Raw genomic sequence first — 72089 nt, 5'->3', positions numbered from 1 at the left:
TCAATATTTGTCTTTAGGAAAGCTGAACAAACCAGACTTATAATCAAAATATTTCCCCTTAAGCATGCTCATGCTTTTTGGGTTGAAATGAGTTTTTTTTTTGTTTGTTTTTTGTTTTTGGTCTTCCCTAAGATGGAGGAGGTAAGTTAATGTGTAGCCTTAACTCCCAGTGTTCCAGGGTAAGCCAAGATAATGAGGCAGAACCACTGTAGCTCTGTAACACCTTTTCCTCAGAAACCCACGATACTTCCCAGCAAGTTGCCTCAGCAACTTAGACCCTATTTCCAAATAAAATAAAATAGGGCTGGGGATGTAGCTCAGAGGTAGAACACCCCTGGGTCTACTCCTCAGCGCCCCCCCCCACACACACACATATAAACACAATCTGAGACGTGCAGCTGCTGCTCCGGAGGGAGGCTGTTTGAAGGGGTTAAATTCCAGTGTGCCATCCTTTGGGGCCGCGGTTTAAGAATGAATCATCCAACATGCTGATGTGCCAGGGAGTCAGGTAATTCGTAGCCAGGAGGCAGCGGGACTCATATGTGTTGTATATGTCACCTGACGGGTGTAGTGACAGATGTATTCAAAGTATGTGCCAGGCTCTCTAAAACACATCTCCTTCTAGGAAAACTGGTGCTGTGGCAGGCTCCCTCCCATGACTGCAGGCTGGGGACTGATCATAACAGCTCAGCAGGTAGGTTTCTAGCACAAGGCAGGAGTGCAGCAGGAAATGATGTTGATGTTGCCCCACTGTGACTCGAGTGATCAGCGCATCTCAGGGTTCTAGATGTTGGAATATATTTCATAGCTAGTTCAGGTATCAGGATGTGGAAGCCAAGCAGAGACTTCATCCATGCTCTGTGTAAAACCAGTAGACTGGAGGTCTCAAATTCCGGGGAAGCCGGTGTGGTGGCACATGCCTGTAATACTAGTATTTAGGAGGTGAAGACAGGAGGATCGCAGGTTCAAGGACAGCCTCAGCAATGTAGAGAGACTCTCAGTAACCTAGTGGACCCTGTTTCAAAACAAAATATAAAAAGGGATGAGGGTGTTGCTCAGAGGTTGAATGCCCTTGGATCCAATCTCCATTACCACAAAACAAACTCACTCACTCACTCACTCACTCACTCACTCCAAGGACACTAAAAATCAGTCATATTCAATGTATAGCATTCTAGTCCCCATCCCAAAAGGTCACTCGCTCTTCCTAATGTCTCAGGTGGGGACATATGGAATCTGAACCTGGATTCCAAAAGCTCCTTAAATGGTTTTGTTACAGATAATGTACAATTTCCCCTTTTTAGGAAAAAATATGTGCTAGGTAAGGGAAGGTCTCTGTACGAGAGACACGGTAATAGAAATTTAAAAGCCAGCATTGATCGAGCACTTCCCACAAAGCAGGCACTCTGCAAACACTATCCATAGATTATCTAATCCTCGCTGTGATCCTAGGAGGTAGACACTAGTATTTCTTCCACTTTCTGAATGGGGTGACAGAGGTGCATAGTTGTTAAGAAGACACTGGTAAATACTTAAGAAGCATGTCTTGCTTTCATAGTAAAATGTGAAAGTTTGAATATCTCAACTTTCTTGGAAAGGGACAGATCACTCAAATTCAACCCAGAGGAATATAGCTATTGCTTCTATCACTCTAGCAATATGGCCTGATTCTCTAACATCTAAAGCCTCGTAGCCTACAGTAGGGGTGGGGTTTGAGGGAATTGTCTGCTTTTGAATCTGTTTCAGAGTATGCAAACTTTGACACTGGGAACCACAAAAGTCTGATAATTCCTCAGCTTTAATGATGAAGTTGCCTTTATTCCAACTAACTTTCTCCTGGGCTGGGACCCGTTGAAATGCTACAGGCTTTATACTTTCCTATGTGCAGAAGAAAGGGTTTTTAAGCAGCTCCTAATTGAACATACTTCTAACAATCTATGTCCCAGTAGCTCATGTAATTGGAGCCTATGGAGAACAAGAGTGAAATCATCAAACTCTACACTTGCCCTTTGCCACCAAAGAGACTCATTTGAATATATCCCTTCTTTCTGGTCGAGGAACAAAAAGACAAGCGACTTGGGTAACCTCTTACCTGGGAATAGTTTCTGGGAGAGAGCAGCCAGCCTCGAGAGGAGGTAATGCTTGGAGATGGCTAGAAGTGCTCTTTATCGACTGAATTATTCATGGACTATGATTTTTTTTCAAGCCTTGAAGTTGTCTGAACAGTGTTCGCAGGTTTTGGAGCTGCAGCATTGCAGACTTACTTTCTAAGTGCCTGACTGCTAAGATGCTCCATCTGATTGCCCGCTAGCATCTCTTCCCCCAAACAAATCCCAACCCACGTCTCTCTCCTGATGACACTGTTTCTGTTCACCCTTCTTCCAGTCCAGGCTTGAAATCTGTCCACGCTCCATAGAGAGTCAGCTGTGAGAGACATTGACAGGTTCACTGGGCTCTGCTTTTACTCTTCCCAAACCCCCACCACTATCACCACCGCAGTCAGATCCCTTTCCACCTGGTAGTGTTGGGACCACATTCTGGAGCTTTCTCGACCAACGACTCCCTCCTCTGCTCATGCTGCAGTTCATCATCTACAATGGCTCTGCCATACTGAAGCCACATCATTCTTTAGCTCAAAATCTCCTCCATGACTTTTATTGCCTGCCAAATAGAGTTCAAATATATTAAACAAAAACTCTGGTGTACAAGACCTTTTATTTCTCAGTACTGGGGATGGAATCCAGGGGCATTCTACCTCTGAGCTAGACCCTCAGCCTTTTTTCATTCTTTATTTTGAAACAGGGTCTCAGTAGTTGCAAGATCTTCTAGTCTTCCATACTATCTGTCCAGCCTTTCTTATAGACTTTCTTACTATTCACAGGGCTCACCTATCTATTAGGTATGAGAAATCCCACAGTGTTTTTTTTTTTTTTTTTTTTTTTTTACGGGTCCAGGATATTTTAATTTCTTCTAAAGTCACAAAAATAGACAACACAAGTTAGATTATATTCACATTTATACCAACAGTCATAAAATATAATTTGTAGTATTTTTGTGGTCCTGGGGGCTGAACTGAGGGGCATTCTACCTCTAAGCTACACCCCATTCATTTTTTTGTTTTTATATTGAAGCAGTCTCACCAGATTGATTGAGGCTAGGTTGCTGAGGCAGTCTTGAATCTGTGATGTCCTATCTTAGCTCCCAAATATTAGAAGTAAAGATATGTGTCACCATGTATAGCTTGATTTTCAGTATTTTTTAAATGAAAAAAGGAATCCACAAAAGCATCTATGCTTAGGTCTCATAAAAGATATAATACAACTCTCACTCATTCATTCATTCACTTTTGATGCGACAGTGATTCCGTCATTCAATCATTAAATATTAATTGGATTCCTGATATTAGGAACTAAACAAACAGACATAACCCCTGTTATCAGAGACTTTAGATGCTACTGTCGGAGATAAACAAGTAACAAACAGATCAAGGAGATGATTACAAATCATAATACATGTAGAAGTCTAATGGCAGAAGAGTCCTGAGACAGGACTCTGTATGAATACATTGCTCAGAGAAGACCTTTTCTGAGAAGGTGGCCTATAATCTCAGAGTTGACAGTGGAGGAAGGGCTGGACCTAAAAGAGAAGTGGGAAGGGCCTTCCAGTAGAGCCTCTGGGCGACACTGGCGTGTTCCCTGCTTTCCCAATGCTCCTAACGAAGGAGAATCCTTGGGCTGGCTCATCCTGCTCCCTCTCTCCAGAGCTCCTTCCCCTCTGCCCCTCTTTCTCCATCTTTAAAATCCTTACTCATCCTCAAAGGCTCAGTTCCGATGCCACCTCCAAGCTAAGCCACCGCCACCACGATCCCTCCTCTGATGGGAGTAGCTGAAAGTGAGTTTTCTCGCTCTTGAACCCAGCACTCATCCAGGGGCTTAGCGTTTAGCATCTGCTGCCTTCTCTTTCATCTTTCTTATCTCCATCATCATTGTCTTTTTCATCATCATCATCATCATCATCATCATTGTGTGTGTGTGTGTGTGTGTGTGTGTGTGTGTGTGTGTTTGTGTATGTGTATATGTGGCACTGGAAATGAAACCCAGAGGTGTTCTACCTCCAAACTATACCTTCAACCCTATTTTATTTTCTATTTTTGATACAGGGTTTCACCAAGTTGCTGAGTCTTGCTATGTGGCTGAGGATATCTTCGAACCTACGGTCAAGCCTCCTGTCTCAGCCTTCCAAGTATTGGGATTATAGGCATGTACCACCACATTGGGCTTCTTATCTCTGTTATTTGACAGCAAATTTATTTTATTTTATTTTATTTTATTTTTGCGGGTCTGGGGATGGAACCCAGGGGCATTTGACCTCCGAGCTACACCCCCTGCCCTATTTTTCATTCTTTATTTTGAAACCGGGTCTCACTGAATTGCAGAGGGCCTCACTAAGTAGCTGAGGCTGTCCGCAAACCGCGATCCTCCAGGTCTCAGCCTCTCGAATGCTGGGATTACAAGCATGCGCCACCACGCCCAGCTGACAGCAAATTTCTTGAAGGTAAAGTTTGTGGGGTTGTTTGGTGGTCCTGGGGTTCCTGGAAGCCCTTCTACCTCCGGGGTACACACCCAGACCCATTTTTAAAAAATACTTTTTATTTGGAAACAGGGTCTCTTAGGCCAGCGCGGCCGGCTTCGAACCTGCGCGATCCTCCTGTCTCCTCCTCCCAAGCATGGGGATTACAAGCGTGCGCCACCACGCCTGGCAAAGTTTGCGTTTTATATCCTGGCATTTTTTGAAGCACCTCCACAGTGACCTTCACATATGAGACATTTGGTAAAGTTCTCTGGATCCATGAAAACTGAATGAATGTGTGATTCCAAGGCAGACCATGTCTTAAAGGTGTGTTCTGCAAAGACATTAACAAGTCACTAAGAAGTGGGATACTGAATTCAGCTCCAGTACAAACAAGGAAATGAACATGTGTGCATGCCTCTGTGTGTGTGTGTGCGTGCGTGTGTGTGCGTGTGTGTGTTGTGTGTATGTAGTAAATGTTCAGTCTGGTTTTCTGTTCTTGAGATGTCTGTTTTTAACATTAGGGTAATAGTAGGATTGTAGAATATATTTAGAAGTGTTTCCTCCTCTTTTTTATGAAAATAACTAAGAAGAGTTGGTATTATTTCTCTTTAAAATATTTGTTATACACAGTGTGGTTCATGCCACTCCCAAGTAATTTCAATACATGGGAGGCTGAGACTGGAGGATCACAGGTTTGAGGACAGCCTCAGCAACTTAGCAAGACCCTCTGCAACTTAGTGAGACACTGGTTCAAAATAAAAAAAAATAAAATAGGACTGGAGGTATACCTCAGAGGTAGAATGTCCCTGGGTTCAGTCCCTAGAAACACACACACACACACACACACACACACACACACACACACACACACACAGTGTTAAAACTCACCATTAAAGCCATTTGGGATTGTCATTTATTTGTGAAAAATTTTAAATTATTAATTCAATTTCTGTAGTTTAGGTCTATTCAGCTATTCAGATATTCTGTTCTTTCACTCAGCTTGCGTAAAGCATTCCTTTCTAGAAATTTGTCCATCACTCATATGCTGTCTAATTTGTTAGTACAAAATTGTTCACAATATTCACTAACCAGTCTTTAATTTTGTGGTTGGTACTGATTACCCTACTTTTCCCGATTTCAGTAATCTGTGTCTTCTTGTCTTATTTTTTGGCCAGTTTAGCTAAAGCGTTGTCACGTTTGTTGACGATCAGTCCATCAACTGTTGGTTTCCTTGGTTTCCTCTGTGGTTTCCCTTTTTCTATTTTGTCGTTACCTCTCCCAATCTTTAATATTTACTTTACCTCATTGCTTTTGGCGTAGCTGGCTCTTCTATTTCTACTTTCTTAGGACAAGTCAGGTATTGATCGGATACAAGTCTTCTGTTCGAAGGGTGACGTTTACAACTAAACATTTCCCTTTAATCACTGTTGGAGTTGCAGTCTGTAAATTTTTTTTTATTTTGGTGGTACTGGGGACAGTCCATAAGTTTGGATAGGCCGAGTTCTCACTTTTGTTCAGCTCGAAATATTAAAACTTTTCCTTCTGATGCTTTATTTGGCAAATGGGTTCTTTAGAAGTGCTTTGTTTAATTTCCAAGTATTCAGTGATTCTCCAAACTTCCGTCTGTTGTTGATTTCTAATTTCAGTTTATTGTGTTTGGGAGGACATACTTTTTATTATTTCAAACATTTCAAAATTATGAGAACTTGTTTCATGGCCTAGCATATGGTCTGTTCTGGAGAATGTTCAAGGCGTACTTGAGTTGATTGGCTATTCTGCTCTCTTTGCATGGGCTGCTTAGAACTACTACTGATGTCATGAATTGTCTAGGATTTAATATATACCCTCGATGATTCCCTAGTTGTTTGGTCAGTTACTGAGAACATGATATTAACATCATGTGTGTGTGTGTGTGTGTGTGTGTGTGTGTGTGTGTGTGTTAGGGATTGAACCCAGGGGCATTCTATCTCCGAGCTACATCTTCAGCCCTTTTTATTTCTTATTTGGACACAGAGTCTCCCTACGTTGCTAAGGCTGGCTTCGGACCTGTCATCCTCCTGTCTCAGCCTCCCACATTCAGGCGTGCGCCGCCCTGCCTGGCTTCCAACTGTCATTTTTGGGCACAGTTGTGTCTTGCTCAGGTTATTGGCTGGGGATTCCCTGCCCACCATTCCTCTTTTGTTTCCCTCCATGTGACTTACATCATCTGACGTAGTGTACATTCTATTGTATTCTAGCACTTTGAACAGGCCTAGCACATCTCAGTCACTCAAAAACATTGGTTGGATCAGTAAACACATCATCAAAGCAGTGGCAGCCTCAGCCTCCTCAGCCTCCCACCTGGAGGATGTATGAGGGTCAATCAATACTCACGGAATTCTGAGATCCATTCGGAGCCAGGAGTGGGGGTTAGAGCCACGCCTACTGCTTCTGGCTGTAGAAAAAAATTCCCTCTTTCCTCTCATGTTTGTCCTTGGGTTTTATATCTTGCATCTTTTAGTCATCAAGTGGTAGGCACTTGAGGACCAGAAAGAACTGTGTATAGGTCTTGAGGAAATAGGTCTTTGTGGTTGATTTTTGTGTGCCTGTTTGTGGGACTTGGGACTTAACCTAGGGGCATTCTATCTCCAACCTATACCCCAACCCAATTTTATTTTTGTTTTGAAACAGGGTGTCACTAGATTGCTGAGAGTCTCAATATGTTGGTGAGGCTGTCCTTGAACCTGCAATCCTCCTGTCTCCACCTCCCAAGTACTGAGATTACAGGCAGGAGCCACCACGCCCAGCTATGTGGTTGATTTTGATACAAACTATCTTTTTCATGCGAAGGTGTCCCTTTGGTCTTCCGTAGCTCAGTAAGATTTAATTCCCAAGTGGAAGAGACAAAGATGGGGCTAAAAGTTCAGAATAATCAACATAGACTTCCCCTCTGTGTGTGTGCGCTTCTCCTTGTGAGCCTGAACGAGGCTGTCGTGGGCAGCTGGTCCAAGACTGGGGGTTCAGGTTCCCAGGCAAACATTATCCTACACTAGCATGATAGATACTCTCTACTCAGATACTCATCTTGATATAGCTTTGGAAATATTTATCCTGCTCTGGAGAACTATATTATACAACATTCTAACTTAAGGAAAAAACAGCATGTGGCAGTTAATGGTGGTTGGCATATATCTGGCGCATCCAGACTCTTTGCATAATCTGTACATCAATTCAACAACGATTAACTGGCATTTTTCTTTTACCCATGGAGTTAGATACGAGTTTGTAATGTGTTTTCATGAGACCTATATAACCAACTAGAGCTTGGGCAAGAGGTCTGGGCTAGGACAGCAGTTTGAGCATGATGTATAAATACATGGAAATTGAAGCTATGGAGATGGGTCACTCTCCCCAGACAGTGAGTGGAGGAAAGAGCCTCGGACAGCATTCTGAAGAATAAAGCTGGCTAATGGCTGAGCAGAGGAGGATGTGCCTAAAACAAGAGATAAAGTATCCAGAGAGGTAGAAGGAAAACCGGGAGGACATTATATCTGTGAAGGCATTGACACCTTTCTGAAAACTTATAATCATCTTTTGTTTGGGGAGAATCTAACTCCTGGTAAAACATGTATCATTTAATCATAAATTATTAGTATTTTTTTCAGCATCTGAGGTTGCCTTGTGCCTGCCGGGCAAGTGCTCTACCATTGAGCTATATCCCCAGCTATAATGAACTATAATTTGTCAAACAATCCTTAAAATGATCTTGACATTAGATAAATAGTCTTCAGACGGAAGTACCTAGAACACTAGTAATATGAAGACTCTGTATTAATAGAACTGGGTCTACATCAAAACTATTTTACCCCAATTTCTATGTGTGTTGTGTGTGTTACTGGGGATTGAACCCGGAGGCATTCTACCTCTGAGCTATACCCCTAGTTTTATTTTATTTTTATTTATTTTGAAATAGAGTCTCACTGAATTGCTGAGGGCCTTGATAAGTTGATGAGGCTGGTCTTGAACCTGAGATCCTCTTGTCTCAGCCTTCTAAGCACTGGAATTACAGGCATGTGCCCCCATGCCTTACTTACCACCATCCTGTGTGTCTTCTTGGAAATGTCACATACTCTGCTGGTAACTCTATTATTCACCTATGACTTCTTCACAGTCTAGCAGTAATTTGAATATCTAGTGGTGAAAAACAAGAAGCATTGTACTATAATGGCAGGTTTCCTGGTGATGAGAGTATTTCTTATTTTGTGTTTAATATTTGTGGAAACAAATTACCAGGAATTTTATTTTAACTTCATACTCTTAGTAACAAATATATTTGTAAGAAAGGTACAATGTTTTGGTGAATTTATTCATTCATTCTTTTTTCAAAAATATATTGTGTGATTATATGCTAAACCCTTGGAGTATAAAGACAATAAGACATGGTTCTCAAGTTTAGATGTGCCTCGAAACCACCCAGCCAACCTGTTTATAAATCATATGTCTCAATCCTACCCCTCATATATGGTAGATCCAGAGAAGGTTCCAGGAATCTATATTTTATATCAAATTTTCCATATGATTCTGATATACAACAAAAATAAAACTATTGTTCCATGTGAAACATTTAATGGAAAAACTAAATGTAATAAAATATAAGGAGTGTCAGAAGTCTACACACAGGAGAGAGTATATATTAAATTTTATTATACTGTGTTTTACCATAACAGGAGACTAAATGCTCAACAATATTATTACAATTTTGAACCTTAATGGAGGTTTTTGTTAGGGTTTTAATGCCTTAGCAATCTGATTTACTTCCATTAATATTACAGAATTTTTAATGTCCTTATAAAGGTAAGAGAATGCTGTGAACATATAAATATTATTATATTGATGCGTATGACTTAGTCTAGTAGAAATGAGGAAAGTGTCTGATAGTTCCTACTTAATACTTTGGGGAGCGATTCTACGTCATTACAGAATCAGTTCTTTCATAAATAAAAGCATTCTTATTTTTCTCCTTTGCCTGCTAGTTCTACTGCAGCTTGTTGATACGCAGTTTCAGGAGCCCTGGAGAAGCATGCGTAGCAGTGTTTTACTAAAACTCTGAACAATAATGCAAAATCCAAAGCCTTGAGTCTTGATCTGGGAGAACCTAGCTTTCTATAAAAGAATAAATTGTGTCTTTTTTATTCTTCTTAAAAGGAGGAACTCATTCATCATGCCATTTTAAGGAAACCCAGGCTGTGAGGGACAGAGCAGCCCTCCTTCCACTGGAGGGAGGTTGTGATATTCTTTGATTTCAAGACTTCACAGGAAGAGATGTAGATTAGAAGCAGCTATTGAGCAAGTCCAATTCCAAGACTGAATGAAAACAGCACAGGAAATTTGAAAAAAAATTGCAATATCCTTAAGCTATTTCTTCAGAATGTCTCTTGTTCTTTTGAATTAGTGCTTTAAGAAGTGTGTCAAAGGTCCTAGGGGATCACTAAAAACTCCTATTTTCTCTCTCTTCCCTGAGCATACAGAGAAACTACACATCCCAGCCTCCTTTGCATCATCTATAGTCATGTGACAAAGTGCCAGCCAATAGAAGGTGAGCGGAAGTGATGTGCAGCTCTTTCAGCTGTGGCCTATAAAATCCCCCACTTCATGTGGGTCTCCATGCACTTTCTCCACCTGCACCCAGGCAACCTCAGAAGCCACAAGTTGAAGTTGGCAGGGCCTCTAGCAGCCTGGGTGTTTGGGTAACTGCAAGCCATGAAGATCACTCATCTCAACTCCTTCCCATCCCAGCATCACTGGGCTTCGATTGAGAAAGAAACTCTTGCTGTGTTCAGCCTCTGAAATATTGGGGTATGTTTACTTTTTAAAATTTTTTTTGGTGGTACTGGGTGTGGAACCCAGGGGCTTTTCTACCTCTGGGCTGCACTCCCAGACCCATTTTATACTTTATTTGGAAAGAGGGTCTCACTAAGTTGCTGAGAGCCTCACTAAGTAGCTGAGGCTGGCTTCGAACCTGTGTGATCCTTGTCTCTCAGCCTCCCAAGCGCTGGGATTATAAACTTACGCCACCACACCCGGCCTGGGGGTATGTTTATAACAGAAGCTAGCCCACTGTGACTACTACAGGATATGCGGGCACCAGGGAGTCTATACCACAAGGACCACGCACTGGCCTTGATTTCTGGAGCCAGAGTCCTGAACATGGCTCTGTAGTTGTCCTTCAGATGTGGCCTTTACCGTAACCTCCCACTGAGAAAATTGTCTAGGAAAGGCTCTTATGACTCCAGGGGCAAGACTCTGGAATATTCTAGTTCTCCAAGAACAATCCACAAGCCGACATTGTATCTTAGCCTTCAGGATATGGTCTTGGTGCCACCCAGAGCATAAGACTCAAAATTCCTCACTCCAAAATTTAGAGAGAAAAAAAGGAGACAGAAGAGGACAAGTGGTGCAGCCACAAAGAGACACGACAAGACACAGCGCCAGCCCAGAACACAGGGCCGCCAGCGTGGGGGACACAGACTGGCCAGAGTTTAAGAGAAAATGCCTACAGGTGTTACTTTTTTATTTTCCTATATGGAAGCCGGAGAGCAAATTCACAATGTTAAAAGTCCCCAGTCCTTATGGTTTTGAAAAAAGTAGGGTTGCCTTCCCTCCTAAGGTGGCGATTGAACCCATGGGATGGTTTCTACTCACGGAAACCACCGCTTACGCTCCAGCACCCCACTCATACAGTGAGCAGCCTCTGCTGCTATTTATGGTTCTGCTCATTCCAAATACTATTTCTGTGTGTAGAGAAGCTATTTAGGAATTTGCAACTTAATATATTTTTATTTTCAGTTTTGTCTTTATCCAAAAGTTTCCTTCCAGCCTTAAAGTCTTCAGTCATCTTGAATACCCCTCTCTTTCCTAACCCATTCAACAGAATAGCTAGCACTATGCAAGAGTTATTTTGTGCCAGCCATAAGTGCATGGCCTTTACCTACGTGATATTATTTCATCTTCACATGACTAACATTAGCCCCCTTGTGTGGATGAAAACACCGAGTCGCCAGATGGCTCAGTAAGTTGACCAAGCTCAGAGTGCTCCCATCTCAGCACCCTAACCACCACACCTCCATCCCTAACCACTGTCCCGCCCTGCCTGTGCTTCCATTCAGCAGAGGTTTGCTCATGTACTAGGCCACTTGGGAGGGGTGTGAATCCCTCCCAAGGATCAGTTCGTCAAACCCTCCTATCCACGCCCCTTTGATCATTCCATCGCTGTGGGATCTGGGGGCCTCTCAGCTCCGTGCTGGTGTGCACCCTTACAGATGTCTCTCTTCTCCAGTTCTTAGCTCTTTTGTAGCGTGGTGACAACCTGAGGCCGCTGCCACACTCTTCCCGAAAGGAGAAGCGAGAAAAGAAGATGCGTGTTGGCTCCAGCACGTTCTTAACAAGCAGGAGAGGGCTGTTCTGCTGTTCTGCGGGATCCATCTGTCACTGTATCTATATTTAGTACCATCTGCCAGGAATATTTCCAACTGCCTATTTTCGTACACGCTGCGTTGTTGCAAACGAGACTGCTCTACCACTAGTTCGTGGGAAACCAAGGGCACCCAGTGGATTTTATTTTGTGTTTTGAGTTGGCCTTTGAGTCAACTTTCAAATGAAATGCGGGAGAGGATGGGGGCAGGGTTTTCCCAGGGTGTTAATCCCAAGGGCCCACACTTTTAGTGACTCCAAAGCCATCCAGGGGTGGCGGCTGAGGAGGAGGCGGAGGTGGTTTTGGGGGGATGGAGTGGAAAAGAATATAAAAGGCCCAAGGGCCTTAGACACCATTCCCAAGGCAAAGTTCACAGCTTTCCCCGCCTCCCACCCCATCTCTGAAATCAGTACAGATCTCACAGCCTTAGCCAGGCCCAGCGAGGCCGTCTAAGCCCATCTCAAAAAACGAAGCTTCCCGTTTTGTGAAGGACCTGCTGTGTGCCCGTTTCCAGTGTCTGCCATTATATGCACCGGGTTGCCTCTCCCACGCAGCATCTCTAGGAGGGAGCTTCTGGTGTTAGTTCCAGAGACAGAGAGGCTTCTCCAATGGCACATCTCTTGCAAGTGGAAGATTCAGAATCCCAGAAGTTCTTTCAGAGACCAGGGATAGAGCAATGAGCAGGAGACAAGGTCCCAGCCTTCGTGTAGGGTCCAGTGAGACACCGGGACAAGGAGCAACTGCTCAAAGCAGTACAGAAGCTCCACCAGGCAGCACAAGCGTCAGGCAGGGAGGCTGACAGTGCGGAGCAGGGTATCCATTTTCTCACTTTAATCTTTATACTTTTATGGGTGCACTGTAATTGTACATTGTGGTGGTCACAGTGATGCATTCATACACGCACACATTGCTTGGTGCATTTTGAGGACGATTCTCAGGGGAGACCTCTCTGGAGTGGGAACACCTGGGCAGAGACCTAATAAATGGGGGGTGGCGGTGAAGGATGCCAACATCCGGAGGAAGGAGATTCTGGGCTGAGGGAAGAGAATGTACGTGGTCCCTGCAGAGGGACCAGCTTGGCATGTTCAAGGAATGACAGAAACCCTAATGTGGGTTTCTAGAGGAAGGGCTGAGTTACCAGAAAGGCAGGAAATGAGATGTCAGAAGTAGTTGGCAGTTAATACTTAATCTGGGGCAAAATAATTTCAAAGCATTAACCCAGGCTTGGTGGTGCAAGCCTGTAATCTCAGTACTTTGGAGGCAGAGACAAGAGGATCATAGGTTTGAGGCCAGCTTCAGCAATTCAGTGAAATTCTCAGCAGGTTTGCAAGACCCTGTTTCAAAAAATAAATAAATAAATAAAATAGGGCTGGGAATGGAGCTCAGAGGAAGAATGACCGTGGGTTCAATTCCTAGTCACACACACACACACACACACACACACACACACACACACTTTTGCTGATATTTGCTTCCTCAGGTCTTAGGATGAAAGAACAACTTCTCTTTAAAATATATCCATCACTAATATAGACTTCCTGTTTTCTAAATGCAAATGACCATCCCATTTGGGTCAGAGCTGACTGAATACAAATTTCAGACAGCATCTCTGACATGAATGTGGAAGCATCTGGCCACCCTCAGGGCACCTTCCCACCACTTCAAGCAGCCAATCTGGTCTTTGTCAGGGCATCTTCTCTTCAGAGAGTTGCTATGACAACGGAGTTGGAGGCTGCGGGTCTGCAGCAACCCTCTATTTGCACACAGAATTATGAATCAGCACCGCATCAGCTTTCCCCCTTGCACTGAACAAATTGTCTGCTCCTTGATTCAATTAATGTCTTATTGTTGGTTTTATTTTCACTATGACTGTTTTATAACAAGATGATTGGTGTATTTTATAATTCGTAGCATCCTTTTTTTAAAATCATCTGATTAGAACCTCTGTACGAGCCAGGCATGGTGGCGCACACTTGTAATCCCCACGCTTGGGAGGCAGAGACAGGAGGATCATGCAGGTTCAAAGCCAGCCGCACTGGCTTAAGAGACCCTGTTTCCAAATAAAAGAGTATAAAATAGGTCTGGGAGTGTAGCCCAGAGGCAGAAGGGTTTCCAGGAACCCCAGTACCACCCCCCCCAAAAAAAAAGAACCTCTGAATGAGTTGGGACACCTGCTGCTCTCGGTGCTTTCCAGAGTCATCTTATATAATGGCCATACCGACTCATGAAGGTGAGCCCAGCATTTGATCTACTGTGAGCAGATTCATTTGGTGTCCAACTCGATCTCCTTCACGGGGCTGGCGCTCCCATCCTACAGGGGCTGGGAGCTAAAAGCACATAACTTCCCTTTTCTCTGGGAAATAACTCTTACTGCTGATGGGAACTGCCTCAACTAGAAAGTTTTCCCTCTAATCATCCTGTTCCCAATGTGTGCACAAGTGCATACACACACACGTGTGCGCACACACCACTGAAAGTCTGTGATGCGATGTGTACTTCAGAGTCCTCTGTGGATCAATGGACATCTTCTGAAAGCACATTCTTGCTCTACTCTTTCTCTTCATTTTCTTGCTTCTCTTTTTTCCCGACAAGTTCTTTCACACTGAATCAACACATCACATGTTCTCCAAGCTCACCTTGAATTCTGCTTCCGAAGAACCAATCTGAATTGCCCTGGTTACCTAAGTCCTAAGTCCTTGCTCTTTGAAGGTGAATGGCCTGCGCTCAGACCAGCACTGAGACAAAAGCTGGAGGGAATTCCTGGACTCTCCTGGGATGTGCCCCCTTCCGGGTAGCTGGTTGAATTCGTCCAAAAGATGTTTATTTACAAAAGCAGGGTGGGACTTTGGCACAAGATTCTAAGGTTTTAGGTTGATGGGGAAGGACAGGAAGTGAGGATGAGAATTAAGGATTAAACATGACGGTTGTTCCATTGTGAGCTCCTTCGAGGCAAGGGTTGGTCTGTATCATTCACTTCTGAACCCTGGGGTCAGCACAATAGCTGGCGAGGTGAACCTGGGGCTTGTTGAATAAGTGAGTAGGGAGAAGCAATACGCGGTGAGGACGCGGTGGGTCAGGAGGTTCATCTAGCAGAGCACTGGGGAAAGAGAACCTGCAATAACACACGTGCCTTTGCACCCTGCCTAGCTCTTCCAGGATCACCTCTAGACTATTCCAGAAATCTGAGGCCATGGGCCTTCCTTCAAGAAAGTGACACTTACAGTCAGGGCTCTCTCCTTCCACCCCCAGGAAGGATCCCATCAGCTTTCTTCTAGACCCAGAACACATCCTCCCTTTAAAAGGTCCAGTGGACCCCAGGATTAGACTTACATTATTTTTATTAATATGTTATAAAATCTGATATTAACTCATTTTACCTCAGTACTTATATGATTAAGATTAACAAGTTCATGTTTTACAAGTCAAAAAGTCACAAAACCAGTAGAATTAAAGATAATGATATTAATGAAAAATGACCCAATATTGTTTTGCTAAAATGAAAGCTCTAGTCGTACAGTATGGTATTGAATTTTCCAGGTCGAAGGTTTTTAGAAAGCAGCACATCCATATTACCAGGTCCTTGGTGTAACCATCCCCCCTGCCTCTCAGCTTTTCCCTATTCAAATTACTTTATAAAATGCATCCTGCTGCTTTTTAGCTTTCAACAGATGTGAATACAATTGTATGTTAGATCTCTCACCCCTCTCTCTTCATTAGACTGGTAAATAGAGTACCTTACTTAGCACTGATGTGACCACAAAGCAAATTTGCAGGCTGGACTCATGTGGATCTGGATTGTAAATTTGACATTCAGATAACTGAATATATGTATGTTTGTAAACACATGCATACTCTATTATATATACATATGTGCATATGTGCACATGCATATATGAGATAACCATCAAATTCTCATTTTAAAATGGCAAATTAAAACATTCTCTCAGGAAACTCATGTGCCCGTTGAGGAACGCTGCTCCCAGCAGCCCCTTCCCCCAGGTCAGCCAACTCTCTAGAGAGGACACAGTTTAATTTCTCTTTCTGTCATGCCCCTGCATTTGGTCATGAGCAGCAGAACATGAAATTAATTTTTATCTTCCCCTTTATACATCCAGTCATCATACGTGTCTGTTCATTGGCTAGAGAACAACCAATCACCAACATTTACTGAGAACCTATCATAACTTCCTCTTGACTTAACAACTCTGCAAAATAGATTGTGTGGCTGATATTCCTGTGATTCTTTCAGTCACTGGAGATAGCTAGCGCTCGGAGAGGTGGGGGGACTTGCCCAGGAATCCAGACACGTGGAACGCTGGGCTTGGACTCGATTCTCTCCCAGCTCAGTCCCCACAGTCTTGCTCCTGGCTGTATTCCTGGGATATTGAAAGGTGCATGGCACACAGAAGGTGCTCAATTATATCCTTTAAATGAACACAAGAATAATGCACCGTTCCCATTCCGCCAGCATGCCTCCACTCAGCACACTGGAGAGCTGGTCTGCCGCGTAGTCAGCAAAGCCCTGAGAGTAGGAACTAAGGTTTATCTCACCCTCCAGACCCCGTCATGCCTAGTACATAATAGATGGCCAGATGCTTACTCATTTAAATTGATTTGATCTCCTCTTATGGCTCAGCCTGGGAACTTTTTCTAAGGCTAAGTTGGACTGAGAAGAGACTCTGAGCTGGAGAGCGGGTTTCTGGTGGGAGGCGCTATCAGCTGGCCTCAGACACTGAACGGGAAGCCTTGACTACCTGCTCCTGGTGCCAGACTGCAAGCCAATCCACAGAGCAGTGCTCCAAGTTCAGAGTCACCAAAGCAAATGGTGTGGATGACAAAATGTAAAAGCCAGGGGCCTTTTTAGAAAAATCCAGGGTACCCAAAAGGGACAGCATCGGAAGCTGGGTCCTCCACTCCCACTGTCAGAAGACCCTGGGTGAGCAGTGTATTAAGTGCCCTTTAAATTCACAAAGGAGCTGCCCAGGCGCAAGATGGCTGGGGAGCCCCTCCTGGCCCTCTGTAACGTCACTGAGGTCCTCACACTCCTTCTGCCAAGGCTGCTCCTGGCCTCGAAGCTCACTGTGCGCCCCACGGTTCATCTGTGTTGACATTTTTTCCCCTCTTTATTGCCCCTGAGTTTTGCTCTTCCCAAATTGCCAGGCCCTTGCTTCCCATTCGTTCAATGGTAAAAGAGCTTTCCTCCCAGACTGGTTACCACTTCCTATCTGGCCAAGAAAAGGCCCTGTCATTGCTGCTGTGCAGGAGGCACCAATCTGTCTTAACCCACCAGGATGACAGGGCACACCCGGCCTACTTAGTCCCCAGACATCTGCTAAACTGCAAGGTGTTTTCAGTGATGCTTCCATCTTTCTAGAGGTCACCTGTGAGGGTAGAGGGAGGGAAGACACTGATACTGCGCATGCTCCATCTGTGCCAGACCCTGGACCAGGTGCTCGGTGGACCTCAGGTCACATTGAGCCCATGAGCTCAGTACTGTCCATAGTTCAGAGATCAGGACACTGAGGACTGAGGGCTCAAGTCAAATTTTCTGGCCCTGGATTTCACGTACTCTCACTTGGACACACCAGAGGAGCTTTAGCTCTCTCCCCACCTCCATTACTCAAAAAAATGTGTTCTTCCCCTTCCTCTTCCCTGCCATCCGCTGACTCGTGAACACACTAATAAACTTCTGATTTCCGTAGTTGTGCTCCTCAGCCCCACTCAGACAGGCTTCACTTCAAAACAGTGTTCCCTCAACCCGGATTTTCCAGGAGACTTTCAATGTCGTGAGATATTAGAATTTTTAAGGAATCTATTTTGTTACATTTATGACTAAATATGACTGTATTTAAAACCATGGAAAGGCATTTCATGCATCAAAATTCAGAAACTAGGAAAGAAGATTTTGTCAAATGCCATCACTCTTTTTCTTTTCTTTTCTTTTTTTTTTTTTTTTTTTACAGGTTTGGGGATGGAACCCAGGGTTATTCGACCTCTGAGCTACCCCCCCCCCGACCTATTTTTTATTCTTTAGTTTGAAACAGGGTCTCACTAAGTTGCGGAGGGCCTCACTAAGTAGCTGAAGCTGTCCGCAGACTGTGATTCTCTGGTCTCAGCCTCCTGAATACTGGGATTACAAGCGTGCGCCACCACGCTTAGTTCCAGTGCTCTAACTTTTGAATCAGAACACACATTTTTTTTTTTTTTGCTGATATGCACGCCAAGTCTATAACATAATCATAGTAAATATTGCACCTTAGTTTTTATTTTATTTTTTGGTACTGGGCATTGGGCCCAGGAGTGATCGACCTCAGCTACACCCCCCGCCCTATTTATTTTATTTTATTTTGTAACAGAGTCTTGCTGGGCTGCTGAGGCTGGCCTTGAACCTTCAATCCTCCTGTCTCGGTCTCCCAAATACTGGGATGACAGGCACGCATCACCACTCAGAGCTGTACCTTAACTCTTTTAATCTGGCATTTTCGTTCTCGTTGCTGCTGCTGCTGCTGTCTTTGCTGAAAGTTCTCCGTCCTAGCCACAAGGAGAGCTTTTATGTTGTACCCTATTGCAGGCACATCTCCAGAACCTTTCCAACCCTGTGTCCAAACAGACACTTGGCCATGTGGTCTCAGCTTCTCCTCCCACTCTGAGATTAAAGATGCCATTTTTCAAGCTGACCCCCCTTGAGGTTCCTCTCCCCAACGCCCTGGTGGAGAGTGAAGTTGGTTCCTCTGTCTTGGATACCGAAGAAAAAGTCTGTCCAGACAGACCCCTGTGGACTGGCCCCCTTACCTCTCCACGTACAGCGCCTCTTTCCACGCTGTGACTCATTTCCTCTTAGGGGCGCCCTCATTCAAACCTTCCTGTTTGCTTTAGCTCTGGACCTGCCCCCTGAGTTCCCGTTTCCGTCCCCATCACCACTGAACTGTAATTAATGGCCCGGCACCTTTCGGCAGTCTCTCCCACGCGCGTTCCTTCCCACTCTAACCCCTTGGCTGGAGCGGCTACACTGTGTGCACATTTGCACGAAGCCCCTAGATTTTTAAAGCTGGGAGGGAAATGGGGGGTACTTCTCTTTTCCTTCAAGGCATTACTTGAAGGGTAACTTGGGAAGAGAAATGTCTAGAAACATGTACCAGAGAGAAAACCCTCTGACCACCACCAACAACATGTTCTAAGCAGCCTTGCGTTGCGAGCACAGGAGCAGGGGCATTCACCTTTGGTTAGTGTGCTCTGAGCTGCTAGACCCTCCGTAGCTGCCGAATCTTCTGGAAGGTGGCTACCATCTCCTTGAAGCCTCTATATACAGTATTGTGCCCACACCTGATACTTGCTAACCCCAAGGACACTTTGCGGGGGGCATTAGCGCTAAGGCAGATCTTCGTGGGTCAGAAACATCCATTGAGGATCTGTGGTTCAGCGATGGGAGAAGAGAGATGGTCCTAGTCAACGCTGCACACGAACCTGTCCTTGAGGCTCGGTGACTGAGGAGGAAGTTCTCAGCTCCAGGACCACAGAGCATTGTGTGTCTTTCTCACTGCAGCAACAGCCCCACAATATTCCAGCCCCTTCTCCAAATAGACTCTTGAGCAAGTGAGATGTTGCGAGCTGTACTAAGAACCCACTTGGCCCTGTGGATGTCTGGTCAACGCTCTTCGAAGCAAGTCCAACTGCAATTCACTAAGTGTTGGTGACTATGGCAGGTCCGGACTGCAGAGGCAGCCCAGTCACGCACCGCCTGTCCATTTCATCACACATGTCCTGAGGAAAAGCCCTTGGGAGATGTTCTCTGGCCCAGAGATTTGAAGGGTGGCCTAAGACCACCCTTCTCACACTAAAGTGTGAGACCTTCTTTTGACCTAATGCCTGTGAATGGGGCTCAGCGGCAACCCCAAAGCAAAACCCACCACTTGGAAAAGTTGCTTTCAAATTGTATTTTCAAGCTGGGGATGGTGATGATGCCTGCAATTCTAGTACTTGGGAGGCTGAGACAGGAGGACTGCAGGTTCGTGGCCAGCCTCAGCAACTTAGCGAGGCTCTCAGCAACCTAAGAGGACCCTGTTTCAAGACAAAGCAAAGCAAAACAAAACACTGTATTCCAGCTTCCAACTGCCACCCAACCCAGGCGTCTTCCACGGAGGTGTGACTCGCGTGTTGGTCCTGGCCCCTTCCCCTCTGATTCAGAGAACATCTGCCTCAACCTACCTTTTATGCTCTCTCATTTCCTCCTCTGTGAACTCCTGGCTCCTGGTCTAAAAACGATCCATTTACTCTTAGATTTTCTATCTCTCTGTTCCCACCGCCTTTCCTGGCTAGTCTACAAAATGCTAACTCCTCTGTTCTCAACTCAGGTCGGAATCCAGCCTCGTAGGCCCTTTTATTCATGTCCACCAGGGGGCGCCACTCATATCGCATTCCAGGTAAAGGAGTCCTGTTTCTGGGGTTTTCATTTTTGCTTCATACACCAGAATGACAGTTCTCTCCATGTATTGGTCAGGGTTCACTAGAATAACAGAACTCACAGGACATGTATATGAAAAAGGGTGATTGGACTTACAGTCCAAGCAGTGTTGTCCCAAGTGGCTGCCTGCATGCAGACAGCTGGAGGAACCAGCAGCTGGTCAAACGGTCTCAGAAGGGGAGCGAGCACTCCGATTCAGTACTAGTCCAAGATGGAAAAGCCAGAAACTCCCAAGAGAAACGATGGTGAAGATCGAGTTTGAAGAGCTGAATGGTGATATCTCAGATGGGAGCAGATGCGCTTTCTTCAGGAAGAACCACACACGCCTTCTGGCTTTCTCCCTCTTTTATCCAGGTCCTGTGCCCATCAGAATCATGCTGTCTGCATTCAGGGCAGGACTTCCCCTTCAATTGGCTGTTACATATGCCCATCATCACCAACACCCAAAGTCTTAGGTGTTTCATGATCCAGTCTAGTCGACATGATCCAGACCAGCCATCATGCTGCTTGTGCAAAGGAGGGCACCACTGGTCCCTTCAGCGCCTCTGCCTCTCCTGCCCTCCAGAGCCAGCTTCAGCACCTCCTGCAACCACCACCTGTTGGCTTTCTTGCTAAAGAAGCAGGAGAACTGGAGATCTCTGTGTTTCCTTAGTCCCTGAGCAGCGTTTCTCCCACGGTCTCCTTGCTCAAGTCTTGATGCCTCTAAAAGCAGCGTCCTCCACCTTCCTGTTCTTCAGTGAGCTCCAGGTGATCACGTTTATGTTCATGGCTTGCTCAAAATCTCCCCACAGATGATTTTACCGTCCTCCTTATAAGAATGAAGAGCGTCTTGCAATGACAACATAGCGCAATGAACAGGTAAACAAAAACAAGGGAATAAAAAAATTCTCATCATCCAGAGATATTCTACTATCTCTCCTTCTGGAATTTTTATGTATACGCACAGATTTTTGTGTGTTTTTTTTTGGTGGTACTGGGTTTCCTGGAAGCCCTTCTACCTCCGGGCTACACTCCCAGACCTATTTTATTCTTTTTAAATTTTGGAAACAGGGTCTCTTAAGCCAGCACAGCTGTCTTCGAACCAGTGCGATCCTCCTGTCTCCGCCTCCCAAGTGTGGGGATTACAAGCGTGCGCCACCACGCCCAGCGCTATACACACAGATTTTTAATTTTGCAACATGAAAACAATAGTAGTTTGTGATTTGTTACATAGTGTTTTGAAATTTTCCACTTCAATACATGTTAACAAATTTTATCTAATACCAAGTCTACCTATATGTGTGTGTGTGTGTGTGTGTGTGTGTGTGTGTGTGTGTTGTACTAGGGATTGAACCCAATGCCATTCTGCCTCTAAACTACTCCCCCTTTTATATTGAAACAGAGTCTTACTAAGTTCCTGAGGGTCTCTCTAAATTGCTGACACTGTTCTTGAACCTTCTACCCTCCTATCTCAGCCTCCCAAGTACTGGGATTACAGGTGTGCACCATCATGTCTGGCCTAAGTCTATATCTGATAATCCGACTCCCCCCAATACTTTTTGTAGCTGGTTTGTCCCATGAGTAATATAGTGCATGGCTATACATTGCCCGGACATTTCTTATGCGGAGCATAAACTGGACATGATAGATTTAGCCTAAATGGATTGGGGCAGTTAGCACTTACAGTATCCCATCTTCTGGGTTGATTAGTTGCTTCTTGTTGGTGTAATTTAGCCTTGTCTCTAAATCCTCTTATTTCTTATAACCTGACAGTACAACACAAAGACAAGATAGATTCTATTTAAGCCTGTGAACGGATCATATCACAGGAGAGGTGGATTTCATGTTGTACTTTGAAGATAGATATTTCCAGGCTGATTCACCATAGGGATCCTCGCGTTGGCCAACCGATGAAGGCGACGCGAAGTCTTACTCTTGAACTGCAGCTTCACACCCCCCATTTTGTGACTAGAAAATTATCTGTGTGGTGTTACCTGGGCAATACACAAAACTCCAGGTCTCCATCAACAGCAAGCCAGTGCTTTTAGCACCAGCTCAGAGATCCTTGCTTAAGCCAGTAATTTCATTAGGAATCTATGGTGACTGTCAGTTGGGGTTTTATAAAGGAGCTATTTGTACAGATGTAAGCAGGGCTAGGGGAACCACCCAGAGATGGTGAGGTTCCCAGGGACTCACTGCCGTCCCTACTGAGGAACGAGTGGTCCTCCTGGTGCCTAGGGCTAGCTGCAGCCCCAAGAGGACCTGCCCAATGTGGGCTGTGGCCAGTAACAGAGGAACACAGTTATTACCCAAATTGTGACTTGACAGGGCACGTAATGAAACAAACATCTTTGGATTTCCTTCCTTCCTTCCTTCTTCTTTGTTTCTAATGAAACAGAGTCTCACGAAGTTGGGGAGGCTGGCCTCAACCTTCGATGGATATTCATTCCTATCTCAGCCTCTCAAGTACTGAGATCACAGGTATACCTCATCATGCCCGGTGATAAATTTGTTCTCTACTTCTTGTCTGAAGCACACTTGCGGGATAGGGGAGGTAAAACCTCAGGGATTGGAGACAACCAGGCCTTTTTATTGGCTGTCTGTGCCACTGGGCATCCTTTGGCATGGAGAACAAACAGGAGAAACCAGGTGGAAACAACTGGGAATTAAGCCTCCGTTGCATTGGCAATGGATAATTGTATCTGTTAACAGGTTTGGGCACAAGCTGTTTTGTCTCCTTGCAAGAAGTCATGAAAAATGACGTTAGTCCTAAGCAAACATAGCCTCAATCTGAATAATTATTTGCTTTGACTACAGGACACCTTTCATTTAAAGGTGCAGAAGTCCAGAGGAAGGGAGTTAATAACGGCTAACCTTTTCCCTTCATGAGGACAGCACTTCCTCCAGGTGCTAAGTCTATGAAACTTCTGAGGCGGGGAGAAGCAAAGCCCTTAGCTCAGATCGTTTTGCTCAGCAAGGGAATAAAACACATCTGCGTCTCACTCACTACAGGTTAAATGAAATAGGACTGATAGCGTGTACTGTGTAATTTGACCAAACCTAGCAGCTAGAAGACGTGCTGTTCCCTCCTGTGTCTGGGGAAGGGCTCATTACCAAGTTTCCCCCTAGCTGACAAGCAATTTGAGAGTGTCCCTGGTTGCTTGGGACAGGGACAGCATGGGACCTAGAAGGAGACTATTAGCTTGAAGGCTGCTCTATCTTACTGTAACTGGGTGGTCTTGAATATGTCCTTTATCTCCCCACAACAGATGTTTACATCCGTAAAACAGTGATAATTATCATCCCACTGGCTATAGGAGAACCTGCTTTGATGAGGTAAAGTGGGTAAGAGTGGGTTCTGAACTCAGACCAAAGGGCAAACTCTAGGACGCGCTTTTTATTGATTACGTGAAATGGGACCAAGTCGCCTGGACTCTCAGCCTCTGCTTATTTCTATGAAACAAGGAAAGCAATAGAACTTACAGATTATTTTAAAGATTAAATGTCAGAAAGTACTTAACACAGCACTGGCATAAAAAGGCATCTCTAAAACAGCCCTAAGGGTTTCCACCCTGGGTGTCCAGGACCTGTACAATCAGGGTCCATCTGTGAATGGACCTGGGCTGTGTTGAGACCCCCCACTCTTGGGATTAAGTTCCATCCAGAGCAACAGAAGACGATCCTGGATAGACGATCTGCTCGAGCTAGCCTTTGGAGCACAGAGTTTCTCCAGTCGGTCTAGGGGAGCCGAGTCAGAGGAGAGCGCCCCTGCTGGCACGGAGGCAAAGACAGCCAAGCCGGGAAGGGGATATGGGGAACAGGTGGCCTCTAGGAGCTGAGACCGGTATCCAGCGGAAGCTAGCAAAACCTGCTACCGCTGTAAGGAAATGCATTCTGCTGAACTTGCATGCGCTTGGAAGAGGCCTCCAGTGCCAGACGAGACCAGCAGCCTGGCCAACACGTCATGTCAGCTCGGGAGGGCCGGGCAGAGGATCCAGCTAAGCTGGTGCTCAGACTCCTGGCCCATGGGGACTGCATGGCAGTAAGTTTATCGTGTGTGTGTGTGTGTGTGTGTGTGTGTGTGTGTGTTGCTGGAGACTGAACCCAGGAGCATTCTACACCTGAGCTATACCCCCAGCCCTATTTTATTTTATTTATTTGGAAACAGGGCCTTGCTAAGTTACAGAGATTCTCACCAAGTTGCCAAGGCTGGCCTGGAATCTGTGACCCGCCTGTCTCATCCTCCCAAGTCCTGGGACTGCAGACATGCACACCACGCCCGGCTGAGTTTGTCTTATTTTCATTCCTAGTTTGTGCTCACTTGTTCACGGTGATGGAAGACCAGTACCCTCCTTCCAGTTTAATCAGTGCTCCTTCTGGGGCTCTTGCGCATCTGTTTCTGCTCCTAATTGCTGCTGCCTAATGCAAACCCGAGTTGCATAAATCAGGACGGTACAAGATGACGAGGGTTGCGGTGCTCAGTGCCGCCCCTCAGTGTGAGCTTCCTCCGTCTTCTGCTAATGGGCTGGTGATGGTGCTGGGAGCAGTGGTTCATAGACCCTGTGGCTTTGGAAGGGAATAAAAATATCCTCCGAGCTCACTCTTTCCTGGAAGACTTGACACATCCTCAAAAGCCCTTTTCTCCTCGTTTCTTATCGCTACTGTAAGTCTCTCAACTGCAAAGGGCTTAGCTGGACCCGAGGCCTGACTTAGCTCAAAGATCTGTTAAAGGGTTTTAGGTCTTCACTGCGTTTACAGTATGTTGGGGAAAGTAGGCATTAAAAAATACACAAACATAGCATTATAAAGTTCACTGTGTGCCTTTTCTTAAAGAACAGACTAGCTGGGCATGGTGGTACACACTTGTAATCCCAGGGTTTGGGAGGCTGAGACGGGAGAATTGTAGGTTCAAGACCAGCCTCAGCCAGGTATTGAAACCCTTTTTTCAAAATAAGATGATAATAGGGCTAGAAGTTTTGCTTACAGGTGAAATGCCCTTGGGTCAATCTCCAGCAAACCCCTCCCTCCATCCCAACAAAAGAACACAGATTAGCAGAGAACTTGAGGGTGGAGATTTAGGAAAAATGCTTCTGAGGAAATGGCCCTTGGGATGAGACCAGAAGAATAAGCAAGAGAGGGATGTTAAAGTGTTCCTCTCCGCAAAGGGCCTGAGGCAGGAAGGGTCATGGCTTTTTTGCAGTACTGGGGATGGAACTCAGGGACATTCTACCTTTGAGCTACACGCCCCCCCCCCCCCCCGTCCTTTTTTTTTGTTTTTGTTTTTTTCTTTATTTTGAAACAGGGTCTCACTGAGTTGCAAAGGGCCTCACTAAGAGGCTGACGCTGTCTGTGAACTGTGACCCTCTGGTCTCAGCCTCCCAAATGCAGGGATTACAAGCGTGCGCCACCTCACCCAACTTTGGGTCAGGGCTATTTTGAGAAACCTGGAGACTAGCGAGGGATAAAGAGAGTGAGGAGAAGCGCATGCGCGAGTGGAAGATGGTGGTCGGGAGTGACGTCATACAGGGCCGGTTGTAAGGGCCTTGCTGAAGGTTTCCCTTTCAGTTTTCGCTTTGGAATGATCGCCATGTATCAAAATACCACGTTGAGTCCCATTGATATATAATATATATTTATTATTATTTTTATTATTATTATTATATTATTATTATTTCTTCTCGATTAAAAATAAAGCTTAATGAACAAGGTCACCCTGGTTGCAGCAGGGTTGGTCTGGGCAGGTGCAGAGGCAGGAGCTTGGCTGCCTAGCTGGCGGCAACTTGCGGCAGCCCCGCAGGTGCGCAGGGCGGCTCGGAGTCCTAAAGATGGAGGAGAGGAGGGAGGAACTGATGTAATCTGGAGAGCTTTAACTTTACCAGCTAGAACGATTAAAGCATTCCTCCATCACCTCAACGATCCTAGAAATTCACACTTACTAACTCTGTGTATCAGACCCTGTGTATTCTCTGTGTCCAGCACTGTGTCAGGGGAGAGAGAAGCTGTGTGTCAGGAGCTCTTAAGAGAGATGATAAATAAGAAAACTCTATATCCAATATAGACATTGGAGATTGAACCCAGGGGCCTTCTACCTCCAAGCTACACCCCAGCTCTTTAAAAAACCTTTTTTAAAAATTATTTTGAAGGGTCTTGTTAAGTCTCCGAGGGGCTCCCTAAGTTGATGAGTCTGGTCTTGAACCTTCCATTTTGCTGTCTCTGCTTCCCACACATTGGGATTATGCACCACCACACCTGGCAGTAAAATATATTTAATGGCAATAAGTGTTAAGAAGAAAGTTACCGGCCAAGAAGGGGAAGGGGGAGTGTTAAAGAAGGTGGCATTACACATGATGTCGAGACAAGCTCTTACTTCAAAGGTGACGGTTGAGAGAAGGGATGGAGTGGGGGGGGATCAAGGCACGTGGCGTTGGATGGAGGATGGATGGGAAGAACAAGTACAAGGACTCTAAAGTGGGAATAAAATTGATGTTTTCCAGAAGACTGGAGAATAATGTTCAAAGGGAATGTATCAGTTATCTATTTTGCAGTAATGCTGAGTAACAAGCAGTCCCAAAAACTTCAGCAGTATTTGATAGTAGACATTTAGTTTCACCGACGAGTATCAAGACCAGCTGGATATTTCTGCAGATGGAAATTGGTCTTGGTGGGACTTTCTCAGGCCTCTGCAGTCAGCTTCAAGCCAGCATGGTTTTGCTGACCTTGGCTGGGCTCTCAGAAATCTTGGGCTTTAGATCAGACAACTGGTTGATGTATTGTGGTTGCACAACGGAACGGAGGTGCCTCTCTTTCTTGTGCTTTGGAAAAGGCAGCACTTGTCTCTGTGTCTCGCATCCTCCAGTAGGTACACACCTACGTTTAGACTGAAACAACATTTCTTCTGCCACATCCTTTTGGCCAAAGCAATTCATAAGATTAACTTTATTTTAAGGGGTGAGGAAATAAACTCTTATTTCTTCACTGGAAGAGCTTCAGAGACATATTGCAAAGGGTGAAATATAGTGAGGGTTGGAAAAGGAGGGCCGATTTTTGCCATCAGTCTGCCACACAATCTGGTGGGAGGTAAAGACAGAGAAGTAGTGGGGATCTAAATGGTACAGGGCCTAGTAGGCTGGTGTAATTCTTTGCCTTTTACTCTGAGATGAGAAACCATTGGAGTATTTCCAGGAGAGGAGAAATACCACCAGACTTCTATATAAAGGAATTCCTTCACATGTCAGGTTGAGAACAGACTGGGACAGGACAGGAGACCAGTCAGGAGGCTACAGGATCCAGGCAAGATGTGATGGAGGCCAGGCTGGGAAAGTAAGACTAAGTGTGCTGAGAAGTGGTCAGATTCTGGGCATACGCTGAGGGTGGAGTGTCCAGAATGTGTATACAGTACAAATATAGGATGTTGAAGTAAAAATCAGTAACTCCAAAGTGTTTGGCCAGAGTAACTGGAAAAACCTTGTCACCGTGTGCCAAGATGGGAGGAGTAGGCTTCAGGGGAAATATTCTTGAAAAATTCCTAACCCCTCGCCAGTTTTTTTAGTCATTGGAAGTCTCCTGCAAGCCCTTCTACCATTTTTCTTTTTGTTTGTGCTCCTGTGGATTGAACCCAGGGGTATTCTATCCCTAAGCTACATCCTCCAACCCTTTTATTTTTTTATTTGGAAACAGGGTCTCACTACATTGCTGAGGCTGGCCTTGAACCTGTGATCCTCCTGTCTCAGTACCATGTCTAGCTGCCTTCTACCATCAATGACTCAGGTTCTCCCAGACTGAAAGCTGGTGTCAGCCAGGACATGCTGTGCAGGCTGAGCACCACGTACAGCCAGCATCTTAACCTTTGGCTGTAGCATCTGTTCTGATTGGTCACAGCATCTGCTCTGGCTTCACCATCCATTCTGATTGGTTGGAGTCCAATTTAATTATTGCTCTCCATGGCAGATCCCAGAGAAGCACAATAGAATGGATGCCTCTCTTTCTTTTGTTTTTTTCCTTTTCTTTTTCCTTCCTTCCTTCCTTCCTGTACTGGGGCATTCTACTTCTGAGATAAACTCCCAGCCCTATTTTATTCTTTATTTTGAAACAGGGTCTCGGTAAGTTGCAGAGGGCTTCACTAAGTAGCTGAGGCTGGCCACAAACCTGCAATCTTCCTGTCTTAGCCTCTCAAGTACTGGGATTAAAAGCTTGCCACCAGACCCAGCTCCTCTCTTTCTAAAAGACAGAGGTCTTATTATCTTCAAGTCTGTACCTCCAGATGAAGAAGGCAGATAGAATCACTTAGATTTACTCCATGCATTGAGAAAGTATTTCCAGTTACACGGTGTCCTGAGAGTTGTTGTATGCTTTTTCTATTGTTGTTAAACTAGGGGGAAGCTGGATGTGGTGACTTATGTCTAATAATCCCAGTACTTAAGAGGCTAAGACAGGAGAATAGCAGCTTTGAAGCCAGCCATTTAGGGAGACCCTGTTACAAAAATAAAAAAATTTTTAACAAATGGGCTGAGGTGTAGCTTGGAGGTAGAATGCCCCTGGATTCAATCTCTAGTACTATAAACAAAAATAAGACAAAACACACTCATACAAAACCAAACAAAACCTAGGGAAACAAGCCACTTTCAAAAAAATTATTTACACATGACTAGCATAATTTATCAAATATTCATTACTGTCTTCAAAACAAAATGAAACAACAAAATACAACCCAACTTTAGGTAAAGGAGAAGTTAACTAGTACAAGGGAGGAACATTTTTTTCCTTCAGTTTCACTGAAGTTCCATCTTGGCCCGGCCAGGCGGGAAAGCACACCATCTTGTCAGCTTTGTCTTCGGATGAGAAGGACAGGGAAAGGAGGGTCCCTCCTCCCATTGAACACCCCCTCAGACAAAAATGGCGAATCTGACTGGTGAATGTCTGACATTTACCAGGCCCTGCATTTTTGATGGGCAGGGATTTATGCTGCAGAACAAAACCACGCAGTGGGCTTTCTTCCCAGAAGTGTGCAGCCAGGGAGCTGGCTTTACCTCTTTACCTCTTCTGCCTGGGGCGGAGGCCACCGTGGTCCTTATACCAGCTGATGAGTAAACCCCCTGGCCGCACGTCTGGCTCTCCTCGGATGACATTGGGTGAGCAGACCTTGGGGCCTGGATTTGGCGGCACCCCAGCCACCTTCCCCTGCATTCAGCGTCACGGGGCTGCCGCCCCACTGAACTCCTCTGGTAGGAGTTCCTCACTGGTCAAAGGTGGTGCAGGTGAGTCATGGGACTTGAAGGCCTAACATCAACTCAAGCACAAATGAGCCTTAACTGGATTTTGCCTTCATGTTAATCCTCAGCATAACAATCACTCAATCTCTCTCTCTCTCTCTCTCTCTCTCTCTCTCTCTCTCTCTCTCTCATTGATAATTATCCCTCTAGCTTCTCTTCTAAACCACGTTTAGGGGATGTAAAACTGCTATCTATTAAGGTTGATTCTTCTGGTTTTGAGGAACTGAATCACACTCGTGCCTTCTTAAAGCAAAGAGAGAGGATCTAATGTAAGGAAGCAGGTCTCAGAACTCAAGGGCAGAGCTATCTGGGCTTCGGAAATAAACGGAAGCCAGAGCCTCAGGGACAGGCAGGGCTTCCTGCCCATCTCTGGAGGATGCAGCCACACATTCCAGGTTGCGCAGGGCTATGTTGGTCAATACCCGTCATCCTGTCCTCTTTCACTTTTCTTTCTGCCAGGCCCATCAGGGCAGAAATAGGGAAAGTTGGATTTTAAAAAATTGTTATGATGAAAGAACATTTATAAAATATAACTCTATATGGTACCCTGATCTACCCTTGGGAGAGTACCGAAGGAGACACAAACATAATGGGGACCCCCTTCTTCTAGGCGAGGATTGCAGCCACTGGATGACAGGGCGGTTTGCTGGTATGCCCACTCCAGAGCTGGTCTGTGGTCACTGGGCAGGCAGGAAGCAACCCTCTGGGCCCCAGGCAGGACGTAGGAAAACTGCAGGCAGTTGTTTGGCGTCTGGGTCTGCAGAGGGAGTAGGGACATCATTGCAGCCAGGAGTCTTGGAGTATGTGGTGTTTATGTTCAGAAGCCTGTGGGAAGGTGATCAACAGGCAGGCAAGGCTTCAGAGTCACAAGGAGCCACAAGTTACAGGTTGGATCAGAGCACTGTTGGATGTCTCCACACCCACACTGCTAATTTATGATGTGATGTGACTGCCAATTCAGGAAACCCCTTTTCTCTCCTGTCCTCCCTCTTCCTTCCTTCCTTTCCTCCTCCTCCTCTTCCTCCTCCTCCTCCTCATCTTCCTCCTCCTTCTCTTCCTTCTCCTCCACCTCCTCCTCCTCCTCCTCCTTCTCTCTTCCTCCCTCCCTCCTTCCCTCCCTCCCTCCCTTTCTCTCCATACTAGGGATTGAACCTTGAACTCCCAGGGGCATTCTACTTCTGAATTCTACTTCTACACTCCCAGCACTATCCTATTTTATTTTATTTTTGTTTTGAAATAGGATCTCTCTAAGTTGCTATAAGCCTGTTTCTGAGGCTGGCCTTGAACTGAGATCCTCTTGTCTTAGTCTCCCAAGTACTGGGATTACAGGCCTGTGCTACCATATGCCCAGTGAGCCCCTCCTTCTTGAACTGTTCCTCTAGTGCCCTCTACTGGGAGAGCCCAGCATGGTGCGTGCCCAGTGGAGGAGAAATGCTTAAGGGAATCCCATTCATCACTGTATACAAATATTGAAGGGTGAATTTAAATCTGGGAGAAAAATTGCTGATTTATTATAGAACACAACTTCCAGGAGTAACCTGGTTAGGATGATTAATTTCTAGAATAATCAAATCTCTAAAGGAAGGAGAATCGAAGGGTAATACAGGGCTGGGAGGAGAGAGAGTTTTCTAGAAGTATACTGTCGTTCCAGAGATGCCTGGTCACGAGGGCTGCATAACAGTTCAAATAGATTTAATGCCACTGAACCAGACACCCAAAAAGGGTTAAAATAGTAAATTTTATGTCAGATATATTTGCCACGGTTTCTATGATGATTACGTCATGACCACCCGGTTCGACTCACTTCCACTCCCTCTGTTCAAGTACTTCTTCGTCATTTCTGTTTCTCAGTCCACTCACTGAAAGTGTGACCAAGAAATGGCTCCTGGATCTGTGTTCCTTTTACTCAAGAAATCAACCAGACAGAGCTCTGGGATCTCATCGTTCTCTCTCCCACATTCTCCTGGAAAACAGGTTGATGGAACTGGAGAGTATGGTGCTGCGTGAGACTAGGCGGTCACAGAGAGAGAGGACAGGCGTTCTCCCTCCTGTGTGGAAGCGAGGGAGGGACTGGGACACGGGAGTGACTCCAGACTAAAGAGAAGAAACCTTAGCGGAGTCAAGGAGGGGACCTAACGGAGGGAGACAGGAGCGGGAAGAGCACTTGAAGAGGGAAACAGCGCAATGCACGTGATGGACACACCCAAACCTGTCAAAGCCAATCACTGTATGAGCACAGGAAAGAGGGGAGGAAGAGGGTGGGAACTGGGGGAGGCGCGATGAGTGCTGTGTGCACGTGTGCCTCCATCACTCCGACCCAATCAAGATGTTGATTACAGCACACCATTTAAACAAAAATTACAGATAAAAATTCCCCTGGAAGTCCAGCGGCAGCTTCGGTCCAATGCCCACTTTCAGTAGAAGGCCCATACTTTGATCCAGAACTTTCTTTGGCCATATCATCTGGTTTAGACTTGTTTTCAGAACTGCTATGTGGCATCTGGAGAGTCGGAAAGAAGAGTAAGGAAACTATATTGACGAAGCAAGGGGAATCTCCTGTAATCATTTAATGACTTCTCTTCCCTCCAGTCTTCCAACCAAGTTAAGCCAGCAAAAGAGAATTTAAAATTACATTAAAAGTGAAAACAATAAGTTGGATGGTGCCAGATCAGTCAAATATGTTTCCTCTCCTTTCCACCTGTGCTAGTCATCTGAACTAGTTAGAGAGGCATATGGAAGAATAATCAGAATTAATTACCAAGCTAATTAATCATAGATTGCTTTTCCAGTAGCCACAAAAAGTGTCAGAAATCTTTATGCATGCAGTGAGACACAGAACTTGTATTATAAGATTTAAAAATTGATTGTTGTTATAGTGACTGCCATTTTTCTTTTGTCTTTGAAGTCACAACCCCTAGAAATGACACATCTTCCCATCAGGTACTTCAGAGAAGCTCTGGTCTCTTTCTTGACAGGCTGTGCGCATTTTGGCACCAGATCATTGGATGGAAAAACACAGGGTCTTTCCAAGGACTAAACACAGAGTGTGCCATCTATTAGTTTGGATTTCTTCCTTAACTATCATCACACCAATATGTGATGGTTTTCCTAAGGAGAAATGGATCCAAATCTGTCTCTGGACTCAGAATCCAGGAAGCCTGGCTTTTGTCCCCGGCATGGTCACAGACGTGCTGAAAACGGGCAAGCCACCACCATCTTGGTCTAGATTGCGCCATCTGGCAAATGCAAATTCTGACACTCACCGTCAGAGTGTTTGCAAAACGCTTGGTGGTCCTTGAGGGTAGGCAGTATGTAATTGCAAACTGTTGGATTTAAAAAAAAATTTTTTTACTGCCTTAGACATTCTTTCTTTTCTCTAGAAATCTGCTTTTAAATTTATAATATCACTTTTAAAGTATGGGCACATGGGCACATGGCTACCTTTCAATTGGTACAAGAGAGGAGGCTGAGACCAGAGGATGGCAGTTTGCAGACAGCCTCAGCTACCTAGCAAAGCCCTTTGCAACTCAGTGAGACCCTGTTTCAAAAATAAAAAAAGACTAAAAAATAGGGCTGAGCGTGTAGCTCAGAGGTACAATGTTCCTGGGTTTCATCCCCAGTACTGCAAAAAAAAAAAAAAAAAAATTTCACCCCCAGACACACATAACATTCCTCAGAAATGTCATCTTAAAGTCTCTTTCCTTTTTTGGGGGGAGGCTTATAGGGGTTGAACCCAAGGGCGTGGTACCTCTGAGTTACATAACCCCGGCCTTATTTATTTATTTATTTAGATAAATGAATGAAGTTCCCTTCAAGTTTCTGAGGCTGGATGTGACCTTGCAATCCACCTGTTTCAGCCTTCCAAGTACTTGGATTACAGGTGTGTGCCACCAGGCCCGGCAGCTTAAAGTTTTTCTGTTTTGCATCCTTCTGAAACCAACCCTCACAATAATAATTTAATAATTTGTTATCTCTTTATTTTTATTTGTCAACTCCAAAATCTATCTGCTGTGCCCTGTTATAAAAGACAGTGCTTTAGGGTTGTTTATACTTAGCTCTCAACAATAACTGCTGGGGATGTTTTATTTATTATTCTGTGAGATGCTTTTTATAGCAATACTCAACCTTCCATTTCTTGGTTCACTAACTTTAGACAGTATTTCTTGCCTTCCCCCTAAAACAATGAGAGATTTAACAGCCCCACCGTTCAGTCCCTCCCATGGCCAACCCCATATCACAGCCTCAGTCCAGACAGTTAACAAATCAAATAGTTAACTTTACATGGTCAATATTTAGAGAATTTATACTTTCATATATAAATTCATATATACATACTTGGTTTTTCTGTGCTAAGTCTGAAAATAGCCAGAATTTATAATTTTCCACTTAAAAAGTGTTAGTCGCCACATAATCAACTCTATTCAACTCAAATAAAAATATCTGTTGATTATATACTCAGTACAGGGATTATTCTTTTTTATGTGTGTGTGGTACTAGGAGTGGGACCCAGGGGCTTTTCTACCTCCGGGCTATACAACCAGACCTATTTTATACTTTATTTGGAAAGAGGGTCTCACTAAGTTGCTGAGAGCCTCACTAAGTAGCTGAGGCTGGCTTCGAACCTGTGTGATCCTCCTGCCTCCCAAGTGCTGTGAATACAAGCGTATGCCACCATACCCAGCTAGGGATTATTCTAAGTGCTATGGATACACTAGTGACCACAAGAGACAAAATGTCCTTCCCAGGACTTACACTTTAATGTATGTGATAAGAAAGCCATGGGAGGAACACTGAAGACTCATCAGACACCAAATCTGTGGCACATTGATCTTGGCCTCTAGACTCCATCCCTGCGGGAAATAAACCTCTGTTCTTTCAAGCCACCCAGTTAATGGCCTTTTTTTGGGGTCTGCTCACAAAACTTCCGATGAATCAGCTACATGTAGCGCTGAGCGTGTTGGCGTCTACACAACCGCCTGACAGAACTTCCGATGAATCTGCAACATGTAGCGCCGAGCGGATACGGAGGGCGTAACTACTCCCCTCGCCCCCGCTAGCCCAATTTGGTAATGTTGAGCCTTATTGGCTCAAACAATGCTTCCGTGCTTGTGAACCCATCGTGCATTGGATAATGATTGGCTGCAAGTTATGTACTTTGCACATGCAAGAGTGACCTTTAGCTTGATAGGTTAGAATAGTTTCCTGTTGGAAATCCCCCTTGCGGTTGTTTGTTTGTTTGTTTGTTTTTTGTTTTGCTTTAAATTGGGTTGCCTGAGAGAAATAAACGAGATCCTGCTTGACTCGACTCCCGGCTCGTCGTGTGCTTCTGTTCGGGCCGTCGGCACTCTCCTTCCCGCTCAGCCCCACTGCTGACGGGCTGGACCCGCCAGCCTTTTGTTATAGCAGCCTGAACAGATGGAAACAGACACCAGAAGAATGTAAAAAGACAATTCACAGATGGGGACACATATTTGGAAATCATATTCAACAATGGATTTATATCAGGCATATAAAAAGAACTCTTACAACTTAATGATAGAAGATAAAAATTCTGATTTGAAAGTGGGTAAAATGAACCAAATGTGATGGTGCACACCTGTAATCCCAGTACTTGGGAGGCTGGAACAGGAGGATCACAGGTTCAAGACTAGCCTCAGCAACTTAGACTTACAGCAATGTATCGAGATCAGCAACCCTATATCAAAATAAAAAGGAAAAGAAAAGGGCTGGGGATGTAGATTGGAGGTAGAAGGTCTCTGGGTTCAATCCACAGTGGCTCCTCACCCCCCCCCCATGAAAGTGGACAAAATTAATTTATTTTTTTATTGGCAGTACTGGGGATGGAACCAAGGGGCATTTTTACCCCAGAGCTACACCCCCAGCCCTATTTTTAGTCCTTTTATTTTTGAAACAGAGTCTCACTGAGTTGCGAAGTTCCTCGCTAAGTTGCTGAGGCTGTCCATGAACCGTGATCCTCCAGTCTCCACCTCCTGAATGCTGGGATTACAAGCCTGCGCCTCCATGCCTGGCTCAGGCAAAATTGATAAGTAACCATTTCTTCAAGATATAAAAATGACCAACAAGCACATTAAAAGATACTCTAAAGAGAAATGCAAACCAAAACCATAATGAGGTACCACTTCACACCCACTATGATGGCTAGAATTAAAAGGAGAGGTAATAGCAAGATTTGGCAAGGCTGTATAGAGAACTGGAACCCCATGCACTGGGGTGGGAATACAGATGATGCAGGTACTTTAGAAAACAGTCCAGCAGTTCATGAAAATGTTGGAGTTACCATATAATTCAGAATTCCCACCCTTAACTACATACCCAAGGTAAATCAAACCATATATCTACAATTCAAATGTGTGTACACATGTCCATAGAAGCATTGTTCTTATATCTCAAAAGCTGAAACAATGCAAATATCCATCAACTGGTAAATGGTTAAATACAGCATTTCCATACAATGGAATGTACTTGGGGATAAGAGGAATGAAGTGTTGATGCACGCTGCAGTATGGGTGAAATATCATGAATCATGATAATCGAAAGAAAAGACCAGTGATTTCATTTATATAAAATATCCGGAATAAGCAAATCAACAGTCCCAAATTAAGTGATTGTCTAGGGTTAGGGGAGATGTTAGGTTTAGATGTTGGGTTTAGAGGGAAAGAATACAAGTTTCCTATTTGGTGATGAAAATCCTATAAAAGTGCAGCAGTGTTTGCAAGGCTTTTGAACACAGAAAAACCCAGTGAATTGTACAATGTAAAAAAGAAATTGAATCCGGAGACGTTGTCGAGTAGGATTTAAGAATCCTGAGTTTAGAATTAGGCTTACCTGAGTTCAGATCTAGGCTTTCCTATTTCCTGGTTGCCTGGCTTTACAAGGGTGCTAATTCATTCTCTGCACCTTAATTTCCACATCTGGAAAGTGCAAATAAAGATATCTTAATACACACATACATGCAGGCACACACACTCCCCAGAGGCTGGAAAGTGTTTTGAGGAAGCAGGACAGTGGAAGCCAGTCAAAGGCATCCCTGCTCCCCGCTAAGCAACAGCCTCCACTTTGCTGCCCACAGCCATGTGCCTGGTACACAGCTGGCTCCTGGGAGGAGGGAGCCCAGAGCAAATCAGCATAACAGCAATCAGTTGTCAGCTTCTCTTGGCCCTTTCTTTTCCTCCAAGTTTTAGCAATCTCTTATTTGTAAGGCCCCTCCCTCAAACTTGAAAACGGGTAGGAGATAAAAGACAGCAAAAGATGAATGTGTACAAAATCTGTTGCTGTTTTTCTGTCCTGATCAAGGTCTCTGGTACACCATAGACAATGACTAGACATTTATCAAGTACAAACACCAAGTGAGGATGAATTAGTTGGATCATGTGGAAATTACAAGTGGTACCCAAATGCTTGTTGACTTTGGCAAAGACCAAAGTGAATTAATCATTGTGGTGTAATATAAAATCCAGATGAAACAAAAGTCGGCCAACAATTTTAGCTGGAGAGAACAGTGTAAACACTCCAAAAACAAAGAAGGATAGGCCATGGAGAGCAGCCATTTCCAAAGCCACAACGAACTCAGGGACCAGTTTTCCAAGAGAGTGTTCTATCTCGAGCCAAGAAAACCTTAGATTGTAAAATACAAGGATGACAGCCCACTACAGCTACTGAGCCATGGCTATCAATAAAATACTGCTCACCCAGCTTCCATTCCCAACTCCTCTTCTTACCTACTTTACTCTGATCTAAAATCAACACGTACTGAGGAAACAGCAGAGATGACATGACTAATATTTTTTTGGGGGGGGAGTAAATCTATCCTACTGTGGCAGTGTAGCCCTAGAACTAGCCACCAGGGATAGCAAGGGTTCTTAGCAAGAAATGTGATGATATAGAATCATGAAGTTTCTAAGTCAAGGAAAGACAAGAATACTGAACACTGTGATGAAAAGACAATAATCATAACAAACACTTATTAAGAACTTATTGTGTCCAGTGAAGCATGGTGGTGCTTGCCTGTAATCCTAGTACTGGGGAGCCTCAGGCAAGAGGATTGCAGGTTTGAGGTCAGCCTCAACAACTTAGCAAGATCTTTTTTTATAAAATAAAAAGAACTGGGGTATAGCACAGTAGTAGAGCATGCCTGGATTTAATGCCCATTAGCGCAATAGCAATACACACACACACACACACACACACACACACACACAACTATGATCAGAAAACATTCTAAATAGTTCACATGTTTTTATTCAATTCTAAGCATAACCCTACAATTGACATTCTTATTATTCAGAAGAGAACATTTAGGAGAGAAACCAGCGCCTTCTGTAAGTATGCAGCCCAAGGGAGGCAAGGGACCTTGCATGTAGTCATTGAAGTCAGCTTTATTTTCCTTCAGACTTTCTTCATAAATTCCTTGCCTTCTTCCTCCTGGCTGTATTTAAAGCTTTCAGTTCCCTTTATAACGAATCTTATTTCCAGGGAAGTAATCCATGTCTCTTACTTGTCAAGGACACTGACATCCAAGGATGTTGCTGCCAAATTCAGTGTTCAGGTCTCCATCTTCATCGTTCCTGTCTCAGCAGCAGCAGTTATCATAACTGATCCCTCTCTGCCTTCCTTCTGGTTCTCTGTTCTCTCTTCAATTCCCTTCCACCTCGGTCGCTACCACCTGTGGCCTCCTCTCTTCCAAAATCTCCTGGTGATTCCTTCTCATGACACAGCTTTAAATACGATTCCTTGATTTATATGTCTACTCGGGACTTTGTCTTAGAACGCAGACAAATATGTCCTTTTTGCTTATCTCTACTTGGAGATCTGTCTAAGTTTGTATAGGCTGTTATAAAAAAAATTGCCTTAGCCTGGATAGTTTATAAATAATGAAAATTCAACTGCTCACAGTTCTAGAGGAAGGGAAGTCCTAGATCAAAGCACAAAGAGATTTGGTATCTGGTGAGAGCCTCATATGGTGGGAGGGGCCAACAAGTTCCCTCTGGCCTCTTTTATAAAGACAGTGATTCCATTCATGAGGTGGAGCATCCATGACCTCTTGTGTTTAATATGGCTTAAGTGCATCCTCTAAGGGTTCAGGTTTGGGAAGCTTGGTCCCCAGCATGGTGAGGTGAGAGTGGTTGAACTTTCATGAGGCGGGGTCCAGAGTAAGGTAAGGAGATCATCAGAGGTGCTGCCTTTGGAACAGATCAAGGTAGTTCTCTGAGAGACTTGTTATGAAGGAATGCCACCTCTGCCCAGGCCCTCTGGTTTCCTGCCTCACCACCTTACCTCTCCCACTGCTCCTGCCATGGTGTGTTCTCACTAGAGCTACGCCATACTTTTCACTCATATCTCTGTCTCAGAGTCTTTGCACATGCTGTCTCTCAGTGTGGAACATTCTTCCCCAGTTAAATGCATGACTGGCATCCTCTCTTATTTCAGGACTGTTCTCAAAAGTCATTGTTATAGTTAGATATAAAATGGCCCCTTGAAGAACTCATAGGTTGGTGTGTGAAGTTGATGTGACTGAGTCATGAGGGTTGTAATCCCAGATAAACCCATCACAGTGGTGACGCCTACACCAGTAGTGTGTGGTTGGAGGAGGTGGGTCCCTGGGGGTGTGGCCTTGGGGGTTATAGATGGCCCCTCCCCCTGCTTGCTTTCTTGCTTCCGGCCTCCATGATGTGAGGAGCAGCCCATGTGCTCTCCCTCTCTCTGCTCCTACCGCCATGCCTTGAGATCTAGACACCGGCCTCACATGGATAGAACTCTAGTATCTCCAAGGAAAACTGTGAGCAAATAAATCTTCCTTCCTTGAAGTCGTGTGATCAGATCTTTATATTAAGGCTGTAAGAATGCTAACAGATACAGTCACCTATTAGAGAATCCACCTAATAAAAATAGCAATCTATCACTTCTTCTTCCCTGATCCTCCTTATCTTGATTTGCTCTGAGTGTTTGCAGTTGTCATCCCTTGATTATCACGTGTGTCATTGTTAATATTGCTCTTTCCCTCTTAACTCCAAGCTACACGAAGGAAGGAAATTTAGTCATTTTGTTCATTATAATATCTTTAGAATCTCAACAGTGCTTGACATGGTTGAATAAATGGATTTAAGTCAGGCTGTCACCTATCATAGGACTACTAATAATTAAGACATAGCTTTCCTTGCAGAAATAAAGGCATTTCTCCTATCAGAAACTTCAGAACTTAGATATGGTGAGGCTGAATGTATCCATGGAATTATTCTTCACAGCATTCTTGGTCCTGCTGTCATACTGATTTATCCTGAGAAACATTTCTCTAAGAATTTATTGAATAATGGAAATTATTGATAAAAGGGTGGACATCATGCTTTGGTTTGGGCAGGGTCCTTTTTGGCATTAAATTGATGATTGTGGCCAGGTCACTTTCTATTGGTTTTTCTAAAGTCTTTTGTGCCACCTGTATGCCATGGGAAGCCTTTGTTTGTTTATTTATTTCTCTTCACATACTTTACAGAGAAAACCTGGAAAACTGAAAGTTGTGTGGCCACAACTACTCTCTGGGAGGAGACTTACAAGCTAACATCCTTTAAAAACACAGCACAGCCTGGCGTGGTGGCACACATCTGCAATCACAACTTTGAGGCCAGTTTCAGGAACTTAGAAAGTCCCTCAGCAACTTAGCATGACCCTGTTTCAAAATAAAAAATAAAATATGGGTAGGGTGCAGCTCAGGGGTAGAATTCCCCTGGATTCACATACACACACAGAAAACAAAACAAACCATAGCATACATATTGGCTCCTAAGGTGACCAGTAGCCACCAGTCTAGCCGATGTGGAGATGCACTGCCTCACAGACCTTGTGCTACGTGAGCAGATAGTTAAAATAAAGAATTGCTGATGAGGCCAAACATTAGGCTTGCTGATGGGCTGTGTTCTTTAACCTTTGCCCATTCAGCAGCCATCGGTAACTGATGTCTCTATTCTCACCCCGCAGTACTGTGTGTGGAGGGTCAAGCTCCCATTAGCGAGCACCTGGCTTATGTTACCCTTCTTCTTTGACATGAATGTGGGTGTGATTGATTAGGGCAAACAAAAGAGAGTTCAGTGAGTTCCTGTTGCCAAGGAAAGGGGGACTCTTCACACACTATCCATTTCCCCTCCGCTTACCCTAGGGTCATCTGCCCATGCCTCCACCCACTTGGATGGTGTTTTAGTCTACTTTGTAGTATTGTGGTCAAAATACCTGACAGGAACAGCTTAGAAGAGAAAAGGTTTATTTTGGCTCATTGTCTCAGAGGTCCAGTCCACGGGTGGCCAGCTCTAAGGCAGAAACATCATGGAGGCAGGGTGTGGCAGAGGAAGGCTGAACTCCTGGCACCAAGGAGGGAAGGAGAAAGATAGGGAATGGCCAGGGACAGATACGGTCCTTAAGGTCACACCCCCAGTGACCTGTTCCTTCAGCCACTCCCAACCTGTCTAGTTACCACCAGTAATTCCATTCAAATTACTAATCCATCAATGGAGTCTCTCAACAATGAGATTCAATTCAATTCAACCCTGATTCAATTATGATCCAATTATTTCCCCTGTGAATATTTTTGAATTGCTAACACATGAGTTTTTCCAGGGGCCATTCTGTATCCAAGCCACAGCAGATGAATTACTGTGCCTTTCTGCCTGAAGACATTGTCCAGCTGCAAGACTCAGTTTGGCCACACTCCCACATGTGCTAAATGGTGGAGCAGGCCAACAGTGCCTGAGAGCCATTGCTCCAGTATCAACCCTCAACCAGTGAGGTTGGGAGCCCATGAACAAGTAATTAGCTTTCAGTTCCTTCAGGGGGACAGTTCTGAGTTGTACCTCGTCTATTTTCCTAGAACATCCCCAGAAGGTTCAGCTCCAGTCACCCCTGACTGTAACCTATTCATTAACTCACAACTTACTGGTTTTACTGCCTTTTGTGACTGATTTCCCCACTCTCTCAATATCCTTTCTGGAAACACCAATCAAATAAACTATTTGTGCTGAACTTCTTTTCTCAGGTTCTGATTTGAGGGAACCTAAACTGAGGCAGGGGACATCTAAGCAATCACAGTTCGCGGACAGCCTCAGCTACCTAGTGAGGCTCTTTGCAACTCAGTGAGAGCCTATTTCAAGATAAAGAATAAAAAATAGGGCTGGAGTGTAGCTTGGAGGTAGAATGCCCCTAGTTCCATCCCAAGTTGGAATTTGGAGTTGCCTGGCTTAGGCTTCTCCTGGGGAGAGCAAATACTTAGGGCTGCAGTGTCTGAACTAGAAGCTGCTGTTACCACTTAGTAACGACCACCGAGCTGCAGGAAGTGACACGGCAGGACTGAAATAGAGAGTGTCTTTTATCACTCGGGTAATAAATAAAATTACTTGCTGATTAGTTAGTGCTGAAGAACTAATACTTCTTGGCTTACTTTATTGACTCTAAGTCATCAATATGAACAGTAAAGTGCTGAATGCTGCTGTTTGGATAATAAGATCAGTTGTTTGTTATGGGGCACTTTTAAGAACTATGGTCATTTATGAGTTTAATTTGTTGAACTTTATAAACTTGCTCAGGTATTTTTCATAATCGAGGAAGCTAGAATAGCAAAGGAAAACAAACCAATAAACACCCCATAAGTCTACATGAGGGGTCCTTTGAGTCTTTGTTAAACACTGGTCTGTGCATTAGTAGACTGTAATTATACAAAATTACTCCAAGAATGGGGTGTTGTATGCTTACAAAGAGGTGGAGGTATTCAAATTACGATCAGCTCTGGTGGGCAATCTCTGGATCATTTAGTAGACGTTCCTGAAAGATTTCATTTTATGATTAGAAATAAATTAGTTAAAGCTTCTTTAGTCATTACAGTGAAAAACTTAAAAAAATCCTCAAGATTATTTTTATCTGAAAGTGACTCAAGGTTTTTTTTGTTTTTTAATACCAAGCCCAACACTAATCTAGTCTATCAACAGTGTAAGAACTATTGTATATAGTGTCTAGGGCAATGAGTGTTTCTTTACTTGAGCTTTTCTCCTTTTACAAAGAGGAAAAGTCATCAGTAGAAGAAGATCCAGAAATTCCAAGATGCTGGAAATAACCAGATGATAGAAAAGCTATTAGTATACTGTTCAAGTATATTATGGAAGATATGATATTGGTGTCACATGCCTTTAAACCCAGAACTTTAGAGGCTTAGACAGGAGGATCACAGGTTTCATATCCTCAGCAACTTAGTGACACCCTGTTTCAAAATGAAAAATAAAACAGGGCTGGGGACGTATCTCCATTGTAGATGTCTCTTAGTTCAGTCCAGTAACAGCCTTCCCCCCCAAACACACACACACACACACACACACACACACACACACACACACACACATATATTAAGGACCTGAATAAGAAGAAAGAAAGAAAGGGAAAGCAAATATACAGGAAGAACATATAGCTAAAATGTTTACAAATCTGATGAAATCATAAATCTGCATATCCAAAAAGCTCAGTGAGTCTCAAGGTACCCCACACAGGTGATACACAGAACATCTTGAGTGAAGGGAATGAGACACAGGCATATCCGTATCATATGAATCCTTTGTAAAACTTATTGTGGAATTTGAGACTAGATTTGGCTAATAACTGTGCAGCTCAAAATAACCTTTTTTTCCCTCCAGATCCTTCATCAGACTCACGTTTGATATCTTCGGAACCAAATGGCAGCATGTCCTTTAATCAGTGGGCAAATAAAGTCTTTCTGGCTATTGCTTTTTTATGATGTTAGCAAAACGATGAAACACTAATGTATGATTTCGTTGGCAAGAATCATTTTATAAAGGCAGGCACTTTCTCATTTACTGTTTAGTTTTCCATGGGTACAGTTCTTAAATGAAAGCAAGGAGAAGCCATGATTCTTTGCTTTTATTTAACCTGTTTTCTCTTTTCTCAGATGATATTTCCTTTTATTTATTTTAATCTCTTTATTGATACATTATAGTCTCACATCATAATGTAGTTCGTAGAGGGAGTGATATACATGCACACGGCACTGGGGAGCATTTAGCTAGTTCTTGAGATAATGGTTTAGTTCCTTGTCATCCTATCAGTTTTTTTTAATGTCACTAACAATGTTTATTTTTATGACAAATTTAAGTTATCCTATCTTTGGCAATAGGAAATGAGAATAGAATAAGTGGGAGCCTTAGTAAGTGGGTTTTGGGGTCCTTTAGACACGACCTTATTGGTTTTTAATAGTTTCCTTACGTTTGGTTTGTTAAGCTGTTCCATATTCATCTTGCCCATTTCTTGCTTCATATCTAAAACCAGCCACTTCAAGAAATGCTGATTGCTGGGCATGGTAATGCACGCTTGTAATCCCAGCATTTGGGAAGCTGAAACAGGAGGACCACTGTTTGCGGACAGCCTCAGCTACTTAGTGAGGCCCTTGCAACTCAGTGAGAGCCTGTTTCAAGATAAATAATTTAAAAAAATAGGGTTGGAGTGTAGCTCAGAGGTAGAATGTCCCTGGGTTCCATCCCCAGTATAGCAAAAAAAAAAAAAAAAAAAAAAAAAAAGAAATGCTGATTGTTTTGAATAGGAAATGGCATTTTTAGATTACAAATCTGAGTGCAGATAGATATGCTTAGTGATACTGGTTGGTCATCACTTCTAAACTTTTTTGAGTGGATGAATGTACAGATAAAAGAGAGGAAGATAGATAAATAGGTGATGGATAAATCATCTTTTACCCAGTGTTTGCAATTTTCCATATATGTGAACATCTGTTTATGTCTGTCCCTGGGCCAACACCAGATAGTCTTAATTACCATAGCTTTATAATATAATAGCATTAAGTCTAGTATAGTAACTGTCCCTGTCAGGTAGAAACAATGCAGATCCTCCTTGGAGGAGAAAACTTTATGACCTAGCTTCAAAGAAACGCCAAAGTTAAGATTTCATGTTGCATTTACTCACTCTTCCCAGAGGAAACACACGACCATGGGTGAGATCCAAGGCAGGAATGAAACTGCAGACCCAGGTCATTAGCATGATTAGATAATAAATGTATAATATAAAATTAAAATGTATAAATTAGTTAAATTACTGAATATGAAGAAATTAATTGAAAAGAATACTCTGGAAATAATCTCTACAAACAAAAGTTAGAATTGAAAGCAGAATCTAAATGGAAGAATTTAGCCGGGCGTGGTGGCGCACGCTTGTAAACCCTGCGCTTGAGAGGTGGAGACAGGAGGATCGCGTAGGTTCAAAGTCAGCTGTGCTGGCTTAAGAGACCCTGTTTCCACATTAAAAAGTATAAAATAGGTCTGGGAGTGTAGCCCATGGGAGTGTAGCCTGGAGGTAGAAGGGCTTCCAGGAACCCCAGTACCACACACACACAAAAAAACCCCAAAAAAACAAATGGAAGAATTTATTATTTTAGTAAACACAGTTAAAGAAATAATTAGTGAGTTGGAAAGTAAAGCTGAAGAAGTTATACATGATATGGGACAAAGACAAAGGGAAATAAGAAAAAGATTAAGATACAAGAAGGGCAGATGAGTAAGTCCAACATGTATCTAATCTTAGTTCTAAGAAAAGATGATGAGAATGAAGGATATCTAATATTGAAAGACATAAGGACTGCTTCCCAGAAGGGGTTAAGACCATATAAGAATGCCAAATTATCAGGGCATGATGGCACAAACCTGAAACCTCAGTTAATCTGGAGGCTGAGGCAGGAGGATCACAAGGCCGACCTGGTCTTGTCTCAAAAATAAAAAAAGGTCTGGGGGGGGGAGTATAGCTCAGTGGTTAAGGACTTGCCTATCATGCCTGTGGCCCTGGGTTTAATCCCTCGTACTGTAAAATGTAAGAAAGGGAGGAGAGAGAGAGAGAGAGAGAGAGAGAGAGAGAGAGAGAGAGAGAGAGAGAGAGAGAGAGAGAGAGAGGAAGAAGAAGAAGAAGAAGAAATAGACTAACAAAACAATAAAGACATAGGCAAGGCAATAAAAACAGTCAGAACAACAAACAAAAGATAAACAAAAACCCCACCTGCAATGAATTATCTTCTCAGCGACCACAATGGAAATGAGCTGAAAAGAAAAAAAAAAAATACTTCGAAGTGCTGAAAGAACATAACTTTCAAGCTAGAGTTCTGTATTCAGCAATGTGATCTTTCAAAAATAAAAGCAAAATAGAGACGTTTTCAGACACAAATCCAAGAGGATTTATTACCAACACATCTTTGCTAAAGAACTTTTAATGAAAGTACTTTTAATGGGAGGACAAAGATTTGCAATGTATGGAAATGGAAAGCATAATGTTGACTGTGTACAATGGCAAAATTAATGTCTAACTTGTGAGGCAAAAATGTCAAGAAAAGATAACATAATTTAGAGTAGGTGCTGATTGGTATAACAACATGTTAAGATTCTTGTACGGTTCCGAAGGAGAGGAAATCCATTAATATTAAACTCTCTTAATTGTGCATAACAAAGTTTTTGAGATAATTAACAGAACAGAAATTGCTATAGATGTTAGCTCTTATTTCTGTTATGATTATTATCATATTCTAGGGATCTTAGAAGGAATTAGAAAGAAGGGAATTCTGTATATAAGTTGGTTCCAAAATAACTATATTTCCCGCTTGATTTCTTTAAGCTTTTTTTTTTTTCTCTCAATGAATGTTCAGTTCTCCGCCAAAGTGAAGGCTATACAGGGTTTGGAGCATTTTCTATGTTTGACATCAAAACCCTTATCTCATGGAATATCTACTGAGAAACCTGACAGTTTGTGGAATACCTTTCGAGCTGGATCTGAGTGTAGGAGAGATTGTCCCAGTGAATAACAGGATCCTATGAGCTTGAACTGAAGAGCAGAGTTCATCTTAGAAAGATCTCAGATTTAGGAAAATGAGACATCCAAGGAGAGTTGAAAATACTCTTGTCCCATGATACCAGAAAGGGTGGAACATAGTGCAATCTATTAATGTGAAAGAAAATAATAATAAAAGTAGCCCCTAGCAAATCAGTTGGAAAGCTTCTGCGGCAAGGCTGATGGAACATCTGGGACCGCTGCCAAGTAATTCTGGGGAACAGACTTGGCGCTGATTATAGCCTTGTGTTCTTTATGAAAGAAATAAAGATCAATTTATTTTCTAAGTCATAATAGACTACCTAGAAGCCAAATTGCCAGTTGAAATTTCTATTTGCAAGCAGGTGTAAGGTCTCAATCCATCTTTCACCTAGTCATTAGACGCTGCCTCTTCACAATCCAATGGGATGCCAACTATCTTTTCAGCTATGCTTTTAGTGTTTCAAAATTTACCCCCAAATTGTCATATTAAACCAGGTATCCCATTGTAATAGGATTTTATGCAATTGTTTGGCTTATATAGTTCAGATGAAACAGATAGTCACATATAGAATGGAGTTTCCCCTCTTATTCATTCAATTACTAATTTCCCCCACAATTTAGCACATCTTTAATGTGTCCAAGCAAAGAGAAGGGTCAGAGGTATTTGGTAGGTAGTTTTCCTAAGTCCGTGCTAGTTAGAATATAGAATGCTCCCTTTATAAAAATCCATAGTACTTAACTTGCAATTGATATAATTTAATGTCACCGATGGTTTATGCAACTCTGCATGTACTTGGCTTGTTTTCTGTAAAGACTCTACAGAATCTGCAGACATTAATCTCCACAGTATTCATGGCAGAAAACGGAAAGGTCAAGCTGGATCTGAACTCCAGCCTGGAAAGGTTTTGTTCAGTGGAAAGGAGAGAAGCCCTTTGCCCTTTTCTCTTCTTCTGGAATGTCTGCAGGATGCTTTTCTCTTGCTCTCTAAAGCCTAACATGTTCAAAGCCTACCTCTTCCAAAGCTTTCCTGATAGCCTAGTCTACCTTGATCTTCCCTGTCTGACCACCAGCAGCCTGGGTCTCCAGTTTCTGCAAGGTAAGACCCAAACCCGGTGGCTTCTCATCAATTTTCCTCTTATTTATTTATTTATTTATTTATTTATCTATTTATTTATAGAACTGGGGGGTGGAACCCAGGGGCATTCTACCTTTGAGCTACACCATTTTTTATTCATTTTATTTTTTGAAACAGGGTCTCACTAAGTTGTGGAGGGCCTCACGAAGTAGCTGAGGCTGGCAGCGAACTTGCAATCCTTCTGTCTCAGTCTCCCAAGTACTGGATTGCAAGCGTGCACCACCATGCCCCTCTTGTTCTCCACTGATTAATCTGATCTCTAAACAGTGAGCGTTTCAGGGCAAATCCAGGTCCTGCCTTTCTGATTCCTGCTCAAGTCCATGATGAATTTATAGACAGTGGCCCATAAATATTTGTGGGTAAAATGACTAATGCAAGAATCAGAGAATTTAATCAATTATTCAGACTCCTGCCTGAGAGCAGAGAAGTTTGGAGTTCCCTGTGGTTTGGGGGTGATAATAAACATTATTAATGTTATCATCCATTTCACAACTTTGCACTGACATCAGTCTTATAATCTTTGTTTCTTATCTGTGCTTGTTATTTTGTTAGACTGAAAGCAAAATAAAGAAGTTTCTCTGGAGCCCATTATGCTTTTCGTACAAAGGAACCACAATGAAAGGATTGGGGGGGGGGGAGTGGGCCGGACACTTCTGTCTTGTTCAGTTCTCCCACTCCAGCCTCCGGGCCTTGCTACACTGCTCTTAGATTTTCCCCTCCCAGCCCCTTACTTGTTTGTATCTTAGTGACTGCTTTTATAAGGAGGATGTAGAATCCTGTGTGTTTAGGACTGGTAAGCTCCTCCTCTGAGGTTTTCAAAATCAAATAGCTATTGGTTCTCAACATGCAGTGAGTTTGCAGAAAATGGGAGATCTGATCCTGCCTCTTCTTGCAAATCAGGATAAATCTAAACAGCAAGGCTGGATGGGCTGGGCAGTCGGGTACCAATGCATGGCCTGAATGGGGACCAGGCAGAAGATGGTCCAGGCAGCCCTGCGCTAGCTCCCTCCCTCCTTAGAGCAGGACTCAGCAGGCTGCAGTGACAGCTGCTCTGCAGGTTCCCAGAACACCGTGCTGACTAAAGTGGGGAATGTCAGGGCGCCAACAGCTGTGTGATTTATTTCAGAGGCTGCGTTTCCACGGGAATGGGAAATTATTTAGTCTGAGATTCTTAGCTGGTTTCCTTTCATAGCACCTCGACGTCTTGCAATTATTTGCACATTTGGAGAGCTCTGGAACCCTCCTAGACATTATAGGTGGGTCATGTTCATAAAACACAATTCATAAAAATCCAGGTTTACAAAATTGGTAAATTATGGGAGTAGATTTCCTTTAAACCACAAAAGAATTGCACGATCAAATCCAGGGTTGCGTCGCGCATGGCGGCGCACGCTTGTAATCCCTGTGCTTGGGAGTCTGAGACAGGAGGATCGCACAGGTTCAAAGCCAGCCTCAGCTACTTAGTGAGGCTCTCAGCAACTTAGTGAGACCCTGTTTCCAAATAATATATAAAATAGGTCTGGGGGTATAGCTCAGAGGTAGAAAGTCCTTGGATTCCACCCTCAGTACCACACACACACACACACACACACACACACACACACACACACACACACACAATCCAGGGTCGCTTTTGTCAGACAGTCATTCTCCTAGTGTTAGAGCATTATATTTGTGGATTTCTTTTTCCTGACTTTGGAAGTAACCCCTGTTCCTAAGTACAGTACACCCATACTGGTGGTTAAAACCACAAAGTCACCTGGGAGTGGTAGAGCATGCTTGTAATTCCAGTATTTGGGAGGCTGAGACAGGAGGATCACGGGTTCATGGATGGCCTCAGCAATTTTTAAGGCCCTCCACAACTTAGTGAGACCCTATTTCAAAATAAGAATAAATAATCTGGCTGGGTGTAGAGCTTAGAGGTAGAATACCCCTGGGGTCCATCTCTAGTGCCATAAAATAAAAATAAAAATAAGTAAAACCACAAAGTCTGACTCTAGACAAGACCTAGGTTTGAGACCAGGCTCTATCACTTATTTCTTGTGTTTGGATAAATATCTTATCTTCTCAAAAATACAAGTTGAAATTGCTGCAAAGAGCTGGACGTGGTGACACACGCTTGTAATCTCAATACTTGGGAGGCTGAGACCAGAGGATCACAGGTTCGAGGCCAGCCTCAGCTACTTTGTGAAGCCCTCCGAAACTTAGTGAGAACTCCTTTCCAAATAAAGAATAAAATATAGGGCTGGAGTGTAGCTCAGAGGTAGAATGCCCCTGGGTTTCATCCCTAGTACTGCAAAAAAAAAATTCTGCAAAGATTAAACAGTATACCTGAGCCACTGAGCCTATTATAAGAACTCAGTACACAAGTAGGCAATTCTTATTCTTCCATTAATAGGTATTTATATATAAAGATTGATTTTCCTACAGTTGACTTAAAAGCAGCTGTGTTGTTGTTGTTGTTGTTGTTGTTGTTAAAAGTGAGCTCCACCTTCACTGCTTTGTGACCCATCCCCTCTAATCTTCCCACTGTCTCTCCTACCCAGTAGTTTTGGTTCTTTGACTCCTGGGCTCTACCAAGGACTAAAGTCCCACTCTAGCCCACCCATCCCAAAATAGAGTAGAAATTGAGCTACTCCCAGACCACACTGGCTCTAGTGGAGATTCTGAATCTCAACAGAATTCCCCTAAAATAATATTTCTCAAAATATAGTTCATGGACCATCTATCAAAATCATTTTGTTAAAATAAGGATCCATCCCAGGGTGTTTCTGAAGCAGAATCTTTGGAGGGTAGGGTAGAAGAGTATATTATAATAGCACCCAAGTTATTCTGAGGCTAATTAAGCAAGATTTTAGAATTGCTCTTGTTCAGTTTCCAGGCTCACCCAGTTATAGAATGGCCAGGAGATGCTTATTAAATGTAGAGATTCCTGGGCCCCCAGCAGAACGTGTAGCAGAGGAGCCTGAGGATGTGTATTTTTAAGAAGTATCCCCAGATGGCCCCGATGAATTGGCAAATCTAGGGCATTGTGCTCTGGAATGGCTGGCCAACAGTGTGGTGTTGTTACCAGTTGTGGTGTTGGGAGTAATGGGTAGGGAGAGTGCCTGCAAAGAGGATGCAGGGAACGACTCAGAGAATGGCTTGGGTCCAGAGTCGAGCTCCCACCGAGAGTGCTCAGCCTTGACTCTATAACATTCCTTCAAGTGGGAATCTATGCTCAGCCATTCCCATGGTGTTGAGAAAGTGAAGCCAACTTGAAGACAGTGAGCATACACAGGAGTGAACAATGATGCTCTTGGGCAGAGACCGGCAATTCCAGGTGAGCGACCATGGAACCTGGATAAATAGAAAGAATAAAGGTTTATTATTATTATTATTATTATTATCATCATCATCATCATCATCATCATCATTATCATTATTATCAAAGTACTGGGGATGGAACCCAGGGGCATTCTACCTCTGAACTACATGCCCAGCACTATATTAGCCGTGCTTGTTTCTCTTTTAGAGCCTGGTTGTAATTCCTGCCTATGTCTTTTCCCCAGATTGCCTTTTCTTTTTATTTTTCTTGTGGTTCTAGGGGCATTCTACCTCTGAGCTACACCTCCAGCCTTATTTTTTAGTCTTTTTATATATTTGAAACAGGTCTCACTGAGTTGCAAAGAGCCTCACTAAGTAGCTGAGGCTGTCCGTGAACCACGATCCTCCCAAATGCTGGGATTACAAGCATGCACCACCACGCCTGGCTGCCTCTTTTCCTTAAGACAGTCTGGGAAGGTTTGTAACCCAAATGCCTGTAAAACAATGTCCTGCCACTAGGCACTGGCCATTTGGTGACTGTGACTGAGCTACACCTTGAATACCCTTCTGTTTCTGTGCTCGCCTCCTCTCCAGCTCTATTTCCAAGGGCTTGTGCTACATCCATCCCTCAGCAACACCTTTCCAGAGATGACAACTCATCTCTCTTTGTGCCCAAGTTTTGTGAAAAGTAGAACAGTATTGCTTCAACCTCATATTTTATTGGCAGACATGGCTTCCAGGTTGAAAAACTCATAGTGTAAAGGTGTTCTCTCAGGACATCAATTCTCTCTGTGTGTGGCTTCTCTTCCAGTCAGTACACCTGTTAGTCAGCTGACCATCCAGTAAAGGGAGGGCAGCGAATGACCTGGGCAGAATCCACCTCTTTTTATTGCCATAATTTCAGTCTTCATTCTTACTGCTCTGACCCAAAATACCAGATGAGCACAGCATAGAGGAAGAAAGATTATTTGCTCCCAGTTCTGGAGGTTTTAGGCCATGCTAGGCCAAGTCCTATTTGTGGAGCTCAGGGTATAGCAGTTGGATGGAGAGAGAGAGAGAGAGAAAGAGATGGGGCCTGGCTAGATATATAGTCCCATTGGGGTGTAGGGTGGGGGACTATATATCTAGCCAGGCCCCATCTCCAGCCATGCCCCACCTGCCCACGTTACCACCCAGTAAATCCACTCATGTGTCAGTGGATCTATCTATTGATGGGATTAAAATCCTCATGATTTAATTATTTTACCTCTGGATATTTTTGCATCGCTAATGCATTATCTCTTCCAGAGGACATTCTATTTCCAAACTGTAAAAGCCATTCATGGCCACATGCTGCCTTGTTCTGTACTTTGCCCCAGCTACTCTTGGGCCCAGCCTACCTCTCAAGGCAGCAGTGCATTTTGTTTTATTTTTCTTCCTTGTAGGCATTTGCTATGATCTGAAAGAGAGGTGTTTTGTCACATCCTGGTCAGGGCACACTTAGTGATGAGGGCTTCTTCCAGGTGAGATGCTATGGTGGGCTCAGAGGGCCACTCAGAGAAGAGTAAAATAAAACCCAAGCCAGAAAGAAATTCAGGTGAGAAGTGCAGTGGTATTCCAGTGGGGGCCATAACCCACAGTCGGCACTGTGCTATGAAAATATGCGAGTCAGGAGGACTGTAGGCAGAGAGATCATGTAGAAATGACAGTGGGCAGAGAAATCATGTAGATAATTTTCCTTGTGTGTAGGTCTATGGCTATAGAAAACTGAAATATTGTTGGGAAAAGCATTGACCCTGTGGATTAAGTGCTCTGTCGCCAACTAAACTTAACCATCTTAGTCATACATAGCTTTTGGGTCCTTTTGGTCAGTAACAGTGGTCTCCACTAACTAAGGGTAAGGGAAGGCTCTCGGTCTCCTTCCTGACAAACTTGCCGCCAGGTGCTATATTACAATGAAAGCAAATCTCAGACCAAACTCTGCAACATACTCCCACATTTAATAGTGACCAAATACAAAAAGAGTCATACCATATGCCTTTGGTGCCTTTGCCAGACCCCTTTCATGCTAGTTTAACTTGTAATAGATAGAGCAGTATTCTTTTAGGAGGAGCGGCTAGCCACCTGGTCAGAACCAGACATTAAATCTTTGGGACGAGATAGGACAGAGGACCAAATGGGATTTCCAGGCCTGGAACACCACAGAGATTATTAGGCTTCCAGGCAGGACTGATTCTCTACATGTGTTCATACACAGGTAGAAACATCTACAGCTTTCTAATCAGTTCATGTCTATTGAGCACTACTGAACGTGTGTGTGTGTGTGTGTGTGTGTGTGTGTGTGTGTGGTGTTCTGGGGATTGAACCCAGGAGCATTCTACCTTCAAGCTACATCCTCAGCCCTTTTTATTTTTTTATGTTGAAACAGGGCCTCGCTAAATCGCCGAGAGTCTCTTCTTTTTTTTTTTTTTTTTTTTTTTTATTTTATTGGTGCACTGTATTCATACATCATAGTGGGATACAAACTTTTGTAGACATACATGCACACATCGCCCAGTCAGCCCCCACCCGATCCCCACCCCATTCTCTCCCCATCCCTCCCTCCCATGCTTGGCTTAGTGGTTGACATCTAGTATTATAGCAATTTATCCAAAATTAAAAATGATAATCTCACATAACAGTTTCATTTGTCTGATACCAAGCTTTTGATGTCTTAAAGATAACATTTCAATATTTCTTTTTGCTTTCTTTCTTACCAGAGAATATTTTTTTCTTTTTTTTAGGTGAAACTATCATATATTTATTTTTCAGAAAAAAATCTATCCTGATATGGAATATGGACTCTAGATACCCAAAACAATCTCGAAGCAAAAACAAAGCTAGAAGATGTATATTTTCTGATTTCAAACCATATAAAGCTACAATAATTGAAACAGTGTAGTACTGTTCTAAAGGCAGATATATAGACCATTGGAGTTAAATACAAGCCTAGAGCTAACTTCTTCCCTATATTGTCAAGTTATTTTTGACAAGGTTTCCACGAAGATTTGGTGGTGGAAATAATAATCTTTTAACTAAATATTGTTGAAAAATAATAATTACATGGAAAAGAATAAAATTGGACCCTTACCTAATCCCACATACAAGTATTAACTCAAACTAGATAAAAGACCTAAATATAAATCTTAAGACTATAAACTTTTAGGAGAAAATCTGGGTCATAAAACCTCACAACATTGAAATTGGCAGTGATTTCTTGGATATGATTTCAATGGCACAGGCAACAGAAGAATATACAAACTCCCTAAAAAATAAAAGAAAATATTGTATATCCAAAGACAATGTAAACAGAGTTAAAAGTTACTAATAGAATTGGATAAAATATTTCCAAATGCTATATCTGAAGGTATATTAATATTCCAACTAGAAATCCTAAAAATTAACAACAATAAAGGCAAACAATACAATTTAGAGATAGGTAAAAGACTAACATAAATAATGAATCTCCACAGATAACCAATCTTAGTTGTCTGTTGGATGGAAACTCTTGTTTCTCTGGTTCTGGTGAGTGTTACCTATTTCTTCTTTGTAGTTAATCTCTTTGAGTATTTTCTCTAGCGCTGGTTTTGAAGACATAAATTCCTTCAGTTTCTGTTTGTCATGGAAGCTTCTTATTTCTCCATCTAATTTGATAGAAAGTTTTGCTGGATAGGAAATTTTTGGCTGGAAGTTGTTTTCTTTCAGAGTTTGGAATATGTTACTCCAAGCCCTTCTGGCTCTCATGACTTGGTTTGGGAAGTCTGGAGTGATTCTAATTGGTTTGCCTCTGAATGTCAGTTGGCCCTTTGTTTTTGTTGCCTTTAAGATTCTCTGCTTGGCTTCCACATTGGTCATTTTGACAATTATATGGCGTGGGGATCCTCTTCTCGGATCCTGTCTAAAGGGAGTTCTATAAGTTTCCTGGATCTGTGTATCAACCTCTTGCTCTATATTTGGAAAATTTTCTGCTATTACTTCCTTGAAGAGATTGTTGATCCCTTTGGTATCACTTTCTTTTCCCTCCTCTATTCCAATTATTCTTAGGTTAGCTCTCTTAAGATGGGCCCATATTTCTTCAATGTCAGATTCCTGCTGTTGGATATCTTTTTCTAGATTAGAAACTATGCATTCATTTTTGGATTGCTCATCTTCTAAGAGCGAGATTCTGTTCTCCATGTGTTCTAATCGGTTGTTTGTGCTTTGAATTGAGGCCTTTACTTCATTAATTGCATCCTTTATCTCTTTTTGGCTCTCTCTGAGTTCTTTTCGAAGCACCTCTATTATTTCTACAGTTATTTTCCTGATTTGATCTTCTAGAAATCTCTGATTTTCTGTTTTATCAGGTTCTGATGTTGTGGGGTTGTGCACATTCATTACTTCAGTGTTATTCCTCTTTCCCATGATTTCGGAGGTTTGTGCCTTCTCTGGGTTCTTCCCTTGGGTCACTATGGCTTCACTTAAGGTGCTCTGGATCTCGAGTCTGTATTTTCTCAGACCCTACTACTCCTTTACTGGGTTGTATCACAGAGTCTCCGACCCAGGGAGTTGATAGAGGCTGCTTTAAACTATGGGGGGTGCCAGGTTGCACGTTCTCCTATGGTGTGATATCTCTGCCACCACCACTCCCTCACTGGGTCAAGTCCCAGGAGGCACAATACTGGGATTTCTCCTCTGTGGCCCGCAATTTGACTCACTGTTCTTGAGTACGCAGATGTAGCTGTACTGGACTCGGTGAATTCACTGCTGCTGCCGCCGCCGGTGGCAATATGGCACCGCAGCCACGCCCTCGGCCATGAGGCTGGCGTATTTTTTCTTCTCTGGTTTTGATTTCCACTCTGAATCCCTGCAGCGTGTGCTGAGCTCAGCCACTGGGAGCTTTAAATGCTGTCTGCGCCGAAAGATCCCGCCTGGCTGTTCCGCATCGGCTCACCTCGGCTTGCTGTAGCCGTCCGCTGAGTTCGCCGCTGCCGCCGGCAGTATGGCGCTGCTGCCGCGTCCTCGGGCGCGTGTGTCTCCTCTGTGGCCCTGAGCTCTGTTCTCAGTCCGCTTTCTCTCTGGAGCCTGGTGGTTTTTTTGTTTTTCTGGTGATGGTGTTTTCTGGCTATGAAAGGCGCTCTTTTTGTGGTAATGGAGATTGGTTGTTAGCGGGACTCTTAAGCCCCGCTTTTCTTGGTCGCCATCTTCCCGGAAGTCGAGAGAGTCTCTTCTTGTTTCAGTCTTCCAAGTCCTGGGATTACAGGCAGGCGCCACTGTGTGTAGCTTTGAACTTGTCTTTAAAAAATTATTTTTAATTCTTCTTACGTTAGCGAACGGCCCCTGTAGGACAGATGGAGAGGAAGACCACTGAAGCTCATATGGTACTTTGGAGGGTGCTCTCCTGAGGAGGAATCTAAAACTTCCAAGTTCCTCTAGACAGCTTATTCCCAATTGGGAATGTTAGGCAGATGCCCCTGGCATGTAGATTAAAGCCAACACACACATACACATACGCACACAGTCATGCCATGGTATTTACCATGGAATGTTTTTAAGTAAATTAGACGATATGACAACTGAGCAATATAATAATTCTCCCATTTAGTTGTCATAGGGATGCCACACGAGAATATTAGACAAGAATGGCTAAATGCAGACCATAAGGAAATGGCTAATTAATAATTAATTTTTTAACAAGCTTATTTGTAACACAGAGAAAAAGAACAGATTGTATAAAATGTGTTTAAAATACTCAACTCCAGTTCCATTAAGGAAACCTCCTATCTGACCAAGGGTGGTTTCCTGGCTTGGTTCATCCAGGTCCTCAGCCCCACGCCATCCAGGCTTACTTACCTGCACCTCGCCTCACGACACCAGCATTCACTGAGTATCCGCCGTGTGTCAGGGTTGGGCTTACAAAGACAGGTGAAAGTGGTCACAGTCGTCACAAAGCCAAGTCTAGTGGGGAGAGCTGGCCTTTCCCCCTCCTCCTTCTCCTCCTCCATGTGGTACTGGGATTGAGCCCAGGGCTTTTGACCACTGAGCCACATCCCAGCTCATTTTAAAATTTTATTTTGAGACAGAACCTCATTGAGTTTCCTAGCTTGGCCTCAAACTCAAAATCAGACTCCCAAGTAGCGGGGTTGACAGAAATGAATTTACAAAGAGATGCAAGGCGTATCCACCCCAGTGCAATAACCAGTTAATTTGCATCTGTACAAACAAGAATCCTCTGTGTTATTATCAATGCTGTACACTTCACAGAGTTGTAAAATAGCTCAAGACAATGAGAGACAGACCTAATCCAGATGAGTAAGCTACTGAGAACGATTCCCAGTTCATAGTAAGTATAATGTAAGTTTTAGCCTTTACTTACTATTATAGAATCGTGTGTTCCAAATCAAATTGGCTAAGGTTTGAATCTCATATTAGCCACTTACTAACTGGGTGTTTGAGCAAGGAAATTTATCTTTCTTAGCCCAATTTTTTTTTTATCATTGCGTACTCTCATACCTATTTCGTGAGTATTGAGTAGTAAAAAGAATAATGTTTATACAATACTCTATATAGGGCTTAAAACAGAGTAAACTTTCAACATTAATAGTATACTTTTTATTGTACTATTATAGTTTTATCATAATAAATGCTCTTTTATTATAACAAATGCTATTATGGTTTTTTAAATTCTTTTTGAATGTAGCTAAAGTTTTAACCCATAAATAGATAAATAAATGTTCTGCAAATAAATAAATGTACTGCTTATTTTTCTGTAATTGCTTCCAAAGCTATTTATTAAGTCTATAGTTTTGCTTTTTATTTCCACTTTTTTAAAATAAGTCCATTCTTTTCTTTGGACATGGAGAGGACTTGTCAATCCTCCCTAGGAATAAAGCACACTGCCCAGAAACTTCATCAATAACTGCAAAATGAATCACTTGCCCTCTTGAATCATTGGCTTTCACTCCAAGCAACACATTGATTCATAGAATAGCCAGGTAGGAAACCTGAAGAACACTAATCTATTTACCTTTTAATAAAAAAGAAAAGAAACTGTTATTCAGGGAAATTAAATACATTGTCCAGTACCACAGTTAGTCATCAAGAACAGATAAAAACAGAAGCCAAATCTGCTGATTCTAATTTAATTTCCCCTGATTTTCCATATTTTATATCCTCATCTGGTTGGCTCTAGCTAAAAAATCCGTATGTACACTTCTGATTTACAAGCTGAATTGAGCGATCAAGGCCTACGGACGGGCCTCACTGCAGTGCCTGGGCCGACTGGACATGTGGCCAGGGAGGCTCCACTTGACCAGAGCTGAGCAGCCCCTCGCCAGGGTGAAATGAGCAACCTATCCGTCTGTAGCACCTCATGATTTATTAACTGCCACTGGTACCCATGAAATATTCATCCACTCTTTCTTACAGTTCCTGCCCCACTGCATCAATAAACCATCATTTACCCATCTGTTTAGGACTGCAGCTTGGAGAAGAAAAGATTCACAGGGCATTGGAAAGAGGCCTCTTTCAGTGTAGCCCAGAGGCAGGACACCAATTCTCTCTTGGTTCATTGTCATTTTTCTAAAGGTACAAGCGGGGCTGACTGCCCAGGCTCCTGGATAGGGAGAAGTACTCAGCACCTATGTTAGCAAAGGCTGCAATACCTAAGGGTGGGGGGAGAGATTTCATGTGGTTGGACGGCTGATTGTAACACTCCCAGCTCCAGCCTGAGCCTACTTTCCCCTGTAAACAGTTAAGGTGGGGCTTGGGGAATCAGTGCTTGCCAAGGTCTAACATCAAACATTGGGTTTGGCTTGCTCCCTATTATGGTTAGAAGCTATTTATAAAGAATAAAAACAATCTCTGCCCCTCTTCCCTACTCCCACTTCTTTTTAGACTTCCTTCTAGATTTTTCTTCTGCATACCCCTTACCCTTGAGTGCTCCCTGCTAAGATTTAGGTTTGGGATTTGGAATGGCCCCTCAAAAGGCTCACGTGTTAAAAGCATGATCCTCAATGCAGTAAGGTTCAGAGATAGAAGGTGGGGCACTGAGAATGTGGCCGTGGGGCTTTATCTATCCCTTGATTCCTCTCTATCTATCTATCTATCTATCTATCTATCTATCTATCTATCATCTATCATCTATCTATATACCATGCCCTGAAGCCCATCTGCCTGGAAACTGGCTGAAAATGAACTTGTTAAGAAATGACCTCTGAACCTCTCAAACTTTGATCTACATAAATCTTTCTTCCTCTAAGTTGTGTTTGTCTAGTATTTTGGTCACCGTGGTAAAAATGCTCACTGAAACACTCCCCCGCAGCCCGTTTTTCTTTCCTCTGCATAAATCCCCCGTAGATGGTCATATTTATGATCATACATTCTTCTTCCATCAATAATCACTTGAAAATAATCACTCCCCCCTCCTCTCTTTCCCTCCCAGCTTCAGATTTCTGTGTCCAATGATACCATCTATCTATACCAAGAAAGCCCATTGTCCCCAAAACCCAATCAATCCCAAACTTAATTTGCTATTTTTATTACTCTCCACTGTTTCTCTCTCTCCACTCACCAAACCTGCTCTACTTACAACAAATCTTATTTTCCCAGACAAAAGTCTCTATCATGTTACGTAAGCCAAAGACCTAGGATTCTTTCTTCTGATCTCCATGTTTTAGTTATCTATTAGCTGATGAATCTTGAGGCAAAACTTCACAACTTAAAACAACGGTCACTCATTTCATTTATGAATGTGTCATTTGGACAGAGCTTAGCAGGGATGGCTTATCTTTGCTTTTGTGACATGGCTGGGCTGTCTTGACCCATTTCCAACCCTGTTTACTCACATGATGATGTTGACTTGTCTGCAGAGAGTTCACTCAGGCACTTGGGCACCTCTTTGTGGGGCTCCTTGGGCTTCCTCACAGTATGGTGGCTGAATTCCAAGAGTTGAGTGTTCTAAGAGACAGTAGAATACACAGGACTCTTAAGGCTGAGGGCTAAAGACTGGCACGGCATTAGCTGGGTATGGTGGTACAGGTCTGTAGTCCTAGTACTTGGGAGGCTAAGACAGGGGCATCACAGGTTTGAGGTCAACCTCAGCAATTTAGCAAGACCCTTAGAAACTTAGTGAGATCCTGTTTCAAAGTAAAAAATAAAAAGGAGCCGGGCGTGGTGGCGCACGCTTGTAATCCCCGCGCTTGGGAGGCAGAGACAGGAGGATTGCGCAGGTTCGAAGCCAGCCGCGCACGCTGGTTTAGGAGACCCTGTTTCCAAAAAAAAATGTAAAAATAGGTCTGGGAGTGTAGCCCAGAGATAGAAGGGCTTCCAGGAACCCCAGTACCACCAAAATAAATAAATAAATAAATAAATAAATAAATAAATAAATAAATAAATAAATAAAAAATAAATAAAAAAAATAAAAAGGGATATTATTATATCTTGCAGGTATAATCCCAGCCCATGGGTTAAATCTCCAGCACCTTATCAGTCCCCCCAGAAAACCTGACACAACATTACTCTTGCTGCTTCCTATTGGTCAAACAGCCACAGGATCTACCACACTCAAAGAAGGGGACATAAACAGCACCGCAGGAGGGGAAATGTCAAAGGATTTAGGGCGGTCTTTAACCCCTCCAGTCGACATCTAGGCAAATCCTCACAGTCCTCTCCTCATTCCCATTTGTCTCATCTGCTCTTCCGTTGCCCTTGAACACTTCTCTTCACCTACTTCCCGCCCTTTCTCCCATAGACCTTTCATTTGCCACCAAGAAACTAAAAACGCCAGAACTGATGAGTTGACTTTCCAAACCTTTTTTAACCCAACCTCTGCTAGGCTGAAACATAACGTCCTAGGTTAGATTCTGAACTGTAGTTGTTCACAGAATGTCCTCCTGAGAAGGAAGACTGTATCTTATCCATTCTTTGTGTCCTTTACACACACACACACACACACACACACACCACTTTTATTGGTGTATGCAATCTCACATCATTATGTAGTTCAGAGGGATAGGGCTATCCATGCACACTGCCCTTGGTGAACTTCCCCGGGGCTCCCTCCTCAGAAACAAGCCAGGAGCTGGAAAAGTAAGGACCCCAGCTGGCGTTCACTGTAAACGCTGTCGTTCTCAGTCATCCTGTGGATGGCAGAAGTTGAGTATCATCATCCTTTCTTTGCTCCCATTCCCTTACATGAACAACAACAAGCAAATATTGCGAAGAGTAATGGATTTACCCAGACTCATTCAGCCAGGAAGGTAATCAATGTAGTTCATAGAAGTTTAGATCCTCGAAGTAAGTTGAACATTATAAACCTGCTGTCAGCAAAGCTAAGAAAATGGCCGGGTGAATGAGTGAATGAATGGAATTAGTTGTTCATCAGAAAATGCCACTGAGGTCACCCCTCCAGTGGTGCTCACTAGGGGAATATGATTGTCCCATTGTAGAGCACCAGTAAACTAAAAACACCAGTGGGTCTGCTAGAATCTGATCTGTCAGAATAGTGGGTGTAAATAGCAAAGGTGGATCTATCTGACTGATAGTGATTCACAAAATGACAGTGGGTAAGTGAGTGTTTGTTAGTGATTCTCAAGTGACTCCTCAGGGCAGAAAGAAAACTCTTATGAGGAAGAGAGGCTCTGTCTAGGGGCCCAAGCGATTAGGTCAATTGGATAATTCATTGGCATTAAAGCCCCAGCTACAGTGCAACATCCCTCAAGGACGTGTGACATCCTGTGCTCTGACTTCATGCTTAATAAGCTCCTTCTGCTCATTCATTTGATTCTTTTCATATTTTTTATATTATGAAAAGAAGCTCTTGTTAGTATATATCGTTATTTCAGTTAGTAGAAAAGAACCTTCTTTATATTTTTAGTTTTTGTTTTATCGTAAATTCACACATTGTTATTGCAACTTTTAAACTAGTCTCTTTTAAATTTGGTTTTATAAAAGTTACCTGTACACAAAGGAATAGGCTTTTGATTGCCTTCAGTTTTTTAAAACAACACAAAATATTCACATATATTTTCTCATTGTAAAAAGTCCAAACAATTCAAGTGAAGTAGACATGCAAGCCCCTTACTGATGATTTCCAAAGACAATCCTTGAGTTCAGTAAGCAGCTTTCAGTTCCTTTATATTCATTTATTTATAGAGATGTGTTAATACTTACAAATGAATGTCCTTTTTGATTTTTATACAGATTGGATCATACTATATACTTTTCTTTTCCATGTAACTTTATACACTGAAGTTTGTTTTATATTAGTCCATGAAGCTCTCTGTCTTCTTGTCCCTTATGGCTATATTTCTGTAAATTAGGATTTTTTTTTACTTACAGTTGTCCAGAAACATCATACACACACACAGACACAAAGACATACAGACGACACACAGACAGACAGACACACAGCAGACACACAGACCACACACACACACACACACACACACACAGAGAGAGAGAGAGAGAGAGAGAGAGAGAGAGAGAGAGAGAGAGATATTTATTATAAGATATTGGCTCATGAGCTGGCTGTGGTGACTTACCCCTGTAATCTCAGTACTTTGGAGATTGAGACAAGAGGATCGCAGGTTTGAGGACTCCCTCAGCAACCTAGCAAGATTTTCTGCAACTGAGACCTTGTTTCAAAACAAAAAAGGAAAAGTATGGGGGTAGAATGTCCCTGGGTTTAATACCCAGTACCACAAAAGGAAAGAGGAGAGAGAGGGAAGAAAGAAGGAAGAAGAAAAGGAAGAGAAAAAGGAGGAGGAGGGGGAGGAGGAGGGAGAGGAGGAGGAGGGGGAGGAGGGGGAGGAGGGGGAGGAGGGGGAGGAGGGGGAGGAGGAGAAGAGGAGAAGGAGAAGGAGGAGGGGGAGGAGGAGGGCAAGAGGGGAGGAGGAGGAGAAAGGGAAGAAAGAAGAAAGGAAGAAAGAAAAACTGGCTTATGAAACTATGGCGGATTTGTTTCCTTATCAAAACTATGACTTTATTAACTCAAATATGATTTACACCGAGCCCACTGTGTGCCATGCTTAGATGCGAGGAGACAGAGCGAATACACCTTCCAGGGCTGTGAGGCTGATGGGGAGTGGAACACTGAAAGCTGGCAGGTGCCGTGGGGAGGTTAGTGCCCAGAGTGCCCTGTGTACACCATGTGGTTTTGTAGAAGTTGCCCGGGAGACTTCTACAGGAAACCTATTTCTGAAATAATCCTGATTCCTGAGATAAGAAAGGGGAACTTACATTTGATTCCCAGTTTAATTGCTAGATAAAATTAATTCTGCACTAGCAACATTTGTAAATGTGTGAAATGAATTTCATCTTTCCTTAAAACATAAATTTTTTAATCTGTCATACTTTCTTCCTCCATCCTTTAGTTTTTGATAAATGATAAAAAAGCAAGCCAGTTATTAGAGAAGAAATAGTTTTTACTATATAAGAAGAAAAATAAAGAAATAAAGAAAAGTAAAGAATGAAAGAAAAATAAAAAGTAAGTTGCTGCTTCCTAACCAAACAAAAAAAAATACATTTTAATAAGTGTGTGATGAGAAACTGCCCTTGTATACACATTGCAGATCAAATAGTTACAGTTGAGACATTAGTCTGCACAGATGGGTGGTTGTAACTTTATTACCATTAAAATATTTCAAATCACATTCATGCTACTGTGTACACATAATGAAAACTGGGCGAAATGAAGACTGGCTTTTCCTGAAGTCCGCTTTGTTGGGTTCTGCTGTCTGCTTCTTTCTAATGCCGTGTTTTTACCTGTACACAGTCTCTGATACCCAGGGATATGAAATTTTCGTCCAAATCAATAAAAATCACAATATTGGTTTAAAAAGAAGAAAGACATGAGGGCAAGACAGAGCTACAGACACGGAAGGCTGGGGGCGAGAAGAAGACGCCATCAGTCCACAGAACGGGGTGGCTGGAGGAGCTTTGGGTCTCGGGAGATGGGCAGGGACTCTGCAGTCCCTATAATTTGGTTTGGTCCTTCGCCCGAAAGCACTAGAAAGCCTGTGAAGTCGGAAGGGGAGTGAGATGTGGACTTCCCCTTACTAGAGACCACTTTGTTGCATGGAGAAGAGACTTACAGGGGCACAGAAGGATGCAGGGCAGGAAGGGCAGCAAGGAGGCTGCGTCACTTACCTGGGAAGGAGGCAGAGAGCAAACAAATACATGGCTAGTAAATAAGATGTACACATTAGATTTGATTTTCACCTGCATCTCCCACCAATCATATTCATTGTGAGTCGAGACAAAATGTATGACTTCTCTCCATTGCAGTTTTTTGTAAACTTAAAAAAAAAATTCCAGGCAGACATGGAATCATAGGTACTATGAAAAATCAGTGTAGAGAGTTTTGGTAGACAAGACTTTCCAGGAAGATACAAAAACTACTATATTTAAGGTAAGAAATCATTGTATATTCAGATCATACGTATTTTAATCTTTTATATTTTGATTTTCTTTATACAGATGTTCCCCAACCTAGGATGGGTTTGACTTAAATTTTTTTTTTTTTACTTTACAATGGTGCAAACTCATATGCATTAAATAGAAAGCATGCTCTAAATTTCTAATTTTGTTTTTGTCTTTTCCCCCTATGCTAGTGACATGCAGTACAGCCCTCTCCCACAATGCTGGGCAGCGGCAGCGAACCACAGCTCCCACTAGCCACACAATTGTGCGGCTAAACAACCAACTCACAGTGTGCTGCGTTGCTCAGCCCTGGCGTTCAGTAGGTTAGGCTTACTGCATGCATTTTAGACTTGGGATTTTTTTTTTTATCTACACTGGTTTTATTGGGACACACCTTCAGTAGAAAAGCATCTGTATGATTGACTGTATAACCCAAGCATCGGTTTGTATGAAGTCGGAGAAGGGCTCATTTTGCATCTTTCCTGAGGTTTCCAACCACCCTCTCTGTCGTTTGCTGCCTGCGATCTCACTGTTGTTTACCACGTGGAAATCCTGGACCTGTGGGTAAGAGTCTGCCTCCTCCACCAAGGAGCTGCAAAGGTGCAAATCGGGGAAGGAAAGCGCTTTGTTGTTGTTCCACGGTCCCTTTGTTCTACATGATAACATTTCTCAAGGGGATACAAGGACTTCACACTTTATTGAAGCCCTAAATTAGCCAAAGGGAATTACAATATGGGAGTAAAAATATTAAAACTATAGACTAAAATTGATTTTTACCTTGCTCAAAGGAACAAGTTCTTCCTCGTGCTCTGCCCTCACCCCGGCTCATCTTCTGTTTCCTGTCCCCAAGTGAGTGACCCAGCCAGACAGCGGAGAGGACCAGGAGCGGCAACCTCTCCTGGTCACAGGGGTATTGTTTCAGCTCTCTGCTTTACTCAGAAATGGAGAAAATATGGAACAGCACCTCCCAGACCTACTGCTGACCAGAGCGTCTCCTCGAGGATTAAGTCAGCGGTGTTGTACAGAGTCTGCTGGGTAATGTTTGCCCCCCTCCCCACTCTGCCTGGGTTTCTGGGCCTGTCCTGCCATGTGAGGAAATCCCAGAGGACATGGAGCTCTGTCTGTGGGGCTTGGAAGGTTCTGGCTAAGCTGACTTGACAAGATGCTTGCTGAGAATGGATAATCTAAAGACTCTGGGCAGACACCAAAGTCCAGAAGCCAGAGCCAAACTTGGAAGAGGCTTCAGGGGAGCCTGACTATGTTTGGTCAAGGAGATACTTTGTCACTACTCTGACTCTCTGCCTCTGGCCAAGGGACACTGTCATTTGGGAAGAGCAGTAACCAGATCCTGGTAAGTCTTGGGTTTGGTTCTGAGCAAAGTCAGAAACAAAGTCTGGCGAGCCAGAAGCAGCAGCGCTGCTTTGGGGTGGAGGGGTGTGTGGGGTAGCAGCAATCATTTATTAAATCCTGGGCAGTATGTGCATCTGATAAGGAGAAGGCATTATGGTTTTGATATAAAATGTCCCCCCAAAAAGCTCATGTGTTAGACAATGTAGCCAGATTTGGAGGTGGGACAGAGATGGAGAAGATGGGTCATTGGGGATGTGGCCTTGGGAACCGTATCTGTCCCTGGCTCTCTCTTCTGTCTTCTTTCCCCTTCCCTGCCCTTCTTGGCACTATTTTCTCCTCTGTCACGCCCTGAAGTGGTTTCTGCCTTGGAGCCAGCCAACCATGGACTGAAACCTTTGAAACCTCGAAAACTGTGAGCCAATATGTCTTTCTTTCTCTAAGTTGTGTTTGTGAGTTATTTTCATCACAGCCAAAAAAAAAAAAAAAAAAAAAAAAAGCCAACCAAAGAAAAGATCCTATAATCCCAGTACTTGGAAGATTGAGACAGGAGGATTGCAGGTTCAAGGCCAGCCTCAGCAACTTCGTGAGGCCCCTCAGCAACTTAGTGAGATCCTGTTTCAAGATTTAAAAAATAAAAAAAATAAAGCTGGGTTGTAGCTCAGAGGTAAAAGGCCCTGAATTCAATCTCAAGTACCACACACATGCATACACATGAAAAGAAAAGAAGAGAAAGAAAATGAAAGGAAAGGAGAAAAGAAAAGGAGAAAAAGCTCAAGATCCCACTGAGAGAACTCCTGCACTCACCGTCTTTGTCAGGATGCCTGATCATCGTGAACTCTTCGTTGCTGGCTCCATTTGTAGTCACCAGTGGCTTTCAGTTCTGTTCGGATCTGGGAGCTTAGGAAAGAACTGCCCTGGGTTGTGTCGTGGAAGCCTGACCCTTTACCTTGGGACCCGAAAGAGCAGCCCACGTTGCAGGCAGGAGCTCAGCTGGGCACCATGGGGCTATTTGCAGCTTGACAGCCTCTGCTGAATTATTGATGTCCAGTACCACCTTGGGACCTCCCGCTTGTTAACAAATCGCACTCTGTATGAAAATTTAAAGAGCCAAATTAGGGCAATCTCTGTCCCTATTATTCCCCTCTTCTTTTGCCATCTGAGCTCTAATTTTAAGTCAATCAGCTTGAAAGGTTTCTCTTGGGAGATGGCATGGCACAAAGGGCCCAGCCCAGGGCACAAAAGAGTAGGACCAGGTTGTGGGTTCTGAATGTCTCTGGACCAGGTGAACACTGACTTTATGGGCCATTGAAATACATGAGAAAAAAAAAATGTGCCTACCTTCTATTGGGATAGCCCTGTCCCTTCCCAGTGGCCACGGCTCAAATGTGTCTTGACAGCAAAGGATGAAAATTGCCAAGGTGTGGGCCACCTTGGATATTTTGTTTATCCCAAAGACTGATTGCTTAATGAAAATACTTGCCAACTTTTAAAAACGAATACCTGATTTTCTGGCTTCTCTTGAGAGATCAGAGGACTTGGGCTTTTGTTTTCAAATGTACCACTCCCTGGACTGAGAGTGGCCTCTTCTTTAAAAGAGGTGTGGCCTCCTTCTTTGCCACAGTTCTTAGCACTTGCTATTAATGGTTAAATTTGTGATCATTGGTCTCCAGGAAGATGGCAAACAAGTCTCACTGTGTGCCAATTTGAGCCTGTTGGCAGGGCTGCCTGGAGGACCTCGATGGATCTGAGATCAGCTCCAATAGCCTGCAGTGGGTCATCGAGGATTTGCCTCTCCCCCTGTGAAAGAGGATGATCGGTCTCTGACCTCTGCCGCAGGATCAAGAGCAGAGCATTTAAGCAGAAGCTGTAAGAGGCATCAAGAATTTCCACCAGTTATCTGGCACTTCCATTCCACTGTGGGGATTACACATCCTATTATCCTTCTGCCTGGATCCCAGGAGGAAAAGACCACAGGGAGCAGACTTGCAGCTGACATCCAGCTTGGAGCCGAGTCAGAGCGTATGGCAGAACCCAGCCAGCCACAGCTGCCATCAACATGATAGAACAACTCACATGTGGCTGGAAGCCCCAGAGGACTGGGGTCACTCCTTACTGCAGGAGAGCTGCCCCATGCAGAAAGAGGAGGCCTGATAGAAAAGGGACAGTCACAAAAAAAGCAGTGTCTTCCTCTTTCCCAAGGAGTCCAGACTAGTAGCATAGGAAATGCCTAACGGTTGATTATAACTCTTTTCAAAATAACTTAGATTCTGGAACAATCCTGGCAGTACCTGGGTTGAGTTCCTCAACCTACATTAATCACCATGATATAAAACTGTAAATTGTTTTCCTTTATTATGGGTCATTATAATTTAAAATATCTTCTGTGTATTGAAGTTGCATGATCTGTTAATTTTGTGTTGCAATAGTAAGAACGGAATTACAAAAGATTTTATATATAGCCAGGCAAGGTGGCGCATGCCTGTAATCCGATACTTGTGAGGATGAGACGGGAGGATTGCAGGTTTGAGGCCAGCCTCAGCAATTCAGTGAGTCTCAGCAACTTAGTAAGACCCTGTTTAAAAACTTAAAAAAAAAAAAAAAAGGACTGTAGGTGTAGCTCGAAGATAGAAGGCCCCTGGGTTCAATCCTCAGTACCAAAAGAAAAAAAGGAAAAAAAAAAAAAAAGATTAGTTATTTGAGGTCGTACCCACAGCCTAATTGTGAAGATCAAATGGCCGACAGTATTAAGCAATTACAATTTGTAGCTTTTAATAGTTCCATCTCTGCATGACATCTCTTTCTTGTTTTCTCCATTGGAAGGCAGAACATGTGTGATGACTCCTATTTGACAGATGGAGAAACTGAGTCAGCAAGCAGCAAGGGGGAACTGAGCACAGCAGCTCCATGGCCTCCTGACCTCCAGCAACCTGTCTGTTGTCTTATGCAAAAAGGGCAACAACAAGTAGTTTTTTAATGGTTTTGCTAAGGCACACAGATTTCTAGTCAAATGCTGTCCATTATTATGAGATTTGGCATGTGCTGGTTCCCTGAAAGTAAGCAAAACCTAATTAACCTCAATAGCAACTTCCATATTTATCTTTGACATCCTTGGGCCTACGGCATTGCTTCTAATTTACATTTTCAGTTTATAAAGTCAACATTCACCAGCTCCTTTCAACCCATCCTCCAAACCATCTGGTGGCAGGTAGAACCATTATTCTTCTTTAAGATTATCAAGGCTTAGGTGACCCCCTTCTACCCAGAAGGCCCCAGAGGTCCAGGCCGCATGGCCCCCACCACAGGCGGGGCACCTTTAGGAGACCCCCTCCCACCCAGAAAGAAAAAAAAAATTTTTTCATCGCTACTGAGTGCCTGATCCCACATCCTCCCCAAACCACACATACTCTCTTCTCTTATTTTTTTTTTTTTAAAGGGAAACGAAAAAAGAAAAATATTCGGCCCCGGCGGCAGCTAGAATATTGGAGATGCAGACAAAACATATCCATCTGAACTGGAACTTCTGGAAAAATTCCCCGCGAAGGAGGACTGCTGCTTCTCTACATCATTAAGAATCCAGGACATCACCTGTAAGGAGAGAGTCTAGCGGAGACCTAGGAGGGAGGCGGTGGCAGCAGCAGCGGCCGAGATGGCAGTGGAGACTTGGATTTGGGAGAGGCAGACATCTGATCCAACCCACCCTGATCCTCTGAAGAAATTACCCCAAAGGTCGAATGCTACTGTCACACATGCTTAGGAACACTGGACATTATGCGGTATGGAAAAGAGCTTGGGAAAGATTTGAAATGGTGGAGGCAGTCGCATTGGCAGTGGCAAGTACTCAGGGGAGGCAGAGATATAATGTAATATAATACACCTGGAACTTTTGAAGAAATTACCTCAGAGGTAGAATACTACCACCATGCACCCTTGGGAACGTTGGACAACCTGCTGTGTGAAGAGGGTGCTCGGATCGGAGCCTGCCAAGGGGTGAGGCCAGTGCCGGAGCCAGCGAGGCAGGGATCGAAGCCTGCTGTGAGGCAAGGCAGGTGATGGGGCCTCCGAGGCGGGGATCGGAGGCTGTTGAGGGGTTAGGCCGGTTGGGTCAGTGAGGCCGGGATCGGAGCCTGCTGTGAGGCAAGGCTGGTGCTGGGGCCACCGAGGCTGAGATTGGAGCCCACTGAGGATTTAGGCTGGTGCCGGGGCCAGCGAGGCCGGGATCAGAGCCTGCTGTGAGACAAGGCCGGTGCTGGGGCCTTCGAGGCTGGGATTGGAACATGCCGAGGGGTTAGGCCAGGGCCGGGGCCAATGAGGCCGGGATTGGAGCCTACCATGAGAAAAGGCCAGTGCTAGGGCATCCGAGGTCACTACTGTATTAGGCGATGATGCATTAGGCTAGTGCCGGATCCAGCGAGGCTGGGATTAGAGCCTGCTGCGAGGCAAGGCCGGTGCTGAGGCCTCTGAGGCCAGGAGAGGAGCCAGCCGAGGGGTTAGTTCAATGCGGGGGCCAGCGAGGCCAGGATCGGGGCCTCCCTTGAGGCAAGGCCAGTGCTGGAGCCAGCAAGGTCGGGATCAGAGTCCTCTGGGTTGCCAGGCCACTACTGGGGCCATCAAGAGTGGGATCGGAACTTGCAATGCGGCATGCACAGAGAAATAGCACAGAAAATAAAATCCAGATGCTTCCCTTAATTAGCAAGAACTAGGAGGAAAGGGGTAACAGGAGGAGGTCGAGTAGTAGAAAGGGCCGTACTGAAAAGCAATTAAGGTGATCAATCAGAGGGGAGGGGATGGGGGAGGATAGAACCTCTTTAAAACTCGTGAGGTGCAGGCTGGGCGTGGTGGCGTACGCTTGTAATCCCTGCGCTTGGGAGGCAGAGACAGGAGGATCTTGCAGGTCCGAAGCCAGCTGCACGTGCTGGCTTAGGAGACCCTGTTTCCAAATAAAAATGTAAAAATAGGTCTGGGAGTGTAGCCCGGAGGTAGAAGGGCTTCCAGGAACCCCAGTACCAAAAAACAAGCAAACAAACAAACAAACAAAAGCAAACACAAAAAAAGCCTCATGAGGTGCGTAAACAAAGATAATCACCAATTAAGCATGGGATCGAGGGAGGGGGAGGGAATGGGATGGGGACTGGATGAGGGCCAATTGGATGATATGTGCTTGTATATCCTCTCAAGTCTTGTATTCCAAAGTGATGTTTGATTACAAAATAATAATAATAAATAATAAAAACAAACAAAAAAGATTATCAAGGCTTAATTTGCACGGATTACATGGGCTTGAAAATATCTCTGTATACAAAGTTAAACTCCAGGAATTGTATAGTTTGGTATCATTCAGCAATTGGGGACTATGTGTTCTGTTGAAACTTCGGGTCATCCTTTCGGACATCAAAGCCATTTTATCTACCTGGAAAACACCTCCAGATCTTATCCCATGAGTGACCCGTGCACTTTGAAGGGCAGGTGCATGCACTGAGCTCCTGCAGCTAGCAGGCACACCACTCTTCTGGGAGATGCTGGTTTGGGGGAGAGTTGAATCACTGGTTAAGAATCTGGTGCTGCAGGTGCACACAGAATCCTTAGGGATTTGGAAATGCTGTGTTCGTTGCTTGGGGTTTGAAGGCAGGTGAGGTAAGAGGAACAGCCCTACTTTGGAACCACCACACATTTTTAATAAATTTCCTGTATTCCTTGCTGACTTCAAATTCCTTTTTTTAAAATGAGGCTTAGGATGTGGCTCCATTGGGTAGCAGGCATCCTCTTTATGGATGTCGAATGCATTTGTTATTTTAAGAGAAGAATCTACAGGATCAGAATAAAACAGGTCAGAAACACTAGGCTGTGGAAACGCTTTCCAGGAGTGGAGGAGAACTCAGAAGAGCTGTCTGAGTTGGAAGCTATTAGGCCTAATGTGATTGTGTTCCACAGAGAAATCTTCAGCTGGAATCCTCCCATCACCTAGAGACACCAAATCATGGCACGGTGCCCTCCTCCCACAGCCCCATGCAAGATCAGCCTTGGTTTGCATTTTTTTTTTTACAATCACCTGAATGGTAATGTTCATTAAAGCCCAAAGGTCTTTGGTGACTTCTTCCCAGAAGTGGAGTGTGCTCATAGGAGGCTCCTCAAAGTAGCACATTCAGTACTGTTCTCTCTCCCACAGTCAACCATCGCCAGCTCTCCACATCTCTCCCCTTCTCTGAATCACCTGTTTCCATAGGAAGAGAAGAACTCCCTGTGGGAAGGGCTCTGGCCACTCACCTTCCCACTCCGCCTTCCTGGCCACTTTTC

The sequence above is a fragment of the Muscardinus avellanarius genome, assembly GCF_963383645.1.
Source record: "Muscardinus avellanarius genome assembly, chromosome: 7".
In the NCBI taxonomy this organism is placed as follows: Eukaryota; Metazoa; Chordata; class Mammalia; order Rodentia; family Gliridae; genus Muscardinus; species Muscardinus avellanarius.
The sequence above is the reverse complement of the archived record's forward strand: the minus strand, read 5'-3'. Positions refer to the sequence as shown.